The 72,089-nt window shown below is 46.5% G+C and overlaps 1 long non-coding RNA gene across 1 annotated transcript; it reads right to left on the bottom strand.

Annotated features, from left to right (window-relative positions):
* Positions 1 to 26,863: 26,863 nt before the first annotated feature.
* On the bottom strand, positions 26,864 to 68,075 carry LOC123353406. Its single transcript, XR_006574498.1, has 3 exons — positions 67,923 to 68,075; positions 28,620 to 28,817; positions 26,864 to 27,217 (listed from the first exon to the last, which is right to left on the bottom strand). It is a non-coding gene; the product is annotated as an uncharacterized LOC123353406 (long non-coding RNA).
* Between the last annotated feature and the right edge of the window lie 4,014 nt (positions 68,076 to 72,089).

Here is a 72,089-nt window from a genome sequence, read left to right as displayed (position 1 = left end):
GCAAAATCGGAATATTGATGAGTCAGATGAACAGGATGTTTTGCAGAATATTAGATACTTCACATAGTGGCACTGCTAATTCCAAGCACTGACTTTTCTGTCGAACAATGCCATAAAATTACATCTTATTAGAAAACAGTTACCTAATCTCTGGTAGAGAAACATACACAGCTATAGAGTACTCCTCTCTCCTCAGTTTCAGTTTGGCATAATTCATTGGTTAATTTGTATATATTAGGTTTTCTGACTATAAGCATATTTACTAGTAGCATGTATGGTGTATATTTGGGTGAACTCCTGATTTTTCAATCACACTGGAAACTAAACTTGAACCCTCCCATTCTTTGGCAGTTAAAAAGATCATTCAGCTTTTCCCCGTGCTTCTTATTTTTGCACATTGCTGCACTTCAGGCAGGATCTTGAAATGAAGTGGCTGAAATACCCGACTGAAATGTGCTCTTCTAGTATTTTTGGCTCAACTGGAAGCAGAGGGAGCTGGAAAATTCACCAAAAAGAGTCCATCCTCATGGAATCCCTGTCCAGTTTTGTAACTCTACCATGCTGAGATAGAGTTCAGATGGTCCTTGGACCTGAGTGTTCATCTGCTCATTATGAATACATACACATAAGACAACAGTCTTCATTAGCTCACCCTTGGCTTTGTTCTCAAATTTGTGAGTTAACAGATAGGAGCCCATGTTTGAAAACAAACAAACAAACCCCACTGCCCATTGAAGAAAGTTAATGTTCTATCAACTAAAATTCACCTGAATGAAACCTGGCCTTTTTTCAGTGATGTTTTGCACATGGACAGTGTGTTTCAGCCTAGGAAGCCAATGCGAAGTAGCTGGCAAGTCTGCGAAACAGTCCACTAAGAATATTCACCTTTGGAATCCAAGCCAGCTACGTTATCTCTGCACTTGTCTCTGACCTCCAGGAAGGAGGAATCCTGTGTTTATTCTCACAGTGCACAGCAGCATAGCCAGCCACAAAAGCCTGAGACATTTTTAGTGACATCTTGCTGATACTATAGCACCACTGAAAGTGTTTTTGTACTAAAAACCTAGGCAGGCACTTTCACTGAAAATGTCTTGAGTCATGAAAAGCTCTATTATGCTTATTCTCATCTTTCTATTATGATGTAGGTTTTCAAGCCTGTTTTCCAAACAGCCTTCTAGAAACAAGACAGTTTTCAAGGCGGTATATCCTGTAAGTAAAAAGCTGACAGCAAAAGCTGATAGTTCTGACACAAAGCTGCTTTGTGTTTGGACATGACCAAGGTCATTAAAGCACAAACAGAAGAATGGCAAAGAAATACAAAAACATGCAACAGCATACAGTAAAGTGGAAAGTGTTCTAAAGATACCCTTAGCTTGAATAGTCATTAGATTTTCCAAGGTTGGACCCATTCCCAATAAAATAAATGAAAGAAAAAGATAGGGCCAAAGAATCGCAGAATGCAGTGTTACTGGTTGCCACACACTTGCGATTATATTGTGATGCCATGAGTTTATCTTAGTCCTGTATTCCTTCCTATTCATGTACTGGCTTTTTGCTATATCAAGACTTGATTCCTCTGTTGCTGTTAAAAAGTTTGTATGTCAAATTTATACTAATTTCCTGGGATGTTTTTTTTTTAAATTTTTTTTTAAAGATGTGGTCATACATAGTTTATTTCCTCCCAGATCAATGAAAATTTATATTCTTTCATTTTTTTGCTCTTTTCGCCTTCTAAGAGTTATTTAAAAAATAAATCCAAAGATCTTCAATAATAGCTCTTTATATGTTCAAAACACTGTACTGAAATTAACTAATTAATCCTCCCCACACTTCTATCTTCTAGCTTGCAAGATACTCTTTTGTCACCTGGACTCCAACACATTATACATAATCTAAAAACACAATTAAAGCATATGAAGAGAGTCAGTGTAGTCCAGTGCATACTGCACTGGAGTTAGGGGCCCAGGGCTCTCATCCTGACTCTGACACTGACCTGTTGTGTGATCTTGGGCAAGTCACTTCACCTTTCTGTGCCCTTGTTTCCTCACCCATTTTGTCAAGTCTATTTAGACTGTAAGCTCTTTAGGGTAGGGACTCTCTCTCTCTCTGTTTGTACAGTGCCTACAGAAATGGGGCTTCATGCTCAGTTGGAGCCTCTAGGCCCTACAGCAATGCAAATAATAATAATAATTAGCGACATAATGAGTTTATCATGCAGGGGCAGCTCTAGCCATTTCGCCGCCCCAAGCACGGCATGCCGTGGGGGGCGCTCTGCCGGTCACCAGTCCCGCGGCTCTGGTGGACCTCCCGCAGACGTGCCTGCGGAGGGTCTGCTGGTCCCGCGGCTCCGGTGGACCTCCCGCAGGCGACCGGCAGAGCGCCCCCCGCAGCATGCCGCCCCAAGCATGCACTTGGCGTGCTGGGGCCTGGAGCCGCCCCTGTTATCATGGCTTCATTTCCCACTGTAGCAAAGCCACAAGTGACTCGGTAAGTCATCTTAAACAAGGACCAATACATTTTACACCACACAGCACCATTACATGTTCTGTGTATACCACATATGCTACATTTTAGAAATATTTTAAATAAAAACATAGTGCCATTTTCCTGTGTACATCAACATGTAAAGCCAGGTGTTTTAGCTACCGCATGGCCTTCAACAGCACAGGTCTTGGAAGGTGAGAAAAGTTATAACTAATAAACAGGACTGAAATATTAGCACAAGTCCCAGGGAGGTGGATTTTAAAAGTGCAAATTACTGAATGTGCCATCAGATATATTGTTGTCCATTTGCTGAGTGGAGCCTGGTCTACACTAGGCGTTTAAATCGGTTTTAGGAGCGTAAAACCGATTTAACGCCACAACCGTCCACACTAGGAGGCACCTTATATCGATTTTAATGGCTCTTTAAATCGGTTTCTGTACTCCTCCCCGACAAGAGGAGTAGCGCTAATATCGGGATTAACATATCGGAATAGGGTTAGTGTGGCCGCAAATCGACGGTATTGGCCTCCGGGAGGTATCCCACAGTGCACCACTGACCGCTCTGGACAGCATTCTGAACTCGGATGCACTGGCCAGGTAGACAGGAAAAGCCCCGCGAACTTTTGAAATTCATTTCCTGCTTCCCCAGCGTGGAGAGCTCATCAGCACAGGTGACCACGCACAGCTCATCAGCACAGGTAACAATGCAGTCTCCTGAGAATCGAAAAAGAGCCCCAGCATGGACTGCACGGGAGGTACTGGATCTGATCGCTATATGGGGAGAGGATTCAGTGCTAACAGAACTGTGTTCCAAAAGACGAAATGAAAAAGTATTTGAAAGAATTTCTAAGGCTATGACGGATAAAGGCCACAGTAGGGACTCAGTGCAGTGCAGAGTGAAAGTTAAGGAGCTCAGACAAGCCTACCAGAAAACCAAAGAAGCAAACGGAAGGTCCGGGGCAGGTCGAAAAACATGCCGCTTCTATGCTGAGCTGCATGCAATTTTAGGGGGCTGCGCCACAAGTACCCCACCCCTGATCGTGGATTCCGAGGTGGGGGTTGTAATCTCTGCCATGGCTGAGGATTATGCAGACGGGGAAGATGAAGATGAAGAAGAGGAGGAAGACCTAGCAGAGAGCACACAGCACTCCGTGAGCCCCAGCAGCCAGGAGCTTTTTATCACCCTGACGGAATTACCCTCCTCCCAGCCCTCCCAAGCAAGTATCCCAGACAATGACGCCATAGAAGGGAGCTCTGGTGAGTGTACCTTTGTAAATAGCAAACATTGTTTTTTAAGCAAGTGTTTTTTAATGATTGATTTGCCCTGAGGACTTGGGATGCATTCGCAGACAGTATAGTTACTTAGAAAAGTTTGTTAACATGTCCGGGGATTGAGAGGAAACCCTCCAGGGACATCTCGATGAAGCACTCCTGTAGGTACTCCAGAAGCCTTTGCAGAAGGTTTCTGGGCAAGGCAGCCTTGTTCCGCCCACCATGGTAGGACACTTTACCATGCCATGCATGTAGCAAGTAATCAGGTATCATTGCGTGGCAAAGCATAGCAGCGTATGGTCCCGGTGACTGCTGGCATTCAAGAAGCATCCGTTCTTTATCTTGTTGTGTTATCCTCAGCAAAGTGATATCGTTCAGGATAACCTGGTTAAAAATCAGGAATTTAATTAAGGGGGATGGCCATTTTCCTACTGGGTTCGTGGACTGCAGCAGCTTAAAAAAAAATCCTTTCCTCCACGTAGCCAAGCGGGGGGAGGGGAGGAATGAAATGCCGGTGATCTTTTTTGTGTTTGGTCAGCGGGGCTTCCCCAAGCTACCAGCCACGCAGTGGGTGGGGGGGTGGGAATGGTGTTGATTAGCAGGGAGCTAGCGTGGTATTAGCCATGCATTGGGGGGAGGGGTAAATCACTGCAGAAGCCGAAAGACAGTGGCTTACCATGGCCGCATGCAAGCTGAATTCTGATGCCTGGACCTGTATCTGTGAGATCTGTAACTCCAGAGCTGCAGGCACTCACTATTAAGATGAAAAATGCGACCTTGTAGGGCAATCACATGTGCTATGTAAGGTGAATAGAGCTGTTCACTGTGAAAGAGTATAACCATTGTTCTGTAAAATGTATCTTTCTAAATATTTATCTCCCTCATGCAGCTGCAAATTTTTCAACCATCCCTCCTCCATCCCAAAGGCTAGCACAGATAAGGCGGAGGAAAAAGAAGACGCGAGATGAAATGTTCTCGGATATTATGGAAGTTACACACAAGGAAAGAGCTCATCTGAATGAGTGGAAGGACGTGGTATCAAATTACAGGAAAGAGGCCAGTGAACGTGAGGACAGGAGGGACACCCGAGATGAGAGGTGGCGGCAGGAAGACCGGCAGGAAAATCAGCGGTGGCGGGATGCAACTCTGGGGCTGCTGCGTGATCAAACTGACATGCTCCGGCGTCTGGTGGAGCTTCAGGAACGGCAGCAGGATCACAGAGTGCCGCTGCAGCCCCTGTATAACCACCCTCAACCCTCACCATGTTCCTTATCCTCCTCACCCAGACGTGTAAGAACGCGTGGGGGGAGGCTCCGTGCACCCGCCCACTCCACCCCCATGGACAGCCCAACCAGAAGGCTGTCGTTAATGTGAAATTTTTTTAATGGCCTTCTCCATCCTTCCTATCCTCCTCCCAAACCACACCCTTACTTCTCTCCCTCTTTTTATAATAAATAAATAAAGAATTCATGATTTTTAGACGAGAGTGACTTTATTTGCATAAGTAAGCTGTACTCGAAGGGGGAGGGTGAGTTGCTTACAGGGAATGAGTCAATCAAGGGGGGTTGGGTGTTCATCAACAAACACAGCAGTCACACTGTACCCTGGCCATTGATGAAGCTCGTTTTCAAAGCTTCTCTGATGCGCACCGCTTCCTGGTGTGCTCTTCTAATCTCTCTGGTGTCTGGCTGCGCGTAATCAGCAGCCAGGTGATTTGCCTCAGCCTCCCACCCCGCCATAAAGGTCTCCCCCTTACTCTCACAGAGATTGTGGAGAATACAGCAAGCAGCAATAACATAGGGGACATTGGTTTGGCTGAGGTCTGAGCGAGTCAGTAATGTCCGCCAGCGTGCCTTTAAACGGCCAAATGCACATTCCACCACCATTCTGCATTTGCTCAGCCTGTAATTGAACAGATCCTGACCACTGTCCAGGCTGCCTGTGTATGGCTTCATGAGCCATGGCATCAAGGGGTAGGCTGGGTCCCCCAGGATAACGACAGGCATTTCAACATCCCCAACTGTTATTTTCTGGTCTGGGAAGTAATTCCCTTGCTGCAGCCGTTTAAACAGAGTAGTGCTTGTGAATACGTGAGCGTCATGAACCCTCCCTGGCCATCCCACGTGGATGTTTGTGAAACGTCCCTTGTGATCCACCAGTGCTTGCAGCACCATTGAAAAGTACCCCTTGCGGTTTACGTACTGGGTGCCCTGGCGCTGCGGTGCCAAGATAGGGATATGGGTTCCATCTATCGCCCCCCCACAGTTAGGGAATCCCAGTGCAGCAAAGCCATCCACTATGGCCTGCACGTTTCCCAGAGTCACAACCTTTCGTAGCAGCAGCTTAGTGATTGCTTTGGCTACTTGCATCACAGCAGCCCCCACAGTAGATTTTCCAACTCCAAATTGATTCCCGACTGACCGGTAGCTGTCTGGCGTTGCAAGCTTCCACAGGGCTATCGCCACTCGCTTCTCTACTGTGAGGGCTGCTCTCATCTTGGTATTATGGCGTTTCAGGGCAGGGGCAAGCAAGTCACAAAGTTCCATGAAAGTGCCCTTACGCATGCGAAAGTTTCGCAGCCACTGGGAATCGTCCCACACCTGCAACACAATGCAGTCCCACCAGTCAGTGCTTGTTTCCCGGGCCCAAAATCGGCGTTCAATGGATAGAATCTGCCCCATTACCATCAGGATCTCCAAAGCGCAGGGGCCCACGGTTTGAGAGAATTCTGTGTCTACGTCCTCATCACTGTCATCGCCGCGTTGCCGTATCCGCCTCCTCCTCGCCTCGGCGTGAAGGTCCTGGTTCACCATATACTGCACGAGAGTGCGCGAGGTGTTTAAAACATGCACGATTGCGGTATTGAGCTGAGCAGGGTCCATGCTTGCTGTGCTATAGCGTCTGCACAGTTCACCAAGCAAAAAAGGTGCGAAACGCTTGTCTGTTGCTTTCAGGGAGGGAGGGGTGAGGCTGTACCCAGAACCACCCGCGACAATGATTTTTGCCCCATCAGGTACTGGGATCACAACCCGGAAATTCCAAGGGGCGGGGGAGGCTGCGGGAACTATGGGATAGCTACGGGATAGCTACCCACAGTGCAACGCTCCAGAAATCGACGCTAGCCTTGGACCGTGGACGCACACCACCGATTTAATGTGTTTAGTGTGGCCGTGCGCAATCGATTTTATACAATCTGTTTTGCTAAACCGGTTTATGTAAAATCGGAATAATCCCGTAGTGTAGACGTACCCTGGGAATAGATTCAGGGGCCTTTTGTAAGTCAATTTCCCATTGGAGGAGATGGTGGTGATGCAAAGTTAAGGTATTTTCTTCCTGTAATTTATTTACAAAATTTACACAAGCAACTTCCTCCTTCTCTCTCAGAGGCAGCTGTCTTGGGTCACTGTCCCTCTTGGCCTCTCCTGGAATGTCTCCACTTAAACACATTGTCCCTTGTTCCTCCCTTAACCTCTCACTTTTCACCTGGGTATCCCTGTCCCTAAATTGGTCACCTTTTAAACCACTAATTGGAATGGGAAGCCTGGGCCTTGACTCTCCTTTTGTGCAGCTGCTTTAGCAACACAAATGAAGCTCAGGAAAGGTTTGGTTGCCCAACAAAGAAAGGGTGCACTACCCAATGCAATTTCCTTAGCAACAGTCTGGGTATGGTACATGTTTTACCCTGAGTGTTTATACATCAGGGATTCATAACATGCATGACATTATCCTAAAAATATGATTATTTCACCCTAAAAATATGATTATTTTTGTTTCCTCCAAATCAGAATCTGGGAAGGAGAGAGATGATTATTTGAGGGGATGAGATAGGGGACTGGACGATTTCTATGAGAGATTAGAATCTTTCCTTCCTCCCTTACAGAAGGGAGTTTCTTTCTTCACCTTCCCACTCCCCAAATAAATGACTACAAAGAGGTAAATAATTTGCTAATCAACTGCATGTATGTTCTGAGAGAATTCACTTGTATTCCCATGGATTTAAAAAATATCTTTAGAATTGTGGGGAAAATTCTGTGGAAATTTGTAACATTTCATAGATTTCCAGTGACCCTAGAAATGAGTTAATAGTCTCAGGTAGACCATAGGTTATATCTGTCCCTGTACCTCCAGCCTCTCTCCTTCACACTCTAATACAAATAGCAGTTTCTGCTCCGGTGTGGTAGAACAGGACTAAAATGCATTCATAGTATTATAAAGAAAAGTTTGCATAGTACTTACATGTACTCAGGGCCAGCCCACAACATTTTGGGACCTGGGACAGAAAGCTCAAATGATGCCCCCATGGCCCCTCGCTTGGGCCAAAACTTTGAAAGGTCTCAATTCTGCCTTCCTCCTGTTCTACTCCTCTCATAGTACTGCTCTGCTACCTACCCCAATAAAGGAGAACTAACAACTTAAAATGCCTTGTTCAAAAATTTTAAGTAACACTTAACTTTCAAACACCTGAACAGCAAATGTAACTTCTCTTGTCTGCATAGTAAACACTGGCATTTTTATCTGTTTGAATAATCAAAGCGGTGCTTTCCATGCTTTCTTGGCTGCAAAGATTTGAACTGCCTCCTGAAGGTCCATAGTCTGGGTAAGCTCATGCTCTATCAAAATGGTTGCAAGGCCGACCAGCCTCTCCTGTATCATTGTGGAGTGTAGATGTGTTTTTATTAACTTCAGCTTGGAGAAGCTGTGTTCTCCACTGGCAACTGTTATAGTAAGTGTTAGAAGTATGCGCAGAGCAATAAAATCATTTGGAAAGAGGGTGGTCATCTTATCTGTGCACCTATATTCCAGAACAGCCTTTGGAGTTGATCCTGCTGAAATGTATCTTGAAAGGGCTTTCAGTTCATCACCTAAATCACTCGCATCAATATCGCACATGTCATCATGTGTCAATACCATCTCTAGTGCCCTGCATTGCTGGTGTAGGTCGTCTTCAGGTATAGTGAGGAGTTTTGGAATATCATACAACATCCCAAATATACTGCTGTGTTCCTTGAGCTGCATGAAACGTTCAACTGACTGTATTGCACAATCTAGCACCTGATTAAAGAATTCAACTTTGAATTGTTGTTTGGGGTCTCTTATGGGATTATCCCTTGCCTCGTAATCAAAATGTCTTCATCTTCAGTGACTCTTGTATTCTTGAATGAGTGGGAAAATAGCTTCAGTGTGAAGTTCCTCTGCCAATTTCTGTGCACTCTTCAGAACATTTTGAAATCCCTCATCTGACTGGTAAGACTGTAGGTATGACTTTGCTTTGTCCAGTTGTTCCATTGCTCCAGATATATCAAGGTTAATGCCTTGGAGTCTCTTGCTTACAACATTTATTTCAAACAGTATGTCATGCCACAACACTAAGCCAAATGGAAATTTGAAGTTATGTATGTTTCTGGTGATTCCATTTCCCTCTGCCACTGTTCTCCTACGAACAGTTCCTGGTCATAGCATTATCATCCATAAGGGCAACTATGGCATCATCTATCTTCTCAATTTGGTGTTTGATAGGTTTTATCACCTCCACTCGACTTTCCCATTGTGTGGCACTCAGTAGTTTCAGTGTCAGAGAGGATGTTTCCAGATGTTGCTTCAAAATTTGCCATCGATGAGTTGATGCAGAGAAAAATAGAGAGATGCTTTGAATTACATTAAAAATTCAGCAGCCTCACTAGAAACTGATGCTGCATCACTAACCACCAAGTTCAATGAATGAGAACTTCATGAGACAAAAAAAAACCCTTGAGAGTTTAACTCTTGGATCCGTGTCTGCATTCCTCTGTTCTTTCCTCTCATGTTGGCACCATTATGGTAGCCCTGACCTCACATGTCAGCTATCACAATTCCCATATCTTCCAGCTTTTTAAGAAGCACATTTGTCATACCAGCTCCTGTAGTATCATCAATGTCAATAAATTCTAGATGCTCTGACAGTCACCATTGCAGGGACATTTTCACTAGGTTCTGTTTTTGTTACAAAATGCCCCATTAAAGTCATTTATTCCATATGGCTGATGTCAGGTGTGCAGTCCAGAATAACAGAGTAATATCTTGCTGACTTCAGATCTGCCACAATCTTCTGTTTGACTTTTGTTGCCAGTAACTATATGATCTCATTTTGAATTGTTTTGCCAAGGTAGTGGTGTGTGTACATTTCTTGGGTGGTGACTCCCTTAGACGCTCCTGGAGTACAGCATCAAACTCAGCCATCAGGTCCACAATTTTGAGGAAGTTTCCATTGTTTGGCACATAGAGTTGATCTGAAGTGCCACACAGTGCTAGGTTTTGGGTAGCAAGCATTCTCACAATGGCAATGAGCCTTTTCAGAACATTTTGCCAGTAAAGAGACTCTGATGCAATCTTCTCTTGATGCTGATCATCTATGGTGGCCTTTAACCTTAGTCTCATCTCAAGCTCTTTCCACCTATGGAATGCTCTCTGGTGACTTGCTGCCTTCTCCTGGCATGCCAGATTTCTAGCCAGATTTTTCCAGTCCTTTGTTCCTGTAAAACCCAATGTGGCTGGAGCATTAGACTGGAAGAGTTTGCAATAAAAACAGTATGCAGCATTCTGGGTTTTTGAGTACATAAGCCATGGCCTCTCCACTTTGTCACCATTGGGGATTTCACACCAGTAATGTGTTGACTGGAAATTTCTATTTTCATTGTCTTTGGAGAACATGCAGTTTTTCACTTGCTGTGGCCCATACAGTACAAGGAAGTCCCTCAGGCTACTGCTCAAGTGGGACCACAGTCCTGGATCATCTAGACTTAAGGAACTAAACTCAGCAGCAGCTGTTTCTTGCACCTCCACCACACTCTTCTCTGATCTACACTTCAGGAATGTGCATGGTTACATCCATCTGAGATGGAGATATGGATGTTGCAGTAGCTGCCAGGTCCCCTGCACTCTGACTAACTGGAAGATCAGGCATCTCCTCACCATTCACATCCTCACTGGAGCCGGAAGGCTCACCATGAACATTTGTGTCTATGTATCTCAGCAGAGCTTCTTCCTGCTTAGATAGAAAAGCTTCCTTTGCCTTCTTCCATTTTCTGAATGCTGCCCCAGAGGGACATTTTCTTCTTTCACTCATGACTGCTGTTCTGTGCCAGCTCTAGTGGCTCTCAACACTCAGTTGAAGGGGACAAATAAGTAGGCTGGTAGCAGGGCCTGAGTGATGGAAGATATCAGTGTCTTAAGGGCCTAACTGGCTCCCACTACTTCAGTTGACTGCCTGTTCTCCTCAAGTGGGTTCAGGGAAGCAGCAGGAAACAGGAAGCTCCCTGAGAAGCTGGTGTTAATCAGTCCAGGCTCCTGGAGGTGCTAGAAAGGTACATAAGAGGCTCCTCCTCTCTCTCCCTGCAGCTCCTGCTGCTTTCTGTTATTCCCTCTCAACTTTTCACTTGCCTGCCTGTTATGTCTCTTGTGTCCTCCTTCCTCCAGCACAGCACTCCAGCATCTCTGTGCATCTAGAGCAGAGAGCATACATATGCACCAGCAGCAGACACAATTTTCTACACTCTGGGTCCTAGTGGTGCCCCTCCGTCCCAGTCTGGCACCTGAGGCAGCCGCCTCAGTTCACCTCATGGTAAGGCCAGCCCTATGTACTGTGTTTGTCTCTAGGCAGGACTCTTGGCCTCCCATTCATGAGCATTAAGATCTTCCATTTTAATGAAAAAGAACATCTAACTTGCATGTAGGTTGTAAACAAAGTCCTCAGACAGCTAGACAGGGAAGAAAAGAATCTGCATTTCAGCATACACAGGTGAAAAGAAACAGCATGAAGCCTCCTTTTTACAATAGGCTCCCAGTCTCCTGGTTCTCAACTGGAAAGAACTTTAATGAGGGGTCATGCTCAAGAAAATGCTTTTCAAAGGTTGAACGAACTAGAAAAGTGAGGGGGCAAAACTGCCCCTGCCCATCTCTCTCTTTTCACCTAAGAGGACAAAATAAATAGCTATTGGACCTTGAGAGTAGATCCTGAACTGGAACTCGGTCAGCAATGCTTATCACAGGTTTTCAGTAGAATTTCACCTTGAACCAACTCTAGTTTGTTAAGTTTAGTACTAGAAAGTGTTTGATCTTGCAACCATTTCTGATTTTAATGCCTTAATACTTGTACTCAGGGCCGGCGCTTCCATTAGGCGACCCTAGGCAGTTGCCTAGGGCGCCAGGATGCAGGGGGCGGCATTTTGTGCGCTCCCCACGGGGCGCATGGGAGCTTCTGGTTCCGCTTCTGTTGCGCCACCGAAGAAGGACCTTCTGCCGATGTGCCGCGGAAAACAGCGGCAGGCAATTGAGCAGCTCAATGACTGCTGCTGTCGCCTGCGGCATTTTGGCGGAGGGTCCTTCTTCGGCGGCGCGATGGGAGTGTAACCGGAAGCTCCCGTGTGCCCTGTGGGGAGTGCACAAAATGCCGCCTCCCGAATTCTGCCTAGGGCGCCAGAAACTCTGGCACCGCTCCTGCTTGTACTCACTTAAAACCTCTCTTTGTAGTTAGGTAAACTTATTTTATTCTTTAATCAAAACTAATCCAGTGTTGTGAATTGTTTGGGTAACTCCACTTAAGGTGGCAAGCTGTTGTATCTTGATCCCCTTAGAGTGGCGATGGACCTAATACATCTGGACTGTCCAGGAAAGGGCTGGACAGTGCAGAACACATAGTTTTGGGGAAAAGTCCAGGACAATGCATTGGGGTCACCCTGCAGGTAGTAATCAAGGCTGCTGGATGCCAGAGTGTGGTTGGTGTTTGCTGACAGGCTGCTGGGGTCAGAATTGTTGGACCAAGGCTGTGGCTATACATAGAAATGCAGGGTGCGATCTACATGCTCTCTGGCTGTTTGTGAAGTGCCCAGGTTGGAAGCCACTGGAGCAAAGCTTTGTGAGCAGCCCCAGGTTGCAGGGCAGGTGGTGACACAGCCTATCACTGGTCTGGATTGGTCTCCCTCTGCTCTATTCCTACTATCAAATCTATTCAATTGTTATTTGCATTTGCTATTTTTGTTTTGTAATGATATCTCTATCAGCTTTCCTCTACCATCCGTCTGCCTCCCTCATATTGCCTGGTGTCTTTTGTGTGTGATGGCAAAAATGACCAGCTATTTAGCTATTAATCAGTGTGAAGAAGAGCAAAAAAATACACTTCAGAAAAAATATGACTTTTGAAAGAAACAGGTCAACGCAGATCTACGTGTGGGAGGGTTCAATCATATGCTCAGACTACAATATAAAAAAACAGTCATTTACAAGAATTGTATTTAAAATATGCCTATGAGACCAGTTCATCCTTTTTCCTTCTGAGAGTGAAGGGACTCTGACTTGAGGAGGGGGGAGTAGTATGAATGCTGCCTCCTCAAAATTGTTTCCCACCCCTTCCCTGCACAAGCCTCAGAATTTGCTATAGACTTCAGTGGATCAGAGCCTTAGTGTGTAAGATACTGCTGGCTATCTCTGCATTAGACTACCACCCCACTGGGGCTGCTGTTAGGAGAGACAGTTCCAGCAAGGGGGTCCATGGAAACTGGAAAGCAGTATGGATATCTAGAGCCTACATGTAGATGGTGTTGGACTCAGCTAGATCTCCTGAGATCTAATGACTTCGGGAACTGAACCTCCTTTTTTTCCATGGGGAGGGAGAGGCAAACCATGCAGCCAGCCTATTGGAACCAGTAAATGGAAAGTCTATGCGTATTTTTATGGACCATCCAGTTTTCTCTATGAGAAAATTCTGCAAAGGAAATTATCTTGCCTTCGGTGGGTTTTTTTTTCCTTGTCAAAAAGCTGGCTGATTACACATAAAAAGCACTTCTGAAAACAGAAGAGGGAAGAAAAAAAGTCTTAAAAATCAATAGAAAAATTTCTAACAACAAAAGAGTATTGTACACATCAATTAAATTACTCTACTATCAGAAATGTCTACGGTGGTTCCAAAATACAAGAAATTTTGGAAGAAATGGGAAGCCTACAGAAGTTAAAATGCTATCAGTGAACACCATTGTATAATTTGTCCTGTATTAGCTACACTTAAACCTTCAAGAAGTCTGGCCAGATATCTTGGAAATCATCTAATCCATCATTACTCTGAAAAATAATCTTTTGAGACTGACAGCCTTACTTAAAACCACAGAATCAGAGGATTATCTTCCCTGTTATGTGGAGGAATTTCCACTTGTGGAGGATCAGTCTTGAAGTAAGTAGCACCTTTAAAAGGAGAGGTTTGTTCAGTTTTATTTGAGATGGGTGTGATGTTGCACTCTATATGATTTTATAAAAATATGCTAATGAGTGTGAATATAATATAACTGGAATATGCTTCATGCAAAAGGTCTCTTGTAAGGTATCATTACAAAGCTTATAATTTACAGAGTGTGGTCATCCTATTTGTATAAATGTATCACTCTTGTATCAGAAACTAGAAATATGAAATATAACTCTGAGGGCCTATTATAATTTTGCAAAGTGTGGGCCATTAATGGTGGTTTGGAATCTTGATGGCTTCCATTAACCAGGACAATTGACTGTAGATGGCTCTGTTTTACTTGTAAGTCTTCCTGTATACTGGCAAGTGGGCAATGAAGTCTTACAGTGATATACCTATCTCACAGAGCTGGAAGGGACCCCAGAAGGTCATTGAATCCAGCCCCCTTCCTTCACTAAGCAGGACCAAGTACTGATTTTGCCCCAGATCCCTAAGTGGCCCCATCAAGGATTGAACTCACAATCCTAGGTTTAGCAGGCAGTGCTCAAATGACTGAGCTATACCTTCCCTGAACTAGAATCCATCTTTAACCTGGTAGTTTTCCATTTAGAAGGTGGGTGTAACAGGTGGGTCCGGGGCTCAACCCTCTGAGGGGAGGAGGGGAGCCACACCGGCCCGCTGGTCTCACAGGGGTTCTGTCCTGTCTCTTTAAGGCTAGGACAGGCCCAGGCCCCCTGGTGCAGGGGCTGGGCGACAAACAGTCTAAATAGGTCTCAGGCCTTGGGTAGCAGGCTGAGCCAGTAACAAACAGTACAGGGGCTCAGGCCTTGGGTAGCAGGCTGAGCCAGTAACAAACAGTACAGGGGCTCAGGCCTTTTGTGGCAGGCTGAGCCAGTAACAACAGTACAGGGGCTCAGGCCTCTTGTGGCAGGCTGAGCCAGTAACAAACAGTACAGGGGCTCAGGCCTTGGGTAGCAGGCTGAGCCAGTAACAACAGTACAGGGGCTCAGGCCTCTTGTGGCAGGCTGAGCCAGTAGCAAGCAGTACAGGGGCTCAGGCCTCTTGTGGCAGGCTGGGTCAGTAACAAACAGTACAGGGGCTCAGGCCTCTTGTGGCAGGCTGAGCCAGTAGCAAGCAGTACAGGGGCTCAGGCCTCTTGTGGCAGGCTGAGCCAGTAGCAAGCAGTACAGGGGCTCAGGCCTCTTGTGGCAGGCTGAGCCAGTAGCAAGCAGTACAGGGGCTCAGGCCTCTTGTGGCAGGCTGAGCCAGTAGCAAGCAGTACAGGGGCTCAGGCCTTTTGCGGCAGGCTGAGCCAGTAGGTAGAGGGGGACGACTGCCACCCGTGAGTGGGGTGGCAGGGGGGGACACAGGCCCACCCACTCCACTGTGTCCCGGCCCGGGGCCCTAGGCAGCGGTCCTCACCGCTGCCGGTCAGTGGGGATCCTGACCGCAACACACTGACATGGGTTCAGTCTGGTCAGCAGCCTGACTGAGGTCAGCTGCCCCCGGGCCACTTCCACTATCCCCCTCTTGGCCTACCTGGTCCACGGCGTCTCGCCCCGGGAAGTCCCACTGCATGGGCTCGTCCCAACCTGGGCTGGGGGGTAGGTCTGGTAGGTCCTTAGGGAAGTCCAGCCAATCCTGCCCCGGGGGCTCCTCGGGGTAACAGCATGGCAGCTGGGGCGTTCCCCCGGGCTCCTCGTCGTAGGTGGCGCGGGGGAGTTCCGGCTGGTCTTCCCAGGAGCGAGGTAGGGTGCTCTCCGTCCAGTCCAGGCAGTCGCTCGGGGCTCCAGTGGTTCCTCCGGTAGGAGCTCCCTCAGGCAGGTCTGCTCTCCCCGGTGGCTGAGAGCTGACTGAGCTGGGAGGCCCGGCTTTTATTCTTCCGGGTCGCCGCCTGACCCTCTGAGGGGCGGGCTCACCCTGCTGTAGCCCCGCCCCTTCCTGTGTCTGGGGCTCAACCCTCTCCGGGGAGGAGGGGAGCCACACCGGCCCGCTACATTCCCCCCCCCTCAAGCCTGGCTCCCATACCTTGGGGCCAGGTCCTTCCATCTCCTCAAGGCGGGACAGGAAGTCGGCATTCGCGTGGTCCTTGCCCGCCCGATGCCGGATGGTAAAGGCATAGGGCTGTAGGGCTAGGTACCACCGCATGATCCGGGGGTTGTTATCCTTCATCCTCATTAACCATTGGAGGGGTGCATGGTCCGTGACGAGGGTGAAGGGGGCACCTAGGAGGAAGAATCGGAGGGCGTCACAGGCCCACTTCACCGCTAGGGCTTCTTTCTCGATCACGGAATAGTTGCGCTCGCGGGGGAATAGCTTCCGGCTGAGGTATATTACTGGATGGTCCCCCCCATCCGCTTCTTGCGACAGGACCGCCCCGACGCCGGTCTTAGACGCGTCTGTCTGTAGAACAAACGGCTTGTCGAAGTCCGGGCTATACAGGACTGGTTCCTGGCAAAGGCGGTCCTTCAGGGTCTGGAAGGCCACCTCGCACTCAGCCGTCCAGCGCACCTGTCGGGGGCTATTTTTCGTGAGGAGCTCAGTTAGGGGTGCGGCAATTGATGCGAATTGCGGAATAAACCGCCGATAATACCCGGCGAGCCCCAGGAACTGCCGCACTTGGCGTTTCGTCGTGGGTGTGGGACAGTCCGCAAGGGCCTGTACCTTGCCTACCAGGGGTCTGATTCGTCCTCCTCCCACCGTGTAGCCCAGATAGGTGGTCTCCTGCCATGCGATCCTACATTTCTTAGGGTTGGCGGTCAACCCTGCCTCTCGCAAGGTTCGTAGGACCGTGGCGACCCGGTTGAGGTGATCTTCCCAGTGGCGGCTGTAGATTACCACGTCATCCAAGTAGGCGGCCGCATACTCCTGATGGGGCCGCAAGAGGTGGTCCATCAACCGCTGGAAGGTCGCAGGGGCCCCATGGAGGCCGAACGGCATTCGATTAAATTGATAAAGGCCTGAGGGGGTAGCAAAGGCCGTTTTCTCTTTGGATGCTTCGTCGAGTGGGATCTGCCAATATCCTTTGCTCAGGTCCAGGGTGGTAATAAATTGGGCTTCCCCCAGGCGGCCCAGGAGTTCGTCCACCCTGGGCATTGGATAGGCGTCAAACCGCGAGATGGCGTTCACCCGACGGAAGTCTATACAAAATCGGCGCGTACCGTCCGGTTTGGGGACCAGCACCACCGGACTGCGCCATTCACTGCAGGAAGGCTCGATGACCCCCAAGGCCAACATGGTTCGGACCTCTTCTTCTACCTCCTGCCGCATCCGGTATGGCAAAGGCCGGGTGGTTTCCCTGATCGTTTTCCCTGGCTCGGTCAGAATCGTGTGACAGGCCTGGGTTGTATACCCCGGGACTGCCGTGAAGGTTTTTTGGAAAGCCTGCAGGAGACAGGTAGCCTGCTTACGCTGCTCTGCCGTGAGCGAGGGGCCTATCGGGGGTTCCTCCACACCCCTTGTCTCGGCCGTGTCCGGGCCCAGTTCGGGCTCAGGCGGGCAAGGGTCGATCAGTAGGCCCTCTCGGTCACACCATGGCTTTAGCAGGTTGATGTGGTAGACCTGGAGCTTCTTCCGTCGGTCGGGTTGGCGGATTTCGTATGTCACGGGTCCCACTTGCCGCACTACCTCATAGGGCCCCTGCCAACGGGCCAACAGCTTCGACTCGCTGGAGGGTAGAAGCAGTAGGACCCGGTCCCCAGGAGCAAACCTCCGGGCCCGTGCCTCCTGGTTATAGTTCCGCTCCTGCTTCGCCTGGGCTGCCCGCAAATTCTCCCGGGCTACTGTCCCGGCCTGAGTTAGGTATTCCCGTAACTGGTGGACGTACTGGAGGAGGCCCTGGGTTGGGGAGACCGACTCCTCCCATGTTTCCCGCATCAAATCTAGAAGTCCGCGGGGTCTCCGCCCGTACAACAGTTCAAAGGGGGAGAACTTGGTCGAGGCTTGCGGAACCTCCCGGATGGCCAGCAGCAGGGGCGGTAGGAACTGGTCCCAGTGCCGCAATTCCTCGGGGGGGAAATTTTTTTAGCATGTCCTTAAGGGTGCGGTTAAACCGCTCTACCAACCCGTCGGTCTGCGGGTGGTATACCGACGTATGCAGCTGTTTCACCCCCAGGAGCTTGCAGACCTGTTGGAGCAGCCGGGACGTGAAGTTAGTGCCCTGATCCGTTAGGATCTCCCTAGGCAACCCTACTCGGGCAAAAATCTTCATCAGTTCCCCCGCAATGGTCCGGGCGGTGATGCTCCGCAGGGGAACGGCCTCGGGGAAGCGGGAGGCGTAGTCCACGAGGACGAGAACATACTGGAAGCCGGCCGCGCTTCGGGGAAGCGGACCTATCAGGTCCATGGCGACCCGCTCAAAGGGGGTCTCGATGACTGGCATAGGGACTAAGGGGGCCTTGGATACCCGAGGCGGTGCGGCCAGCTGGCACTCGGGACAGGAGGTACAATATTGCTTCACCTCTTGATGGATACCGGGCCAAAAGAACCGCGCCAGGATTCGGGCGAGGGTCTTTTCTTGCCCCAGATGCCCGGCGGCAGGCACATCGTGGGCCAACTGCATCACAGCCCTGCGGTGACAACGGGGTACCAGCAACTGCGTCAAGGGTTCCCGGGTGCGTGGGTCTCGATCGATGCGGTAGAGCCGATCTCGCCGCAGCTCGAAATGAGGCCACTGCGTGGCCCGATGAGAATCCACTACGGAGCCGTCGACGGCCGCAAGTTGTTGGTAGGCCCGGCTAAGCGTTGGGTCCGACCGCTGGTCGCGGCAAAAGTCCGTATCGAAGCGAGGTGCTGAGGGAGTTGGTCCCGGCGGCCCCTGACCTTCTTGGTCTCCTCCCTCACTCTCCTCACCCGCCTGCCCCGCCTCTGGTGGAGGTCCCCGGGGTTCAGCAGCCAACCCCGGCGTTGCCCTGAGGACCTCTTCAAATGAGGGCCAATCTCGCCCCAGAATCACAGGATAGGCCAGGCCGGGCGCCAGACCGACGACTACCCGCCGGGTAATGCCTCCCACCGTTAGCTGGGCCCAGGCACTCGGGTAAGGTCGGACATCTCCATGGATGCACTGTAATTGTATCGGCGTCAGACGGGGGTCGGCCGGTGGTCCCAGAGTTTGGCGGACCAGGGTCTGGCCGCACCCTGAATCGATCAGGGCCTGTGTGGTCTGGTTCTCAACCGTCACCGGGATTATCAGCTTGGGGGCCTCCGCCCGGCGGGCCCGGCCGGCCCCTACGTAAACCTGCCCGAAACTGCAATCCATCTCAGGACAGTCTCGTTGTACATGTCCTGCTTTCCCACATCTAAAGCAGGGACCGAGCTCAGGGCGTCCACTCCGGGGAAGGCTTGTTCTGGTACTTCGGGGGGGGCTCCGCCGGACCTTGGGCGCTCCCTGGGTGAAGGCCGGGGTAGTCAGCCGGGGGGATGCTTCCCAGCGTGGAGTCAGGATTCCCTGTCGGGGTCCCGGCCCGTGATCTGGGCCTCGTGGGTGGGGCATGTTCGACGCCCTCTTCTCGTCCCGGGGTCGTTCGGGCCCCGAGGTAGGTGGCCGGAAGGTGGGCCCTATCGAGGCTTCAGCCGCCAGGAAGCCCTCCATGAGCGCGACGGCGTCCGCTAAGGTCTTCGGTCGGTGGCGGAGTACCCAGGCCCTGCCTTTGGCCGGCAGGGTGTGAACAAACTGCTCCAACACCACCTGCTCGGTGACCTCCTCCGCCGTCCTGACGTCTGGCTGCAGCCACCTACGGCAGGCCTCCTTCAGGGTCTGGGCCACCATCCGGGGACGGGCTCCCGCCGGGTAGGTATGTCGCCTGAATCGCTGCCTAAACGTCTCCGGGCTAATGTCCAAAGCGTCTAGGACTGCAGCCTTCACGCGGTCGTAGTCGCGGGCTTCTTCGGTCGCCAGCCCCCGGTAGGCTGCTTGGGCCGTCCCGGTCAAATAGGGGGCCAGCAAGGTGGCCCACTGGTCTCTTGCCCATCCCGCCACGAGGGCCACCCGCTCAAAAGTGACCAAGAAGGCTTCCGGGTCGTCATCTGGGCCCATCTTGGTCAGACGCAGGGGGGTCGCCAGACGCGGACCCCCCCCCGTGCCCTCCCCCGCGGGCCATTCAGCGGGGTGGGGGGCGGGCCCGAGGAGGTGCTGCAGCTGGGTCCCAAGCTGCTGCACCAGCTGCTGTTGCTGCTCTAGTTGAGCTACCTGCTGCTGTTGCTGCTGCTGGAGCTGGGCTGCGTCTCGCTGCCGCTGCTGTTCCAGCTGGGCGACATGCTGTTGCTGCTGTTGTAGGAGCTGAGCCGTCTGTTGCCGCTCCTGGCTTTCCACCAGCAGCTGGAACAGCCGGTCAGTCTCCATCTTCCTGGCTAAGAGGGGCGGTCCGCCTCCCTCTCACCGGCCCCTTCTCACAGGGGCAAGGGATCACAGTCCCTGGTCAGGTACCACTTGTAACAGGTGGGTCCGGGGCTCAACCCTCTGAGGGGAGGAGGGGAGCCACACCGGCCCGCTGGTCTCACAGGGGTTCTGTCCTGTCTCTTTAAGGCTAGGACAGGCCCAGGCCCCCTGGTGCAGGGGCTGGGCGACAAACAGTCTAAATAGGTCTCAGGCCTTGGGTAGCAGGCTGAGCCAGTAACAAACAGTACAGGGGCTCAGGCCTTGGGTAGCAGGCTGAGCCAGTAACAAACAGTACAGGGGCTCAGGCCTTGGGTAGCAGGCTGAGCCAGTAACAAACAGTACAGGGGCTCAGGCCTTTTGTGGCAGGCTGAGCCAGTAACAACAGTACAGGGGCTCAGGCCTCTTGTGGCAGGCTGAGCCAGTAACAAACAGTACAGGGGCTCAGGCCTTGGGTAGCAGGCTGAGCCAGTAACAACAGTACAGGGGCTCAGGCCTCTTGTGGCAGGCTGAGCCAGTAGCAAGCAGTACAGGGGCTCAGGCCTCTTGTGGCAGGCTGAGCCAGTAGCAAGCAGTACAGGGGCTCAGGCCTCTTGTGGCAGGCTGAGCCAGTAGCAAGCAGTACAAGGGCTCAGGCCTCTTGTGGCAGGCTGAGCCAGTAGCAAGCAGTACAAAGGCTCAGGCCTCTTGTGGCAAGCTGAGCCAGTAGCAAACAGTACAGGGGCTCAGGCCTCTTGTGGCAGGCTGAGCCAGTAGCAAGCAGTACAGGGGCTCAGGCCTCTTGTGGCAGGCTGAGCCAGTAGCAAGCAGTACAGGGGCTCAGGCCTCTTGTGGCAGGCTGAGCCAGTAGGTAGAGGGGGACGACTGCCACCCGTGAGTGGGGTGGCAGGGGGGGACACAGGCCCACCCACTCCACTGTGTCCCGGCCCGGGGCCCTAGGCAGCGGTCCTCACCGCTGCCGGTCAGTGGGGATCCTGACCGCAACACACTGACATGGGTTCAGTCTGGTCAGCAGCCTGACTGAGGTCAGCTGCCCCCGGGCCACTTCCACTATCCCCCTCTTGGCCTACCTGGTCCACGGCGTCTCGCCCCGGGAAGTCCCACTGCATGGGCTCGTCCCAACCTGGGCTGGGGGGTAGGTCTGGTAGGTCCTTAGGGAAGTCCAGCCAATCCTGCCCCGGGGGCTCCTCGGGGTAACAGCATGGCAGCTGGGGCGTTCCCCCGGGCTCCTCGTCGTAGGTGGCGCGGGGGAGTTCCGGCTGGTCTTCCCAGGAGCGAGGTAGGGTGCTCTCCGTCCAGTCCAGGCAGTCGCTCGGGGCTCCAGTGGTTCCTCCGGTAGGAGCTCCCTCAGGCAGGTCTGCTCTCCCCGGTGGCTGAGAGCTGACTGAGCTGGGAGGCCCGGCTTTTATTCTTCCGGGTCGCCGCCTGACCCTCTGAGGGGCGGGCTCACCCTGCTGTAGCCCCGCCCCTTCCTGTGTCTGGGGCTCAACCCTCTCCGGGGAGGAGGGGAGCCACACCGGCCCGCTACAGTGGGGTTGAGGACCCAGAGAGACACAGGATTCCTGCCTTATGCAAAAGATATACAAGTGGGTGGAACAGAACAAAGGAGGTGGCCACCATGAGAAATCCCTTAGCTACCACCTGAGCTGGAACAAGGGCTGTACCAGGGGAAAGGATTGTGCCCAGACTAGGAAGGCATCCAGTCTGTGAAAGAAACATCTCTGAGGGTAAGATTTTATCTGTATTCAGTTTTATTACTGTACGAAGCTTAGACTTGCATGTTTTATTTTATTTTACTTGATAATTCACTTTGTTCTGTCTGCTATTACTTGGAACCACTTAAATCCTACTTTCTGTATTTAATAAAAATCACTTTTTACTTATTAATTAACCCAGAGTGTGCCTTAATACCGGGGGGTGGGGGGGGCGGGCACACAGCTGTGCATCTCTTTCAGTGTTATAGAGGGTGAACAATTTATGAGTTTACCCCCATAAGCTTTATACAGGATAAAACGGATTTATTTGGGGTTTGGACGCCATTGGGAGCTGGACATCTGAGTGATAAAGACAGGAACACTTCTGTTAGCTGCTTTCAGTTAAACCTACAGCTGTTAGGGGATGTGGTTCAGACCCTGGGTCAGGGTTTTCAGCAAGCTAGCGGGTCTGGCTCAAACCAGGCAGGGCACTGAAGTCCTAAGCTGCCAGGCAGGAAAGCAGGGACAGAAGTAGTCTTGGCACATCAGTTGGCAGCCCCAAGGGGGTTTCCATGATCCAACCCGTCACAATCCCCCAACAGAAAGTGTTTAATTGCTCATAGTTGGGCCTGCTGTCTTTTTCATGCTGCCACAACATCAGTGACCAGGGTGCTACTAGTAAGTGCCCGGTCACAGGGACCTGTCTCTACTACAAAGAAATTAATCCTATTTTTGACTGGCTGCCATTGATCTGAATAAATGCTGCACGTGATGACTCTTGAATACTTTCCTCTTATCTTTCCATATAGGGCCCCATTTTGCCGTGCTTTCGTGTGCCCTTACAAATCAAAGGACGATGCAAGGACTGTGGAGCAGCAATGGACTACACTGAACACAGGGTTTTCAAACTCTTGGCTCTGTAGCAACAAGGTCCAGGTGAGACATGCTGTGGGTGACGTGGGTTTGACCTGCTCCACATCCCAAGACTGGGCACCATCCAGCTGGGAGATTTGACAGATTGCTTACATCTTCTGGAAAATGTTTTTGTTGAAGAGTGTCCTACTCCACAGTGCTTTATACAAATCAATTTATTATTATCATCATCAACATTTCTATTGTGGCAGCAGTTAAAGGCCACAATCAGTTTTGCCCTTGTTTCTGGGTAAGAAATACAAACTGGTCCCCTGGTTTCAGAATAATAAAGCAAAACAGAACCACTTCCTTCAGAGTAGTGAAAATAAACAGATCTGGTTCGTTGGTCCAAGGAATGCAAGTAGAACAGTTCCTTGTCTGCAGGGAAAAATAAACTCGGCTGATCCCGGAGATCTGCACTGCAAGTATAAACAGCCATCCTTTTTCTCCCCAGGAAGTGCCTGGTTTGGTCAGATTCAAAATAAACAGTGCATCAACCTTTCTGACCTAATTAGGTCATGTTCTGTCCTTTGGCTTCAGGCCCCCAAACTGCTTTCTCCACATCAGTATAGAGAGGGGTTCAGCTTCGCCCCACTGTAAAAAAGCTGGCCAGACACTGCCTCCTTTTTCATATTTGATCCCCAAGGAACTTGGCTAGAGGATCTCCCCTACATGCTTGGCAGATCCAGGGGAAGATCTGAAAATCTGCAAGATGAATTTCAAACTAAAGCACCACGCTTAGGAAGGAAAATCAAATGCAGGATACAAAATGGGGAATAACTGGCTAGGTGGTAGTACTGCTGGAAAGGATCTGTGAGTGGATCACAAATGGAACGAGAGTGATATAGTTGTGAAAAAGGCAAATATCCTTCTGGGGTTACTATCAGGGTGCGGTATAAAAATGGGGGATAACTGTCTTGCCCTGCTAGGATTCCAGCTGAGGCCTCAGCTGGAATCCTATGTCCTATTCTCAGTGCCACACTAGGAAAATATGGACAAATTGGAAAGAGTCCAGCAGAGAGCATAAAAAATGGAGAAAGGTTTAGAAAACCTGACCAAAGAGGAAATGTTAAAAAAACTGGGTATGATTAGGCATGAGAAGAGAAGACTGAGCGAGGGTCTGATAACAGTAAATACATGAAGGGCTGTTACAAGCAGGATGTCCATTGAAGGTAGAGCAAGAAGTAATGCACTTAATCTGCAGCAAGGGAGATTTAGAAAGATTTTCCTACTATCTAACCTAACTATAAAGATAGTTAAGCATTGAAATAGGCTTCTGAGGGAGGTTGTGGAATCCTCCTCATTGAAGGCTTTTAACAGGTTAGACAAGCACCTGTCAAGAATGGTCTAGATTTATTTGGTCCTGCCTCAGAATAGGGAGCTGGAGTAGATAAACCCTTTAGGTCTCTTACAGCCCTGCCTTTCTATGATCCTATGAAGCACAGTGCTTGTCCCTTCCTACAGAGAAGGAGTTTTAACCCATCCTTGACTTGCTGGGTGCGGGGGCACTTATACCCCATCATCTGTAGAGCAGGATCAGTTTTCTAGTTTGTTCTCCAGAGCTTAGTTACCTAGTGAGCATACATGGAAATATGCCATACAAGTTACAACTTACTTATTTTTAACACGGACATTTATTCACCTCTTTCAGTAAAAATAATTTAACAGTATTACAAGTGATTAACATTAACTAATTAATCCTCTGTCACATTGTGTATATTGTGGCAGGGCGCCAACCTTGTCCCCATGGGTCCCACACTTCGAGGCGGTTTATGCTAGCCTCAGAGGCTCACTGCAACCCTCCACGTAGCCCTTCTCTCTCTGGGACCAGGATTACAGTCTACTGAGCCCTTTTCATCATAAGCCTGCAAGGAGGTTGGTGAGAGAACGCCCACAGTCTCTGTTATCCCTACAGGCTTATTCAAGAACAGTTTAGCCTCCTGTCCTGACAGGGGCCTGACTTCCCCTCCCAGGAGGTGTTTCTGTAGTGGCAGGTTGAGGGGAAACCCAGACCCGCCCTCTACTCCAGGTTCCAGCACAGGGACCGTAGTGGCAGCAGCTGTTGGCAGCCCACCTTTCACTGACAGAGCTGCTACACTTCCCTGGGCCACTTCCCTACAGCTCTCTCACTTCTCTCTCTTAATGCCTTCTTCACTCTTACCTTAAGGCTCCTTTCCAGTGGCTTGAGGGTGTCACCATTACCCAGCCCTTCAGCAACACTTCCTCTTCTCTGGCTCCCTGACTCCCCTTGGCTTGTCTGGAGTGAGCCCTTTTATACTATCAGAGGGACCTTAATTAGAGTCAGGTGTTTGCATTAGCTTAACAGCCTCAGCTGACTCTTTGCAGGTTAATTGGAGTCAGGTGACCACCTTAGCCTGGAGTAGCCCCTGCTCTGGTCAGTCATGGAACAGAAATCTGCTTATCCAGTGGCCAGTATATCTGCCCTCTACTACTCTGCTGTATCCGTTCATGCATCCAGGCAGAGGTCCTCTGGGCGGCGTCCACTGGCTCCCTTGACGCCTTCGAGGAGCAGTGGGCGTTGTCCGGGGTTCTCTGCTCGGTGTCCCCATCTGGTTCCCTTCGTTTAGCCCTATGACCTCACTCCCGCTCCTGTTTTTTTCATTAGTTGTCCCACGTACTTAGTTAGTGTCCCGGACCTGTGGATCCTCTCCTTAGGCTGGGGGGAGGTCCTTTAGCAGTGGGCGGGCTTCGCCCGCCCACTTCCTGGATACTAATAGGACTACTCTGCTGTATCCGTTCATGCATCCAGGCAGAGGTCCTCTGGGCGGCGTCCACTGGCTCCCTTGACGCCTTCGAGGAGCAGTGGGCGTTGTCCGGGGTTCTCTGCTCGGTGTCCCCATCTGGTTCCCTTCGTTTAGCCCTATGACCTCACTCCCGCTCCTGTTTTTTTTTTCATTGGTTGTCCCACGTAATTAGTTAGTGTCCCGGACCTGTGGATCCTCCCCTTAGGCTGGGGGGAGGTCCTTTAGCAGTGGGCGGGCTTCGCCCGCCCACTTCCTGGATACTAATAGGACTACTCTGCTGTATCCGTTCATGCATCCAGGCAGAGGTCCTCTGGGTGGCATCCGCTGGCTCCCTTGACGCCTTCGAGGAGCAGTGGGTGCTGTCTGGGGTTCTCTGCTCGGTGTCCCCATCAGGTTCCCTTCGTTTAGCCCTGTGACCTCACCCCCGTTCCTGTTATCTCATTAGTTGTCCCCTGCAATTATTTGGTATCATGGACCTGTGGCTCCTCCTCTTAGGCTGGGGGGAGGTCCTTTAGTAGTGGGTAGGCTCTGCTCACCCTCTTCTTGGATACCAAGAGGACTACTCTGCTGTACCCAACTGGCCTGGGTCTATCACAATAGGTATTAGTCCCAGATTGCAGATGGGGAAACTGAGACACAGGCGGGTTAAGTGATTTGCCCAAAATAAATAGCAAAATAAATTATTCGAAATCAGAAATTCCTTTCCAAGCACAAGGGCCAAATTCTGCATTGCTTTGTACCCCATTCAATCTCCATGAGTTTATATGCATGCAAGTCACTGTAGCATTTAGTTCTAGCAAATAAAATTAAACCAAAGGAAGAAACAGGGTAGCAAAGGCCCAGACTAACATTAATCTATATTGTTAAATCCCTAGTTTACACCTGTTTTAATGGCTGTTGTGTAGTGTCTTTCAGAGATGGATATGACTGGGTGCTTAAACTGAATATTTTTTTATTTGCAGATATATAGATTTTGTTTACATTTCTTAATTCTAAATGATTAAATAACTATGTCACTGTAAAAAATGTAACCTTTAATTCACTGAAATGGGCTCTCAATCCTTAAGTTCAGTTTAGTTTTTGTCTGGGAATTTATCTTTATTAAGACTCTCTAGCTGTCTCATTATTTTTACAAGAATTGAGCTCCTGGCCTCTTCTTTCTCAACTGCCAACGCAGTGTCCCTGCACTGGTGGGCCAGGTTGAGCTTGGCCCACAGATCCAGGAACGTGGCTTTTTGCATCTGCTCATTGTCCCAAACCTGCATTACAATGCAATCCAACCAATCAGTGCTCGTTTCTTAGACCCAGAAGCAGCACTCCACCATCTGCAGCTGCTCCGTGACCACCACCAACAAGCTTGAATTTTTTGCTATGTCCCTCAGCAACTGGTCCTCGAAGAAATCGCCAGGTCCTCCACTGTTGCAGTTCTTCCTGAAGCTCTGATAATACTGGACCATCATAAGTGGCAACATTTGTGAGATTAGTACAGAGCTGCGAAGGCTCCATGCTTCTGTCAGAGATGGCAGACACTGAGTGTCACACGAGTTTGCAGGATATTAAAAAAAAAAAAGCATGGAAATTGCAGAATAGGGATGGCGTTAGAGGATGGAGGAATCTGCATGATGGGAACTTGACTGCTAGCTCTCAGAGGTCCCTGCTCAGCTCATATCTACCCCACAACACATTGCCAAAACTTCCCAGAAGGTATTGCTCTGGGTGGTGGTTTGTGGCACACTGGGATACCTACCTAGGGTACATTGCACTTTGCATCGACACGAGCATGTCTGGTAAACTTGTGAAGCAAACAGCCAATGTGCACAAGCAATATACTAATTGCAGCAGCTGTATGCTGACATAGATTGTGCAGACCAAAGTTTGTAGTGGAGACATGGCCCTAGGGACAGATTTTCACAGGTATTTAGGTGCCTAAAGATGCAGATAGGCACCAAGTGGGATTTACAGAAGTGCCTAAGCAGCACTGATTGCAATAGGAGTTAGATGTCTAATGTGCTTATGCACTTTTGAAAAGTTCCCCATGGCACATATCTAGGGCCCCAGCTCTGAGTCCTAGAGGTGATAACATCAAGATTTCAGCTGGCACCTTTTAGAAGCACAAAATTCACTAGGACGATCTCATCCGGTAGAGGCAGATGGTTGCTTACACAACAATCTGCTGCTCCTCAAACTGAAGCCAGGAACAAGCTTCATATTAGGTTTGAGGGAAGTTAGGCAAGGTGTGGAGCAAATATGTCAAGTAGTGGCGTTCTGGTGCACAACAAGAAAGTCAAGCTCAGTAAAGGCTAGCTGTCTTTCTAGCATGCTTTAAAGCAGAAGAGTGTCAAACACTTCTGGGACCACTAATGAAGGCAGACAGGATGTTTCCTAGGCAATGAGGCAAGGCTAATTAAAATGTCAGATAACACAAGTTGCAGTGTTTGAAGAGATCTTCATGCAAGAGCACCCCTTTATTTATTAGCTATGAACTTAGCTTCTCTCTAAATAAAATCCTTAACATTTTAAGATCATAGCTGACCTGACCTCAGCTCCCTTCCCACCTAGACTGACAAATCAAAATTTATACTACATATTAAATGCTCCCAAACAAACACACATTCTGATGCATTGAGCTAAGCGATTAGTAAGGGACTGTCTCCTACCTGAGGGCAAATGTGCCTGGAGGTTTAACTGGTATAAAAATGTGGAATTTTTCAGTGATTAATAGTATGTTCTTTTAGAATTTCCTGGCAGTGTCTGCTTGGAAATAAAACTGGGGATAGAAACATAGGTCAAGACATTGCCTAGAACGCCTATGTTACAGACACTCATCTATGTCGCTTATTGGCATGAAGAGAGCATATGCATAATGTAAAACTCCTGAAAATATCCTTTAATGATCCTATAATAAAAAATACCCATGTTTGTTGTCACTTGACTGTTTTCCCTTCCTTCCTCGATCCTCATCCTGCAAAGAGCCCTGCATGGACAGCCCCAGTGTCTGCCCAGAGCCGCATTTACTTCTATGAGGCTTCACAGGGGTGCAGGAGTCTATTGCAGATCAGTAATTCTCAGCTTGCATAGTGAGAGGAGAGATCAGTCGGTCCTTTGTTGTCCTATTAAAATAAATGAGACTGTACATTGTTAAAAAAAATGGCCTTTTATTAATGCCAGGCCCCAGCCCACTGAATCATTGCTAATCTTTCTCAGTTGCCAAGCTGTGGAACTCATTTCAGGACCTGGCATCTGGGCCTTTGGCACATCCCTCTGACAGTTGTGGTGTGTTATGTGCAGTTGCCTCTGGGTTGCTAATGGCAACAATGACGATTGGCTGCCTTGTGCTCCTGAATCTATTTATTTTGGAACTTTATTTTATTATTTATTTCCTAAAAACGTGCCTCAGGAGTGTCCAAGGAGACATGCACAATGCCCAACACCACATACACATTAGTCTGTTTGGTCAGAGTGAAAAGCTTGCCTCCTCTTTGGAAAATACCTGAAGGGGGAATTCCCTTAAAGTTATTGGGCCACAGCATGTGTGCGTGCAACTCTATGGAAGTCAAAGGAGTTGTACCTGCTTACACCAAGGCTGAATTTGACTCAATAGCTTTCATCTTACTACCCAAACCACTGTATTTTTACAGTTCTATAACAGCATAAAGATGCCATTTCCTCTGCATCCCCCTGCGTGCAGCGATAGAGCCAATATTGGCCTTTGCTAATACCTTTGTAGCACGGGGTTGTACCTGTGTAACTAAGGAGGATTTGTGGGTTACACTCAATATGATGTATTCTCTTTCATCAAGTTCTCTCCCTTGCCTGCAACATTCACCTCTTCTCTGCACCCTGCCAGGTCTCCATATTTTGCAGGGGGAGAGATTTAGTGGAAGGAAGGGAAACAGCCTCTCACCCTTTCCTTACTGGTCGGAAGATAGGGTGTGGGTGGGATGGGGGAGAGCATTCTCTCTCTCTCCCCCCTCTTCCTGAGAGATATGAAGTCATTCTTGGAATGGCTCTTGCTTGGAAGTGAGGAGCAGCTAAGGGGTTCCCTTCCCCCCCCATCACAGGCTCTATTCTTGCAGTTCTCTCCCCTCTGACTTCCTGAGCACAACAGGACCCACTAGTGATGCAGCCAGTGTAAGGAAGGCTTGGGCTGGCTCTGCATAGAAATGCCCTGAGCCAAGGAATGCACCTTTGCTGCTTGTCTGCCTCTCTCATTAGACAGTGGACAAAGCCCCACCATTTTCATGACAGCCACTTGCAGCTTCTGGGCTGGAGCTTGCCTACTCCTGTGGTATGAAAATGTTTAGCATTTTAATCTCTCTTCCCATTTTTAGAAATAATTTATGTATGAACACACACTCTGCTTACTAATCATTTCTGAAATGAATGTGGAATTTTTCTAATATTAAACGATCATTCTTGCCTCTTCACACTTGCCTGTCATATCTTTCTTAATGCAAATCAGTCATTGACTGGAGACACCTACTGTAAGAAGCTATTTTAGCTGTCTCATCGGTAATAAGGTGATTTTAAAAGTGAAGACAGCTTTGGTGGGATAAACTCAGTTGGTGGAAAAAGGGGAAAAAATGAAAAAAAGGAAGCTCTCTGTTTGAACATCAATGAATGCCTACCGCCTCCCAAAGCCAGAAATAACGGTGTCCCATCTCCTTGTCCCCCCTGCACTAACCATTAGATCCCACTCCTTTCCCAGAGCATATATAACTCAAGAGTGCTGATTCCCAGTATTCGGCTGCTGTCTAGCAAACACCTGTTACCACTAGCCAAATGGGTCATGCCCCGTTCCAGTCCAAATAAAGGATAAGAGTAATTCCAGTAACTGGAGCAGTATTCTGGGGAGAGGAGATGAAGAGCCACTTTTCATACTCTGGTGAGGACCTAGGTGTGTATGTGAGGGGGAATGGGGGCTTGGAGGGGCACACGACAGAGTTCCCATTTTTTTACATTTTCTAAAAACAAAGAACCCCCCCCCCACAAAACAAATTAATTTGTTTAGTCATAGGGTAAGAAAATATCCTTTACAAAGGGGGTTTATTGTGATAAAAGATTCTAATCTGTCAATTATGGCATGATGCTCAACAAAGCACCGATGGCCTAGTCTTTTGTCATGGGTTACACATTTCAATTGCTTCTGTCACACACACTGTTTGAAGGTTGAGAGGTATGATAGCCTCCAGTGCACTAAAGTCAGTGCTATCGGCCTTGAGAGGAGCCTCTGTGTGACACTCTGTACCTTGGGGGAACACCCTACACTCCCATGTTCATCCTTGTAAAATGATTATATGGTATCCAATGCAAAGTTTGTCATGTCAGGTGTCTTTGGAAAGCTCATGATGCACTGAGAATTGTTGTTGCATGAAATTATAACCTATAACCTTAGTGTATGTAGTTATGAGGCTGAAAATTGATCCTCATGGCTTTAAATAAGCCCAGGCAAAAACTCTCCAGGAGCAGAGAGGCAGTTCACACCTCATCAGGGCAGGTATGGGACAAACCTAGCCCAGCCTCACAGGAACAAAGGACACTGGCCTAGGCAGCAACAAAAGAATCTATTAGACTCTCGAGTGAGTCACCCCCCTTCGTTTGGTCAGTTTGGGACTACGATGAGGTAATGCTCACCTGACTCTGAAGGGGGAGGGGGGCAAAGCCAAGAAAGAAGAAAGAACATGATAAAAGGGAGGACATTTGCCATGATCTCTCTCTCCCACCTACATCTACACACACCGCAACAAGCGACTGAAGCACTGATCAAAGGGGAGAGCCTGGCTGAAAAGCAAGCAGCCAGTCTGCAATGAGACACATCTAAGTTTGTAAGGGACTGAGAGTGTTAAGAGCAGCTTAGAATGCGTTTTGCTTTTATTTCATTTGACCAAATCTGACCTGTTATGCTTTGACTTATAATCACTTAAAATCTATCTTTATAGTTAATACATCTGTTTGTTTATTCTACCTGAAGCAGTGTGTTTGGTATGAAATGTGTCAGAGACTTCCCTTGGGAGAACAAGCCTGGTACATATCAATTTCTTTGTTAAATTGATGAGCTCATATAAGCTTGCAGCGTCCAGTGGGCATAACTGGACACTGCAAGATGGAGGATCCCAGGGTTGTGTCTGGGATCGGAGATATTGGCTAGTGTCATTCAGTTGTAAGTAGCTAGGAGCCGCTTACTTGCCAGAGGCTGTGCGTGAACAGCCCAGGAATGGGGGTTCTCACAGCAGAGCAGGGTAAGGGTGGCTCCTAGAGTTACGGATTAGAGTGACCTAGCAGATCACCGGTCCAGATAACACCAGAGGGGAATGTTACACTGTAACATCAGTCTCTTTGGTGCAATGTCCGTGGGTACCCCCAACCAGTTAAAGTAGTGGAGATATTTACTGAGGGCGTGAACAGTTTCAATCCCATTAGGCAGCTTCAGTTTCTTCGCAAGTTTGGGAAATAGTGGCCATTCTGAGTAAGGGAAAACTGTACCTATAATGGGAACAGGGCCGGCTCCAGGTATTCTGCTGCCCCAAGCGGCGGGAAAAAAAGTGCCGATCGGCGGCACTTCCATGGCAGCTCAATCACGCCGCCCCATTCTTTGGCAGCAGGTCCTTCATTCCCTCTCTTCCTCTTCAGTGGCACTTCGGCGGCAGCTCAAAGAGAGAGTGGGACTGAGGGACTTGTTGCCAAATTCCCGCCGAAGACCTGGAGGGGCCGCCCCAACAGCGGACAGAGTGCCATTCTTTTGTATTGGCCGTCCCAAGCACCTGCTTCCTTAGCTGGTGCCTGGAGCAGGCCCTGATGGGGAAGCTAGGAAAAAGTATTGGTTATAACTAAGCAAAGTTATTAACAAATTGCTTCAAATATTGGCTCAAATTCACTGGCAGTGCATGTTAACCATATGAAAAGTTTGAAGGACAACAAAAATCCATTTGTTAGTCAAAGGGGTCTGAAAAAGCTAAGATGCTGAAAATGTCTTGAAGGTCCTATTTTAAAATTATTTTTAATTTTCACAGTCATAATGCATAACACCACCTCCCCAAGCAGCATCAAGCTATCGTTGATGTACAGTAGAACCTCAAAAGATATGAACACCAGAGTTATGGATTTACTGGTCAACCGGACACCCTGTGGAAACAGAAGTCATCAATCAGGCAGCAGTACAGACAAAAAACAAAAAGAAAATCAGATACTGTACTGCCTTCTGGCTTCAGCCACAGGGGAGTTGGGGCTGTGGCCGCCAGGGCGGGGGAAGAGGGGAGCAGTCAGGCTTCTGCCCTGTGGGAGCACCAGGGCTTAGGGCTTTAGACCTCAGGGGAGTGCTGGGGCTTGGGGCTTCAGCCCTGCAGTAGGGGGAAAAAATTAGCATGGGGAAATAGGTTTTACTTTGTGTAATAACCCATCCACTCCCAGTCTTTATTCAAGCCTAATTTAAGGGTGTCCAGTTTGCAAATTAATTCCAATTCTGCAGTTTCTCGTTGGAGTCTGTTTTTGAAGTTTTTTGTTGGAGTATTGTGACTGAGGTCTGTAATTCGAATTATAACATTCAAAAACCAGTCAGAGAACACTTCAACCTCCCTAGTCACTCAATTACAGACCTCAAAGTCACAATACTCCAATAAAAAAAACAAACTTCAAAAACAGACTCCAACCTATTTCCCCATGCTAATTTCCCCCTACTGTTACTCACACCTTCTTGTCAACTATTGGAAATGGGCCATCCTGATTATCACTACAGAAGTTTTTTTTCCCTCCTGCTGGTAATAGCCCACCTTAATTGATTACTCTTATTGTAGTTAGTATGACAATACCCATTTTGTCATGTCCTCTGTGTATATATGTCTTCCTACTGTATTTTCTACTGCATGCATCCAATGAAGTGGGTTTTAGCCCAAGAAAGATTATGCTCAAATAAATTTGTTAGTCTCTAAGGTGCCAAAAGTACTCCAGTTCTTTTTGCAGATCCAGGAAAGTTCTGCAGCCACTGCTCATCATCCCAAACCTGCATTATGACCAGAGGTGCACGAACCGGGGGTGAAGCAGCATCTTCGGCCTGAAGTGGTTTCCATCATACACAGGGCTTACAGTTTTGTTCGATGGCTCTCAGCACCTCCACTATAAAAATTGTTCCAACGCCACTGATTATGATGCAATCCCATCAGTCAGTGTTCTTTTCTTGGGCCCAGAAGCATCCCACCATCTGCCGTTGCTCCATGAACACCACCACCACCACCGAATTGGTGCTCGCTATGTCCCACAGCAATCTAGCCAAGAAATCGTCATATTCCATGCTGATTTGGTGGTTCTTGTGGTGTAGCAAATAACCAAGGATTGTGTGTCCTGTGTTTGCAGTGCTCATAACAATAGCGCATGCGCCATGCTTCTGTCAGAGATTGCGGACAGCGAGAAGTGCTGTGCAGGCTAACGGGATTTTTTTTTAAAGGCACAAAAATTATGGGATATAGATGACATTATGGGATGGCAAAGGTTGCATACTGGGAAGTTGACCCCTTGGCTCCCAGTCACTCCTGCATGACTCATTTCTGCTCCACCAGGCATTACTGAAACTTCCCAAAAGACAGTGCACTAGACAATGGCAAGTTGCAAGCTGGGATGCATACCCATGGCATACCGCACTGTGCATCAGCACAAGCACTCCTGGTGAGGACACGCAGCACTGATGCAAGAAGCCAAGTATGCACGCGCACAAGCGAGGTACTAACTGCAAGAGCTTTACATCGATGTAACATGTGTTGACCAAAGTTTCTTATATGGAGATATCCCAAGTCACTAACAGAAGAAGGCTATTTTACAAGGGACGGGGTGGACGGGTTGCTGGATCCAGAAGGTGGTTGGAGTGGGAGCCCAGACCTCTTCCCACCCAGAAACTGGGAGAGTCTCCTAGCACATGTGTGTCCCCCACAGAGGGGATTGTTAATGCAACATGCAGGCTCTGGCAGGAGGTTGTGGGGAGCCCAGCCCAATTTCCCCCTACCCCGAGCTGCTCTGGCAGCTTCCTGGTGTTCCTAGGGTGACCAGATAGCAAGTGTGAAAAATTGGGACAGGGTGTGCTGCAGCAGCTGCTGCTTTGGCAGCTGTGTGAGCCCAGCCTCAAAATGGGGGAATTTTTTCCTGAGGAATACAACTGAGAGAAGGAAAAGTATTTCTAATCATTTCATAGCTCAGCCAAATATTATTGGCTTTTCATGAGACTAATCAAAGGCATTTCTATAGCCTGAGGGGATTCCCTCCCCCCTCCATCGAATATCAAAGGCCTGGTGCAAACAATGGAGGTGTGAAAGCTTGTCAAAGGCAAGGTTGCAAGGATCCTTTGTAATGGAAAGTGTTAGGCTACCTAACTGCAGGGGTCCCTTCCAGCTGTCCCTGTAACACACTCACACTATGCACCAACACTGGATGCCAATGAGCATGTAAAGGAAGATTTTTATTCTCAGGTGGAAACTATTTTATCGGAGATCCCTACAGAAGACAAGTATCAGAGGGGTAGCCGTGTTAGTCTGGTTCTGTAGAAGCAGCAAAGAATCCTGTGGCACCTTATAGACTAACAGACGTTTTGCAGCATGAGCTTTCGTGGGTGAATACCCACTTCTTCGGATGCAAGTAGTGGAAATTTCTAGGGGCAGGTTTATATATGCAAGCAAGAAGCAAGCTAGAGATAACGAGGTTAGTTCAATCAGGGAGGATGAGGCCCTGTTCTAGCAGTTGAGTGAAAACCAAGGGAGGAGAAACTGGTTCTGTAGTTGGCAAGCCATTCACAGTCTTTGTTTAATCCTGAGCTGATGGTGTCAAATTTGCAGATGAACTGGAGCTCAGCAGTTTCTCTTTGAAGTCTGGTCCTGAAGTTTTTTTGCTGCAGGATGGCCACCTTAAGATCTGCTATTGTGTGGCCAGGGAGGTTGAAGTGTTCTCCTACAGGTTTTTGTATATTGCCATTCCTAATATCTGATTTGTGTCCATTTATCCTTTTCCTTAGAGACTGTCCAGTTTGGCTGATATACATAGCAGAGGGGCATTGCTGGCATATGATGGCATATATTACATTGGTGGATGTGCAGGTGAATGAACCGGTGATGGTGTGGCTGATCTGGTTAGGTCCTGTGATGGTGTCGCTGGTGTAGATATGTGGGCAGAGTTGGCATCGAGGTTTGTTGCATGGATTGGTTCCTGAGCTAGAGTTACTATGGTGCGGTGTGTAGTTACTGGTGAGAATATGCGTCAGGTTGGCAGGTTGTCTGTGGGCGAGGACTGGCCTGCCACCCAAGGCCTGTGAAAGTGTGGGATCATTGTCCAGGATGGGTTGTAGTTCCCTGATGATGCGCTGGAGGGGTTTTAGCTGGGGACTGTATGTGATGGCCAGTGGAGTCCTGTTGGTTTCTTTCTTGGGTTTGTCTTGCAGTAGGAGGCTTCTGGGTACACGTCTGGCTCTGTTGATCTGTTTCCTTATTTCCTCGTGCGGGTACTGTAGTTTTGAGAATGCTTGGTGGAGATTTTGTAGGTGTTGGTCACTGTCTGTGGGGTTAGAGCAGATGCGGTTGTACCTCAGTGCTTGGCTGTAGACAATGGATCTTGTGGTGTGCCCGGGATGGAAGCTGGAGGCATGAAGGTAGGCATAGCGGTCGGTAGGTTTTCGGTATAGGGTGGTGTTAATGTGACCATCAATTATTTGCACTGTAGTGTCTAGGAAGTGGACCTCCCGTGTAGATTGGTCCAGGCTGAGGTTGATGGTGGGGTGGAAGCTGTTGAAATCGTGGTGGAATTTTTCCACAGTCTCCTTCCCATGGGTCCAGATGATGAAGATGTCATCAATGTAGCGTAGGTAGAGAAGGGGCGTGAGTGGACGGGAGCTGAGGAAGCGTTGTTCCAGGTCAGCCATAAAAATATTGGCATATTGTGGGGCCATGCGGGTGCCCATAGCGGTGCCACTGATCTGGAGATATATATTGTCATCAAATTTGAAATAGTTGTGTGTGAGGATAAAGGCACAGAGCTCAGCAACCAGTTGTGCTGTGGCATCATCAGGGATACTGTTCCTGACAGCTTGTATTCCATCAGCGTGTGGGATGTTGGTGTAGAGAGCCTCTACATCTATGGTGGCCAGGATGGTGTTTTCTGGAAGGTCACCAATGCATTGTAGTTTCCTCAGGAAATCAGTGGTGTCACGGAGATAGCTGGGAGTGCTGGTGGCATAGGGTCTGAGTAGAGAGTCCACATATCCAGACAGTCCTTCAGTGAGAGTTCCAATGCCCGAGATGATGGGGCGTCCAGGATTTCCAGGTTTGTGGATTTTGGGCAGTAGATAGAATAGCCCTGGTCAGGGCTCTAAGGGTATGTTGATTTGTTCCGGTGTTGGTGTAGGGAGTGTCCTGAGTAGATGGTGCAGTTTCTTAGTGTATTCCTCAGTGGGATCTGAGGGAAGTGGCCTGTAGAATTTGGTGTTGGAGAGTTGTCTGGCGGCCTCCTTTTGTAGTCAGACCTGTTCATGATGACAACAGCACCTCCTTTATCAGCCTCTTTGATTATAATGTCAGGATGATTTCTGAGGCTGTGGATGGCATTTCGTTCTGCACGACTTAGGTTATGAGGCAAGCGATGTTGTTTTTCCACAATTTCTGCCTGTGCACGTCGGCGGAAGCATTCAATGTATAGGTCCAGACTGTCATTTCGACCCTCAGGAGGAGTCCATGTGGAGTTCTTCTTTTTGTGCTGTTGGTGGGAGGGTAAATGTGTATCAGTGCGCTGTTCAGTGTTGTCCTGAAAGTATTCTTTGAGTCGGAGACGGCGAAAGTAGGCTTCCAGATCGCCGCAGAACTGTATCATGTTGGTGGGGGTGGCAGGGCAGAAAGAGAGTCCCCGAGATAGGACAGACGTTTCTTCTGGGCTGAGTGTGTGGTTGGATAGATTGACGATATTGCTGGGTGGGTTAGGGGTACCACGGTTGTGGCCCCATGTAGCAGGTAGGAGTTTAGACAGCTTACAGTCTTTTTTCCTTTGTAGAGAGGTGAAGTGAGTAATGTAGATCTCCTGTCTTATTTTAGTGAAGTCCGTTTGTATGGAAGTTTGGTTATTGATGATCTTGTCAGAAGACAAGATCATCCTCCTGGGGGATTTCAATGCACGTGTTGGATGAGACGACTCAGACCTATGGAAAGGAACAATCGGGAAAGAAGGAGCTGGCAAAAGCAATTCAAATGGAATTCTGCTCCTGACCAAGTGTTCTGAACATGAACTTATTATTATGAACACTCTTTTCCAACAAAAAGAAAAGTTCAAAACATCTTGGAGACACCCACAGTCAAAGCACTGGCATCTCCTCAACTACGTCATAGTCCATGCCCGAGATCAGAGTGACGTACTTCTCACAAGAGCAATGACAAGTGCTGATGACAGTTGGACTGATCATCGCCTTATTCAATCCACAATGAAAATTAAGATCACTCCCAAATGGAGGCTGCAAAAGAAGCAGGTCAGGCACAAGTTGAAGGTTCAAGATTTGAAGGACCCCATTAAGCGTGACCACTTCCAAGCAGTTTTAGAAGAAAAGCTCCCATCAGAGTTTCCGGAAGAAATTGAGGAACATTGGAGCCAGTTGAAAGCAGTAATCATCAATGCCCGTGAGGAACCCATAGGCTACTAAACCAGAAAACATCAGGACTGGTTTGATGAAAATGGCATTTCGTGCTTGGCAGAATGACATAAATTATAATATAAAGAGAGAAGCTCATGCCAAGGCGAGGATGGAAGTACAATGTAAAACCAGAGAACTTTAAGAACAAATGGTGGACTGAGAAAGTGCAAGAACTCCAATATCTCAGACATCTACAATACATGTGGTTACTTTAGTGCCACCAAGGCTGTTTATGGGCCAATTTGTCATGGTATGAATCCTCTTCCCTCTAAGGATGGAAGCACACTTCTGAAGGACAACACTGCCATCAATTCTCAATGGAAGAACATTTTGAAGATCTCCTTAACCATAATTCTATGGTTGCAGATGAAGTCCTTGAGCAAAAATCCCTCTCAATTTGTATGAGGTACACAATGCCACCAAGCAGAACAACAACAACAACAACAAGGCAGTGGGTCTAGATGGGATCCCCACTGAAATCTTTAAAGACGGTGGACCAGAGCTAATTTGGCAGCTTTACCTGATTATCCTTAAAATCTGGAGAAAGGAGGAGATATCCAGTGAAATGAGGGATGCCCTGATTATCCCCTTTCTTGAAGAGGGTGACAAAGTGGATTGTGGAAGTTATTGTGGTATCTCCCTCCTAGCCATTGCAGGCAAAGTTCTGGTGTGGATCCTTGCAACCCGCCTTCTGCCCCTGTCAGTGAATCACTGTGCCCTCTGGACTGTACTTTCTAAGATTGATGGATGTCCTGATAAACACAATGTCCTAAAATTGCTTCATGATAACATGAAAGCGGCTGTTCTGAGCAGCACTGGCTCCCAGAGTGAACCTTTCAAAGTACAAGCAGGAGTCAAACAGGGCTGTCTCATTGCTCCAACCATGTTTGCGTTTTTTATTGCCATCATTCTTTACCTAATTGCTAGGAAGTTTACAGCTGGCACTGAAATCATTTACAGAATGGATGGAAAGCTGTTCAGGCTTAGCAGGATGAAAGCCAAGAGTAAGATTTCCACAACAACTATTGTGGAACTTCAGTATGCTAATGACAACACAATCTTTGACCACTCTGAGAAAGATCTTCAAACTATCTTGAATGTGTTTGCCAATGCTTACGCATGTCTTGGTAAAGTGCTCGATCAGCCCTCTCCAAATGAGGTATTACATGCCCCGTCTATCAAAATCAATGGAGTGGCACTGAAGAATGTTGATCACTTCCTCTACATCAGAAGTCATCTTTTATCCAAGGCAGATATTGATGCAGAAATTCAACATCTCCTGAGCTGTGCCAGTGTAGCTTTTTCTTGTTTATGGCATTCAAACAGATTATGACATTTGAACAGAAAGCAAGTTTCTCATTTATCAAACTGTTATTCTCCCAACACTGTTGTATAGGCCCGAAACTTGGACAACCTATAGACACCACTTGAAAGTCCTTGAGAGACACCATCAACTCTGCCTTCGTAAGATTCTGAAGATCAAACAAGAAGACAGGCGCACCAATATTAGCGTTCTGGAAGAGGGCAAGACCACCAGTATCGAGGCAATGATCATCCAGCAGCCATTCTGCTGGACTGGTCGCGTCCGGATGCCAAACCATCGCCTCCCAAAACAGGTCCTTTTCTCTCCATTGAAAGAAGGGTACCGTAATGTGGGTGGACAATGGAAGTGTTATAAGGACTTGCTGAAGGACAACCTAAAAAAGTGTAATATTGACTTTGACACTTGGGAGACACTTGCCCAGGATCGCTTAAAATGGAGTGAAGTTTTATGTAATGGTCCCCTGCATTTTGAACTTGCTCGCCGACAAGCTGAAGAGGACAAGAGGTGCAGGAGGAAGGAGAGACTGTCTTGCAGTCATGGTCAACAGTCTCCTGTTGAGCTTGAAATCATCTGCCCTCATTATAATAGAACTTGTGGTTCAAGGATTGTCATTAGCCACCTGAGGACCCATAACTCCCATGGAAGATGATCATACTTGGTAACATCATCAGTGTGTGACCCTATATCTCAGGCATAGCACAATTTGACCCAGTATACATGGTGAATTGTTATAGGAACCTGGTCAGACCCCCCTCCCACCCTGGAGGTAATGGGGCTGATGGAACACCACTTTCCACTCTTAAATTATCTTGCTAAAGGCACAGTTTTATAGATGGCAAAGAGAAAAGAGGGCATTATTTCTCATTCTCAATAAGTTTAGTTACTATATTTTTCTGATGCAAGCCCCCGACAGGAAAAAAATAAAAAAACCAAACAAAAAAAAGGAGAATCGGTTGTGTTTAGTTTCCGAGAAAAAGCCCACCACAGCAACATTTCCCCCTGCCAAGCTTTGAGTGCTTTACAGAGAGAATACACATTTTCTGGGATAAAATGGCATTGGTAGCACAGTAGTGGCCTGCACAAAGGAAGAACGATGCAATGAGGATTCACTGGGTGAAAACTTGTAAGATAGGAAACTACACAACAGTTCTCATTAGTCTTTCTTGCACTTTGGCAGGTCTGACTGTAAGTGATTCTGCTGGGTCTTGAACTAAACTTTTAACTTTTGAAGCATGGCGGATATCACCATTCAGATTTTGTCAGGCTATGTGGTCTGTTGAGCTAGGCAAATATTTTAAAATTTGCAATTATTTGCTGATCTTTTAAAATGAATTCACTTCAAAACTGCTTGCAAGATTTTATGGTCCATTTCCTTGAATACTTGAACCATAGTTTTTTACTGGCACAACAATTCATGGAAAGTGTGACAGTGTACCCCATAAGGCTTTATGGGGGTGTGTACTTATAAATGTATGTATGATATAACTGGAATAGGGTTTTGCTACATATGCCATGTAACATATCTATGTAAAGGTTATGATCTATTGGTTATGTTCAGCCTAGTTGTATGCAGGCATCATTTGTATATTCAAAGTTATGAACATGGGCTGTATACTTGCTTGATTTCTAAGTAGCTTTAGTTAGAACATTTGGTCACTTCTTGGGAAAGGAATGTGCAAGTTAAGTGCTCAATCAGGAAGCACTTAATAGACAAAAGAGCTGAGGACGTTCAAAGTAGCATGTAGGTAATGGCTGCTACCTGCAAGTCCTGAGTCACGCTTGGGCATGTGACTTGCCCATGGGCAGGGGCGGCTCCAGGCCCCAGCACGCCAAGCGCGTGCTTGGGGCGCCATGCCGCGGGGGGCGCTCTGCCGGTCGCCAGGAGGGTGGCAGGTGGCTCCAGTGGACCTCCCGCAGGTGTGCCTGTGGAGGGTCCATTGGTCCCGCGGCTTCAGTGGAGGTCTGCGGGAGGTCCACCGGAGCCGCAGGACCGGCGACCGGCAGAGCTCCCCCCGCGGCGTGCCGCCGTGCTTGGGGCGGCGAAATGGCTAGAGCCGCCCCTGCCCATGGGATTCCGAATCTCCATTTTGTGACTGGATTCTACACAGGGGGGAAGGGAGGGATGTCTACCTAAAAGAGAAAAAGTCTATTTAAACCCTTGGGAGACCCCTTTATTTGGTCTTGAGCTGGCTAAAGAGGGAGCCGCTCCACCCCCGAGGTTATTTGAAAGAAACTGGAACAAAGGACAGTAACTACAGGGGGTGTGAGTGATTACTGGACCCAGGCTAAAAGGAGTTTAGTCTGTAAAAGGGAGCATTCTGGAACTGGTGAGGATCTTATCTGTATTCAGTTTGATTAGACATAGATTTGCGCATTTTATTTTATTTTGCTTGGTGACTTACTTTGTTCTGTCTGTTACTACTTGGAACCATTTAAATCCTACTTTATGTATTTAATAAAATCACTTTTTACTTATTAATTAATTCAGAGTATGTATTAATACCTGGAGGAGCAAACAACTGTGCATCTCTCTCTATCAGTTTTATAGAGGGCGAACAATTTATGAATTTACCCTGTGTAAGCTTTATACAGGGCAAAACGGATTTATTTGGGTTTAGACACCATTAGGAGTTGGGCATCTGGGTGTTACAAGCACACTTCTGTTAGCTGCTTTCAGGTAAACCTGCAGTTTTGGGGCAAGTAATTCAGACCCTGGGTCTTTGCTGGAGCAGACGGGAGTGTCTGGCTCAGCAAGACAGGGTGCTGGAGCCCTGAGCTGGCAGGGAAAACAGGAGCAGAGGTAGTCTTGGCACATCAGTTGACAGCTCCCAGGGGGGTTTCTGTGATCCAACCCGTCACAGAAAGTATATGTGAAAGCCACATGTATGAGTATTTGTAGAAACCAACTCTTCAATTCATTGATGCAAGCAATGACACTGAAAGTGTTTGCGTGGTCTCTCAGTCCATGGACAGAAATAAAGCATTTTTCTTCTACCAGTTACAACCACTAAGCACAAAAGTTCAATTTCTGATCTGTCCATAAAGTCAAAAATTCTGAATGGAATTAGTCAAATAAATCCAAAGAACAAATACATACAAGGAAGGTGCAATCTTCTTGTGGATATTCATTGAGCAGGAAAAGAAACCAAAATAATTAAATTAATTATAAATTCTATATTGTTCATATAGTTCTGATGTCCACAAAGTAATCAGAGTAGTTAATTCAAAGTCTGAGAGTATTTGGACCTACTGTAAGTTAAAAAGAACACGGTCTTGCAATTTCTTAAATATTTACAGGATCTTATCTGCCTCACTTAATTCAAAATCCAGGACTGCTATTATCCTTATCATGACTTGGGTTACGAACAGAGCCCTGAGATCAGATTGAAGTTGCCAAATGAGGATTGCTTATTAAAGAAAAGAAGAAGAAGAAAAAAAGTCAAGAGAGTCCCCCCACTTTTGTCCAAAGATAAAAACAAAAACAAAACAAACAAACCCACCTCACTCAGCTTTTCCACAAGCGCTCTGGGAGCTCCACACAGTAAGCTACATCAGAATGAAAATACAATGCCTTTGGCAAGGCTAGATTTTATAACCTGGAGCTATCACAGCAGGCCACACTGTTAAAGTGAAAGAATTTCCTTATGAATGCACTTCATGTCAGAGGCCTGGTCTACACTAGGCGTTTATACCGAATTTAGCAGCGTTAAACCGATTTAACCCTGCACCTGTCCACACAACGAAGCCCTTTATATCGATATAAAGGGCTCTTAAAACGATTTCTGTACTCCTCCCCGACGAGGGGAGTAGTGCTGAAATCGGTATTGCCATGTCGGATTAGGGTTAGTGTGGCCGCAATTTGATGGTATTGGCCTCTGGGAGCTATCCCACAGTGCAACATTGTGACCGCTCTGGACAGCAATCTGGAGTCGGATGCACTGGCCAGGTAGACAGGAAAAGCCCTGCGAACTTTTGAATTTCATTTCCTGTTTGCACAGCATGGAGAGCTGATCAGCACAGGTGACCACGCAGAGCTCATCAGCACAGGTAACTATGCAGTCTGAGAATCGAAAAAGAGCTCCAGCATGGACTGCTCGGGAGGTACTGGATCTGATCGCTATATGGGGAGAGGATTCCGTGCTAACAGAACTCCGTTCCAAAAGACGAAATGAAAAAACATTTGAAAAAATTTCCAAGGCCATGATGGAAAGAGGCCACAGCAGGGACTCAGTACAGTGCCGTGTGAAAGTTAAGGAGCTCAGACAAGCCTACCAGAAAACCAAAGAAGCAAACGGAAGGTCCGGGGCAGGGCCGCAAACATGCCGCTTCTATGCTGAACTGCATGCAATTCTAGGGGGGGGTCCGCCCAGGGGTGGCTCTAGCCATTTCGCCACCCCGAGCACAGCGGCACGCCGCAGGGGGCACTCTGCCGGTTGCCAGTCCCGCAGCTCCGGTGGACCTCCCGCAGATGTGCCTGCAGATGCTCCACTGTAGCTGCGCGACCAGCGGACCCTCCACAGGCATGCCTGCGGGAGGTCCACCAGAGCCGCCTGCCGCCCTACTGGCGACAGGCAGAGCGCCCCCCGCGGCATGCCGCCCCAAGCACGCACTTGGTGTGCTGGGGCCTGGAGCCGCCCCTGGGTCCGCCACCACTACCCCACCCCTGTCCGTGGATTCCGAGGTAGGGGTAATCTTAGCCTTGCCTGAGGATTCTGCGGATGGGGAAGATGAGGAGAAAGAAGAGGAGGACGAGCTTGCAGAGAGCACACAGCACTCCGTTCTCCCCAACAGCCAGGAGCTTTTTCTCAGCTTGACAGAAGTACCCTCCCAGCCCTCCCAAGCCATTATCCCAGACAATGAAGCCATGGAAGGGACCTCTGGTGAGTGTACCTTTGTAAATATAAAACATGGTTTAAAAGCAAGTGTTTTTTAATGATTAATTTGCCCTGAGGACTTGGGATGGATGCATTCGCGGCCAGTAAAGTTACTGGAAAAGTATGTTAACATGTCTGGGGATGGAGCGGAAATCCTCCAGGGACATCTCCATGAAGCTGTCCTGGAGGTACTCCAAAAGCCTTTGGAGAAGGTTTCTGGACAGGGCAGCCTTATTCTGTCCTCCATGGTAGGACACTTGACCACACCATGCATGTAGCAAGTAATCTGGTATCATTGCATGACAAAGCTTAGCTGCCCGGTGTTTGCTGCCATTCAAGCAACATCCGTTCTTTATCTTGCTGTGTTATCCTCAGGAGAGTGATATCGTTCATGGTAACCTGGTTGAAATACAGGAATTTAATTAAGGGGACAGAGATGGTTGGGCTGTTTGCCTGTGGCTTAAAATAAATCCTTCCCTGCATTTAGCCAAGCAGGGGGAGGTGTGGGGGGATTGGCGCTGAGCTTTTTCGTGTTTGGTTAGCTGGGATCTTCCCTGCTACCAGCCACGCGATGGGGGGGAGGGTGGCTAGCAGCGATCTTCCATGATACCAGCCACACGGTGGGGGGAGGGGTAAAGCGATCATCCCAGAGAATTGGATGGGGGCGGTTCTGGTGCTGCACGTTAACAGCAAAGAAGCAGCACTCAACAGGCTTTACTTGCTATTTGGGAAAGGAGGGCGCTGGATATATGAAGGCTGAAGAAACCGAAAGACAATGGCTTACCATGGCCGCATGCAAGCTGAATTCTGATGCCCGGACCTGCGTCTGTGATCTCTAACACCAAAGCCGCAGGCACTCAATATTAAGATGCAAAATGCGACCTTGTAGTGAGATCACATGTGCTATGTAAGGTGAATAGTGTTGTTCACCGTGAAAGAGTATAACCATTGTTCTGTAAAATGTATCTTTTAAAATACTTCTCTCCCTTTTTTCCCCCCTCACTCCTGCAGCTGCAAATTTTTCCAGTCTCTCTCCTCCATCCCAAAGGCTATCTCAGATAAGGCGGCGGAAAAAAAAGATGCGAGACAAAATGTTCTCGGAAATCATGGAAGTGACCCACAATGAGAGAGCTCATCTGAATGAGTGGAAGGACGTGATATCAAAGTACAGGGAAGATGCCAGTGACCATGAGGACAGGAGGGACCAACGTGAGGATTGGAGAGACGCTCGAGATGAGAGGTGGTGGCAGGAAGTTCTGAGGTGTCGGGATGCAACTCTGGGGCTATTGCGTGATCAAACGGACATGCTCCAGCGTCTGGTGGAGCTTCAGGAATGGCAGCAGGATCACAGAGTGCCGCTGCAGCCCCTGTATAACCGCCCTCCCCCCTCACCATGTTCCTTAGCCTCCTCACCCACCAGACGACTAAGAACGCGTGGGGGGAGGACAGGTGCACCTGCCCATTCCACCCCAGTGGACAGCCCAACCAAAAGGCTGTCATTATTTTGAAATTTTTTTAGTGGCCTTTTCCTTCCCTCCCATCCTCCTCCCAAACCCCACCCAGGCTACCTTGTCAGTTCTTGCCCTCTTTTTATAATTAATTAATAAAGAATACATGATTTTTAAACAAGAGTGATTTTATTTCCTTAGGAAGCAAGAGGTAATCGAAGGGGGAGGGTGGGTGGCTTACAGGGAATGAGTCAATCAAGGAGGGGGGTGGTTCATCAAGGAGAAACAAACACAACAGTCACACCGTACCCTGGCCAGTGATGAAACTGGTTTTCAAAGCTTCTCTGATGCGCACCGCTTCTAATCGCCCTGGTGTCTGGCTGCGCGTAATCAGCGGCCAGGTGATTTGCCTCAGCCTCCCATCCCGCCATAAAGGTCTCCCCCTTACTCTCACAGAGATTGTGGAGCACACAGCAAGCAGCAATAACAATGGGGAAATTGGTTTGGCTGAGGTCTGAGCGAGTCAGTAATGTGCGCCAGCGTGCCTTTAAACGGCACATTCTACCACCATTCCGCACTTGCTCAGCCTGTGGTTGAACAACTCCTGACTACTGTCCAGGCTGCCTGTGTATGGCTTCATGAGCCATGGCATCAAGGGGTAGGCTGGGTCCCCCAGGATAACGACAGGCATTTCAACATCCCCAACTGTTAATTTCTGGTCTGGGAAGTAATTCCCTTGCTGCAGCCGTTTAAACGGAACGCGAGCGTCATGAACCCTTCCCGGCCATCCCACGTGGATGTTGGTGAAACGTCCCTTGTGATCCACCAGTGCTTGCAGCACCATTGAAAAGTACCCCTTTCGGTTTATGTACTGGGTGCCCTGGTGCTCCAGTGTCAAGATAGGGATATAGGTTTCATCTATCGCCCCACCACAGTTAGGGAATCTCATTGCAGCAAAGCCATCCACTATGACCTGCACATTTCCCAGAGTCACTACCTTTCGTAGCAGCAGCTTAGTGATTGCTTTGGCTACTTGCATCACAGCAGCCCCCACAGTAGATTTGCCCACTCCAAATTGATTCCCGACTGACTGGTAGCTGTCTGGTGTTGCAAGCTTCCAGAGGGCTATTGCCACCTGCTTCTCAACTGTGAGGGCTGCTCTCATCTTGGTATTCTGGCGTTTCAGGGCAGGGGAAAGCAAGTCACAAAGTTCCATGAAAGTGCCCTTCGCAGCCACTGGAAATCATCCCACACCTGCAACACAATGCGGTCCCACCAGTCTGTGCTTGTTTCTCAGGCCCAAAATCGGCGTTCAATGGCTAGAACCTGCCCCATTACCAGCAGTATCTCCAAAGCGCAGGGGCACGCGGTTTGAGAGAATTCTGTGTCCATGTCCTCATCACTCTCGTTGCCGCGCTGCCGTAGCTGCCTCCTCCTCGACTGGTTTTGCAGGTCCTGGTTCAGCATTGACTGCACAAGAATGCGTGAGGTGTTTACAACGTCCATGATAGCTCAAGACAGCACAGCAGGGTACATGCTTGCTGTGCTATGGCGTCTGCACAGTTCACCCAGAGAAAAAGGCGCGAAACGGTTGTCTGCTACTTGCACGGAGGGAGGGGTGAGGCTGTACCCAGAACCACCTGCGACAATGTTTTTTTGACCCATCAGGCACTGGGATCTCAACCCAAAATTCCAATGGGCGGAGGAGACTGCAGGAACTATGGGATAGCTATGGAATAGCTACCCACAGTGCAACGCTCCGGAAATCGACACTAGCCTCGGTACATGGACGCACACTGCCGAATTAATGTGCTTAGTGTGGCCACGTGCAATTTATACAATCTGTTTTAAAAAAACAGTTTCTGTAAAATCTGAATAATCCCGTAGTGTAGACATACCCAGACACACTGCAATCCTTATGCCATCTATTTGCATTGTGGCTCCAAAACTACAAAATTCCTTTTTATTAAAAACACCAGACCGGATGCTGAGCTGGAGTAAATTGGTGGAGCTCCATGGACTTCAGAGATACTTCAATTTACACCAGCTCAGGATTTGGCTTCTCCATATCAATGATATAGATGTAACCAAATTTAATAAAAATTATGCTAATTAGGGTCAACCATTAGGCTGCTGGCAGGTTGCCCAAGCAACCCTTGATGTTATAAAGTTTGTGTACCCCCAAAGTAGCATATCGTAGTCCTAAACAACAAAACAAAGCCCATTGCTCTTTTCTGTGCGCATGACTACATTAGGAATTTTAAGGATTTCTGACTCTTTCTGTAAAATTGTTCCTATACATGTCTGTTATATGAACTATGCAAATCTCTGTCAGGGTAATGCGCACATTATACACAGGTTTGTGTTTGTTTATTTTCACCTTACCAAATAATTAGTTTAAGTGATATGGGAACAACTTCTGTGCTCTGCCTTTCCTTCCACAAGAGAGTCTTGAATTCTCAGCTGCTTCTGGATGTGCCCATAACAATGAGCGGCAGCCAGGGGTGGATTTGAAGATTCACATTTAGCAAGGAAGTTGAAATCTTGATTTATGGATGTGGACCTCCTCGCTGCTACCCATGCCTTTGATGCCTCCGAGATTGAGTGGTGCAGATTTGTTTGCTCCAGACTGATGACATTTCTGACTGGTAATCAATGGGTAAGTTGTACTGATCATAGCTGCCCGTTTACAAAGTGATGCTTCTGGCAGGCAGTACTTACACCATACACTGCCAAGGCTTCTAATTCATCTCTGGATGCAATTCAAGTTATCGGTTTTAATATACAAAGCCCTTTAGGACTTGCGTCATGCACATATTGGAGACTGAGGGCCTAATTTTCCTCACAGTTGATTTTACACTACTGAAACTCCACTGACTTCACTAGAGTTACTCCTGATTTACTCCATTGTAAATGGGGACTTGCTCCCTGTGATGAGTTCAGCTGGGATGTAAAAGTAAACACTCCCTAGACGGTCTGTCTAGGAAGTGGTGGGAAGGCACTCTTAATGAGAGCCCTCCACTCTGAACTCACTGGGTACCATTACTCCATCCACTCTGTGGCCTGAAAGAACCTGACTTTGTTGCCCTTACGCAAGCACTCAAAGAGAGAGGTCTTAATCCAGGCTTTTTCTGAGGGGTTTCTTTAAAGGGTTTTGATGCTTTTTGGTTGATTGAGTTACAGTATTTTGTTTCCTTAGCATTTGTTTTGCTGCTGCTGATTTTACTGTCGGTGGTTGTAAATGTACTTGGAGTATGCTTGATAGGTAGGTACACCTGAAATAAATGGACAGTTTATGTGGTACCTAGTAATAATAATGGTAGTTTAAAATGACAGTTACAGCTAATTTATGCTGTTAGAAATCATTTCCACACGTGGCTATTCAAGTAAGGTTAGTTTACATTCAGAACGTATTTTAAAAATATTCAAGATTTGCATCTAATCTTCAACCAGGGAATTATGTTTTGCTTGCACTGATTATTGACCAGCCATATTCCTCCATTTCTAGCCCAGTTAGCAATTGAACTTTCACAGCATCTTAAGTTTATTAAAATTCTTCTGTATTACAGAACCTTGAGGTTAAGCCAATTGAATTGTTACATCCCATCTTCTTGAATGAACATGACATCAAGTAAGAGAACATACAGATATTTTCCTTTATCTAATTTTAGGAAGTAGATGTGAAGATAACACCAAACCAGTTAGCGGTAACTGGTTATTTATTCTACAACAGGGTTATATTGATATGCTGTCTTGGAACACTGAATTAAAGAAGAATTGGAACATTAAGTATTCCTAACCCTCATGCATTGGAAAATCATCCTTAGTTCCAACTAAATAATGTATATAGCCTGACATATAATGTCCAAACTGTATATGGATTAATTTAAAACTCTGAGGTAGAAGAATTCATGTTTGTTTTCAGTGAACTTGCCACTTTCCCTTGGTAACTAAGCATCTTACATATGAAAAGTATGGCCCTGCAAAAGGACTTCGCTTAAATCCAAAAGATGACTGACCTTGCAAACCTCACTTTTGGGCTCCTAATGGCCTTTAAATTACCAGATTCTTTTTTGATGAGTAGAAGCCCTTTCTCTGATATTTAATTACTTGTCTGCATTGTGGTAGTGATAATTTAACAGATTCCTTTCCTACATATGAGGATGGTGTTATATTGCTGAAAAAGAGGAAGTAGGAAAAAACCAAACCCTCAAGAACTACCAAGCCCTTTTGCTTGTGCTATTTCAACATTTCCAAGGCAGTTCAGATACTAGTATGCAAGCACCTCAGGGAAGGGAAGTTTACTTCTTTTATATTTGTAATAGGTTATTCACCCCGATGGGACTGTATAATTGAGAAATAATAATTGAGCTAGAATTCATTTGTGTTTGCAGTACAAGTCAGAAAGTGAGTTTTGCAGTGCTGAGAATGACAATCCAGTTTTCTAGGAAATGGATACACATGTTTTTAAAGGGCAACAAATGTTACTATAGGAGTTTAATATAATCCCATGCCAGGCAAAATATCCTCAGTCAACTTTTGACAAATGTCACAGACGACCCTACATGTTTCACTTGTAAATCTAAGTGTTGCTGGTTTATTCTGACAAAAAATACTATTCAACCTATCAATTCAGTTACCAAAAATATATGGCTGTATATAAATTCTGATACAAAAGAATAGAAGCCTGCTAGCATGCATCCACACATATGTCTAGCATCAAGACAATGTCTTTTTATTGCAAACAGAAGGCATGGTTGTGTGACAGTGATTTTATCATTTCTCATACTGCTGGAAGATAAAGGGATAATGGAACTCTGAAGTTGAAGATGGCAATAAGATTTATGGAAGCTCAGAATGTTGGAACTTCAGCACTGAAAGATGAGCAGTACCTTTTTACTGGACAGGTATGTTATAGGATGTCTCTTTTAAAATGAAGCCAAATAAAACCATATCTTAAACTTTATTATTGCTTTGCATCCTGCTTTCTTATCATGGCAACATATATCGGTGGGTATGGTACATGAGTTCTCACCTTTTGTTCTTCAAAGTGGTGTTTGGGTTGATCTTTTTAAAAATTAAAGAAAAATCCTTACAGAACATTCAATAATTGGAAATTTTAAAAAACTCTACTATACAAGGATTTTGTTTCCTTTTTTTAATTAAAAGAATTTTTGAAATTTTTCTAGATGAAGGAAGACATCCACCTGCCTCTCTCTCTCATTCTCCCCCCACATGATCTCATGGGTACTTTTTGAGCAAAGATTGCTAGATATGAGTAAGTGGTAGATAAGTACACACATTTTCTAGCTTACTCAAAAAAATTATAATCCAAGCACCTCCAAGAATAGTATTGAGATATGAGTTACATTCTACTAGAAGTTGTCATTAGTACTAGATAAACTAAAACATTGATTGGAGAAATCCACAGAAGAGCATGATTTGGTTTGGTACCATCGTTGTAGCTCCAACTCCATAAACAGATGTAAGAGAGGATGTCCATCTAATGTTCATATTCAAAATGGGGCTAAAATTTGTAGGTAAAATTTTCTATCGTCCATCTATAAAGCCTATGTAACTTAGACACTAAGTCCCATTTTCAATGAGGTTTAGACTCCTACGTTCTTAAGTACTTATAAAAATAGGATTTAGGCTTCTAATTCACGTAGATGCTTCTGCAGTTTGACACTGCATCTCAGAGCAATTAGCTGAGCTGACCAAGTTTCTTTATGCAGTGGTGCTGAAGTGTCTAAGGCGGATACTTCTGGAAGACTTCAGTGTCAAAGAGGTGATGAGTGTGCAAGATGAGCAACTTAGCCAAATCAGTCTCTTTCCAGCCCTTGCCAGACACTGGATAAGACTTAGCCTAAGTGGTTATATATGCAGCTTATCAGATGCAAACCGGGTGGGTGGGAACAACACAACCCCCCCCCCCCCCCAAAAAACCTCAGAAATTATTTCACATACCTTGATTAGGAAAGTATATCCATTGTTTGTTCCTCAGATTTATGACCATGAGCAAGACCCTTTATGGCATCTCAAGTTGGGCAGCCAAAAATCACTTCTGAAAGTTCTGGCCAAATTGTCAAATAGCTGAGCCTAGCAAAACAAAGGCTGAGAGGGGATACTATTGCTCTCTAAAAATATAGCAAGAAGCTAGAAGAATTGTATGCTAAAGGACAATGTTGGCACACAAACTGGTATAAACTGGCCATAAATAAGTTTAGTCTGAAAACTGGAAGGTTTCTAACCATCAGAGGAGTGAGATTCTGGAACAGCCTTCCAATAGGGGTTGTGGGGGCAAACAACTTCATTAGTTTTAAGTTACATCTTGATAAATTTATGAGTCGGATGACAGGGATGCTTGTGATGGGGAGGGGAGTGGAACAGGGCTCAGCAGCCCTGGGAGTCCCTTCTGTGACGTTATTGACATGAACTGTGACTGTATAGATCAATGTTTCAACTGGGGTCCTATGGTTGCACCAGGTCTTGTACAGAGGACGTCAAGTGGGTGTCTATGGAAAGGTTGTAGTTTGCTGGTTATGATTATGCTGTCTGTATGTATCATTTTTGTATCTGAAGTTATGAATATTGGCTATGTATCTGTATCTCAATGTGTTTGATTCTAAGTAGCCTCAGTGAAGCATTTGGTCAGCTTCTTGAGAAAGGATTATTCTCAGTAAGTGCCCAATCAAGAAACACTTAATGGACAATGAGCTTTGGGAGACACCAATCCACATCTGAGCTTTCCTGGGAACGTTCAAACTAACATGTAAACAATGGTGTTGGCCTGCAAAAAGACGAATCATTCATGGACATGTGACTTTCCCAGGTGGCTACAAACTCCATCTTGTTGCTGTGACTGTTCTTCTGTGCAAAAAGGGGTTTCCACCCACAAAAGAGAATATAAAAGACCCTGGAAGCCTCTCCCTTTTGTCTTCAGCTGGCTCAAGAGATGGCCTATCCACCCCCAACAGATGTCTGAAAGAAACTGGAACAAAGGACAGTAACTATGGGTCTGTGAGTGATTGCTGGACCCAGACTAGGAAGGAGTCTAGACTGTGAAAGAAGCTTATTGGAACATCTCTGGGGGTGAGATTTCATCTGTAATCAGTTTCTTAATGTATTAGGCTTAGATTTGCATGTTTTGTCTTGCTTGGTAACTTACTTTGTTCTGTCTGTTATTACTTGGAACCACTTAAATCCTACTTTTTATATTTAATAAAATCACTTTTGCTTATTAATTAACCCAGAGTAAGTAATTAATACCTGGGGGAGCAAACAACTGTGCATCTCTATCAGTGTTATAGAGGGTGGAAAATTTATGAGTTTTACTCTGCATAAAGCATATACAGGGTAAAACAGATCGCACTGGGAGTTGGGTGTCTGGGTGCTGGAGACAGGAGCACTTCTTAAGCTGTATTCAGTTAAGTCTGAAGCTTTGGGGCACGTGATTCAGACCCTGGGTCTGTGTTGTTGAGCCAGACATGCCAGTCTGCTCCAAGACAGGGTGCTGGATTCCCAGGCTGGCATGGAAAGCAGGGACAGAGGTAGTCTCAGTACATCAGGTGATAGTCCCAAGGGGGTCTCTGTGACTCAACCTGTCACACCCTCCAGTTCATTTCTTGTGTTCCTAAAATCTCATGCCTCAGGACTTTAGGCAGTCACCTGCAGGGATTAGGAAGGGATTCCCCCCACCATCCCAGGTAATTTTTTTTGTCTCCTACCTCTGAAGCATCAGCTATGGCCATTGCTGAAGATGGGACACTAGATGTGCCCAGGGTCTAACTGATCACCATATTCGGAGTTTCCCTCAAGTCAGATTGGCAGCGACCTTATGGGAGTTTTCACCTCTCTCTGAAGTGTGGACCACAGGTCACTTGCTAGGATCATTTGAGTAACTCTCACTAAATCAATTCCTACCATTGCAGGGAACCTGGACCTAGGAAATAGGTGTTATTCACCATTACTTCTGCTGCGCCATCTGGTGAAAGATATTTAAAAAAAAAAAAAAAAAAAAGCTTTCCCACACTTTATCCATGGAGAGAGAACTGATCAGCTAGTATTATGCTATTATGCCTTAATTCACGGTAACAGGCAACATTCACAGCTGCTGAACTCACATTTGAAAGTCAGAAAGCTGTTAAAGAATGTCTCAATCTCACAGAAAAAAAGTCACCAGATATCAAGTTTGAAGATATACCGTTAAGACACACAGGGTTTGTAAATTGTTAGTGCCCTTGTATACTGAGAAAAGGACTTGCTGATCAGAAGCACAAGCTGAGAGATTTCTGTAGCACAGTAAATAAATCAAACATACTTGGCACCACCCCATATCACTTTTTAGACAGACAATTAGATGAAATATTCTACCAGCAGTTGTATTTGCATCAGTTGAGTAATTGACACTTGGATCTGCAATAGTTTAGCTGATGCTGGTTCCAATAAGCCCCTCCTGTGACCCAAGAACCTATTAATGCCAACTGGCAAGAGGGTTACAGGAACATCCTGATTCTGGTATATGTGGTCTCAAATGAAAGCTAGTGTCACACTGGTCATTAAAATTGCTGTGAACGCTATCTACAGCTATGTAAGGAATTATGTATACATAAACACATGAAATATATTTTTAAAGTCTCACTGAAGGCATTAGTCAGCAGCAAATGCAAAAAAAAGAGAGCTTTTTTAACTCCTAGCTAGAAGAAAACCTCTGTTGGGATGCAAATTAACGTGGTAGGCTAACCAATGAATGTATATTTACATATGAAGACAAATGTTAATGAAGAGATGGGAAGCAGCACACAGGGAAAAAACAAAACAAAAACAAGGATGAGCCATGGGTTGATATCCTGTCTAAGAGCAGCAACAATGAACTTTGGGGATATTTCTAGAAGGCAGTCATGCACCGAAGAAGCAAATGGGCCATGTGTTTGCATTTATGAAAATGGGATCTCAGCAAACATTGGTTGAAACACAGCAGAGGACTTTGGATGAGATAAAGCTTCTTTAGACAGGAGGTTAACCAGTTAGTTAAGTTTAGTCTCTAGAAAGTGTGTTATGATTTAGGTTTTATATGTAACCATTTGTTTCTTATATCCGTATTCACTATATTCTGAATCTATAGTCTTTGATAATAGGTATATTTTTAGTGAAAACAAAAACAAGTTTAAGTTCCGTGGTGTTAAGCAAAGCACTGATCCTTTGGGAACAGCAGGCCTGGTATTTATGAGAGTAGCCAGTGTCAGGGGCTGGATATCTCCGGGGAATGCTTCAAAGGACTTGGGTGCATCTATTGTTAAGCTGAAAGGTAAAATAAGGCCTGGCATAGCCCTGAGGAGAATGCTTGAGTGGCTAAGAGACTGGTGGTGTCAGGGAGTGGATACCCAGCTAAGCACAGGCAAGACTGACTCATGCTGGAAGCAGGGAGTAACAAGGTGACTCACAGTCCTGGGTACCTCGAGAACCATCACCCCTCCCGCTCCCAATAGAATTTAAGCCTTTTGGAATCCACAGATCAATAAACTTTTTTCCATCCCTGATATTTTGCAAGTTTATGCAGCAACTTATTCTCTCTACATGATACACAGGCATGAACATGATCTATAAATGGAGGTGGTCACAGAGCAAGCACAACGAGGTGGACTGGCCTGCCTGATAGATCTTTGCCACCTGTAATGGATGTGATGGCTCCACAAAGGTACTTAGGCTTGCAACACCTAACCCCTAGGCACTGTGCCACCTAGGGGAATCCTCAGCTCAAGTTAGGTGCTCAGGATCACCATATAATGCACAGGAAGAATTAGGCACCTAAGGAAGGGGTCCTTAACAGCCAGGAAACTGAGCAGGGAGCCACCTAAACTAGCCAGGTGTAAAGTCCAGGGGAATGAAGTGGTGTTTTGGCCGCACCCTTGAGGTTACTTAGGCACCTAATTCCTATTTATTTAGGCCTCTGGGCACCTGACTGATGGGTCAGAGGGATATACCTCACCTTGTTCAGGATTCCTAGTGGTGAGGACTTGAACCCCACTCTTCTCGCCTGGGTGAGGGCCTAACCACCATGTTATTGGGTATCTGGTGGGGGTCCCTCATAAGCATTCCTGTTGGAACTGCTTCATATTGAACAAACATACATTTATTGGTGCAAGGACTTGCACGTAGGTCTCCCACATGCCAGGTAAGTGCCCTAACTACTGGGCTGTATAGCTACTCTGACTGGGCCAATGAATCTTTAAATACAAAATGGAACAGCTTCATCAGGAGAGATTGAGAGCGATCTACCCCACAGGGTTAGGGAATTCACCTAATATGTAGGAGAGCTGGGTTGAAGCCCCTGCTCCAAGTCAGGCAGAGCAGCAATTCAAACCTGGGCCTCCTACACCCCAGATGAGTGCTCTAATCACTAGGTACATACAAAAAATCCCTGCTTTGTTTGCACCTGGCTATCTTCTGTAGCAGCTATTAGGCATGGCCCAAGAGCTCCTACAGGATCAGCCCAACAGGTGAAATAGGCCAGTGCTTAAAATGGTCTGGGAAGGAAAAAAAGAGTGTGTATGTGGTGGTGGGGCCTATCATAATCTGGAAGCAGCAGTTTTAGTAAGACAGTGCTTAAAGCAGATTCCTCAGTGAGTCTACTTGATTTTTATTGAATTATTATTTTTGCCAGTCTGCAGCCCCTTGTGAAAGTCCCCTTCTTTCTTTAAGCCCTGAGATAGGCAGGGGAAAGTCTAGTTTGAGAAATCCGCTTTGGGGCTGCAGCGAGGGCTCAAAGCAGCTTGTTAGCTGTGGGGTGGCAGCTGTTCTTAGGTGGCTTTGCACCTCTTGGTCAGCAGAAACTAAGGTGCATAGGGGACTTGAAACCTGTCAGGCTGAGTGGCAGCTGAGTGGTGGTTTTGAGAATATCAGTGACACTTAAATGGTGGACCCAGGTGCCCAAAGAGGCAGGTAGGCACCTAAATACCTCTGTGGATCTGTCCTTAACTTCTCTGTGAAGCAGGGCCAGCTCCAGCTTTTTTGCCACCCCAAGCGGCAAAGTGAACAACAACAACAACAACAAAGCCGTGATCGGCGGCACTTCGGCAGCAGCCCTACCACGCCACTTCAATTCTTTGGTGGCAATTCGGCGATGGGTCCTTTGCTCCGAGAGGGACTGAGGCACCCACCGCCGAATTGCCGCTGAAGACCCGAATGTGCTGCCCCTTTCCATTGGCCACCCCAAGCACCTGTTTCCTTTGCTGGTGCCTGGAGCCGGCCCTGCTGTGAAGGCTCATATAGATCAAATGCTCATCATGGAGAGGTAGGGCCAACATACCACAGTAGACATTCCTGGAGTAAAAATTAGAATCTGGCACCTTTGTTCTGATACCCTTTAAAGGGAGTCAGTGCTTGCCAGAAAAACTACTAATATGCTAAGGAAAAAGGAAGCAAGTAATAAAACATATTTTGGATCAAACACTGACATTCTGTTGCACACATGTGAAACACCGGAAAGAACACAGTGCTGCTTTAAAAGAACGAAGACCAAAATGAGCCACCATATTAGCTCAATATTTGTCTAAAAAAATATAAACCCACAAGATACAGACAGCTACACTCAGCCCATAATGTTCTGGGAAAGAATATGGTAATTTGGCTGCCGGTCTTCGTGAGGGCGGCAGTCAGGGAGCCTTCGGCGGCGTTTCTGCAGGTGGTCTGCTGGTCCCATGGCTTCGGCGGCAATTCAGCAGCAGGTACGCTGAAGATGCGTGACTGGAAGATCACTCGCAGAAACGCCGCCGAATCCACGTGACCAGCAGACCTCCTGCAGAAATGCCTGACTGTCGTGCTTGGGATGGCAAAAAACATAGAGCTGCCCCTGCTTGGCAATTTTAGAATGTGGTTGGATTCACCTTATAGCTATGGAAAGTGGATCTACTACATATTACCCTATATTGGAGGCGATAAAGAACTCAATGAATTTGCAATGGGAGGTTATATATGGGGAGAGAAGGAAATCAAGTGAAGTGACAGAGGGGGAAGAGAAATAAATACATAAGTACATCCCCTATTATGTATATGTCAACAGAAAATAAAATATAATCAAATGCATTTGAAGATTTAATATTGGTTTAAAAAATAATCTCTATTTAGAGACTGGCATTGAGTAACCAACCATCCACTGAGGAGTCATCGACTACAGTAGTCATTTGACAGGTTGAGTTTGTGATGGTACCATACTGGATTGCACCCTCTCATCCCCTTGGCCTGCAAGTTTAGTTTGTAACAATTCTTCTGGGAGAAAATCCTGGTCTTGTGAAAGTTGGTCCTATAGAAGTCAATGGTAAAATTCACACTAGGAGGTAGCCCACTGAAGTCCGTGGGAGTCTTTCCATGGTCTTCAATGACCCTTGGATCTAGCTCCTAGTGCCTAGAGCCATGCGTACCAAAGGAGCTAGGTAAGTGCTAATGGTAACCTTTCAAAAACATATTTTTACTAGGTAAATACATTGTGCATGGATGCTAGGTGCATACTATAGCTGCCACGTTAAAGGTAAATTGAAAAACTGAAATTGAGTTAAATACACAGGTAGGTGCTGAGTGTTTGCATCAATCATGCTGAGCACAGAAGTATGTTTTAAAAATGTATTTTCTTCTCCAAAATTCACTCAGACTATCCCAGAATGTATCCGTCTCTGACATCATTAATGGGGGAGGGCACCATGGGTGGCAAGGAGATTCTAGTACTGGAAAGCTTCCTCATTTCACTAATTTGTAGTTACCATGGATACATAGGGACCATTAATTGCTTCAAACTTATTAGAAAAGTCTGGTATAAAAATCTTTTGTTTATGTATTCCTTTAATTTTACATTAAGATAAAGTGAGGCTCAGCTTGCAACATCTGTGAAAAACTGAATGATGTGTCAAGTTATAGTTCCCTACAGCAGGGTTTAGCGTGGGGGGAAAAAAAAAATAAGTGATGGTGCTCGCCTATGCTCTGCCTATTCACAATACCAGAATGAAATTCCACTCCATGGAGACTGTGCAGGTATTCCTAACATGATCATACTTGCTGTGCTTTGGTCAACAGTCAGGGCCGGCTCCAGGCACCAGCTTATCAAGCAGGTGCTTGGGGCAGCAACTCCGGAGCGGGGCGGCACTTTCAGGTATTCGGCGGCAATTCAGCGGAGGATCCTTCACTCCCGCTGCAGATCGCGATCGATTGTGATCGTGGCTTTTTTTTTTTTTTTGGCTGCTTGGGGCGGCAAAATCCCTGGAGCCGGCCCTGTCAACAGTAATAGAATATTAATATTTAAATGATCATATTTAGGTTTCAGGGTTAACAGCCCATTCAGAAATTAGGGTAGCTCACACCTCGGGACCAGCTATGTTTCTGCAGACTCAGGCAGATATCACTTCATTGGCTTACATTAATTTTGCCATTTGAAAGTCACCTTTGGAAGCATGAAGACTAAATACTTCGTTGTTTTAAAAAGAAGTCTTGGATCACAAGATGGCAGCTGCAGTAGTAAAATACCAGCTCAATTAGGCCTCTGCCCTCGGTGATGTCACACATGTTCCATTACTCTGGAATGTTGTGAGATAATAGAATAGTTGTTTATTATAGAGGCAAACTGCTACGTGAATACATGGATGGCCAGATTTTTAGAAGGTATTTAGGCATTGCTCCTCTCTGCATTGCAAGACCTAAGAACCATTTTCAGAAGTGACTTTGGCACTGAGGAGCCTAAATTCAATTGACTTTAATTGAAACTTGGACTCCTAGAGGCTAAACCCACAAAGGAACTTGCATTGCAACACCTAACGTTTAGGTGCTCTGCCACCCAGTGTAATCTACAGCCTTGAGTTGGGTGCCCAGGCTACCTTTACAATCAATGGGGAGAGTTAGGCACCTAAGAAAGGGATTTACAGAACCAGCAAGCTGAGTGGGAAACTGCCTAAACTAGCCAAAGCGGGAATGCCAGGGACAGGACCTAAGTCCAGCCCCTTAAAAAGGTAGCTAGGTACCTAACTCTGGGTCATAGGGAGATGCCTATCTTCACTCAGGATTCACAGCAATGAATCATTTCCTAGAGTTAAGTGCCTAAGGGTCTAGGCATTATGTAACTGGCTCTAGCCCTATGTAAGTTTTGAAAATGGAATTGAAGCCTTGCAATGTTGAATGGAGCAACTCTTAAATACCTCTAAAAACCTAGGCCTCAGAGCCTAATCCAAGCCTGTCAAAGTCAAGTTTCGGATCAGTCCCTTAGATTCCGGAATCTCAGAAAATAGCTTGACTTTCAGATAACCTACCTTCTCAAAACAATATTTCTGGATGCATTGATCATCCTTCAAAAAGCATTTCCTTTGTGGTTTGAGTGAGGACTAATTTAAACTGTATGCTTTAAAAAAAATTAAGTTCTACTCCTTGCCTTGCTCAGCACAGTCTGTGAGCTTAAAGACCCTGCCTTAACTTCCGGTGACAGGTATCTGAACCATGTATGGTGCATATGGAAGGTGGACGTGGCATGCATTTCTATTTTAGCTAGCCACGTTGTTCAAGTGAAGTGCTGGTGAAGAGAAGAGTGTGAACTCCTAAAATCCCACTTCCCATGCTGACTAAAATCAGGATGGGATAGACAGGTGACAGACTACATATCTGTGGAAGAGACTGCCAACCACATGGTCCTTACAGCACTCCTGCCAACAGAGCTACTTGCCAGTAGCTTTAGGAGAAGCTGTGAAACTCTTCCACGCAGAGAGGGGAACTCGGCCACCACAGCAATCTGCTAATATGTCTAAATGTGGGGGAGGACAGTAGAGGGACATGGAGGAAAAATCCTCTCCAACATTTTAGCTGTGGAATGAAGGCATAAAAATGTGTCTGCTCTTCAATGATTGAGCTTGGCAGTAATAACCAAAAAACTAAAATAAAGCATTTGTGACTGTCTCGTGGTGCTCTGTATCTATCCATTTGCCTTTATATGAATGTTTCCAGCCTTATTTCTTCTTGTACTCTTTTCTGTTTGCCACTATACATTTCACACGTTTTATTGTGTGTATATGTACATACACTGACATTTCCAAAAGTTGCTAGTGATTTTGGGTGCCCAACGTGAAAGACTTAAGGGGGGGCTGAGTTTGCACAGCATTGGTGATAATCAGATCCCTTTTAAAGGGTGGCAAGTTAGTCACACAAAAATGGAGGCACCCAGAATCAGTCACTTGTAAATAGGCAGATCATAATCTCTATCAGGTGTCTCCTTGCAAAAATCTCTTCAGTAACAAACCTCCTGACTCGGCAAGAGTTCTTTCTGCCCAAGTCCTGCAGTACTGAAAAATGCACACCGCAGGGTTAAGTTGAGCTTTATAGAAGATGCGCTGATGGGATTTTGGAATTAATCTGCGGATTTTACTCAAATAAAAATAGATTTTTCTTAATTAATGGCTAGTCAACTATTTGTTCCATGTTTCCCAGAGCACTGCTGTCCTTCTTACAGGGGCGGCTCCAGGCCCCAGCACGCCAAGTGCGTGCTTGGGGTGGCATGCCGCGGGGGGCGCTCTGCCGGTCGCCGGGAGGGCGGCAGGCGGCTCCGGTGGACCTCTCACAGGCACGCCTGCGGGAGGTCCACTGAAGCCACGGGACCAGTGGACCGCAGGACCAGTGGACCCTCTGCAGGCATGCCTGCGAGAGGTCCATCGAAGCCACAGGACCGGCGACCGGCAGAGCGCCCCCCGCAGCATGCTGCTGTGCTTGGGGCGGCGAAATGTCTAGAGCCGCCCCTGCCTTCTTATTGGTATTACAACTGCACCTAGGTGTCCAGCCAACATCCAGGACCCACTGTGCCAGTGACCGTACAGCCGTACACATAAGTGTCCATGCGCTACTATTTTAGACAATTTCCCTCATTTTGGCAATTACTGTCATAATAAAAAAAAAACACACCTAAAATTGCATGAAGGTGTTGGTTAAACTTAAATGACAACAGAAAAAGCAGTCAGCAGCAAAACAGACAATTCTGTAGATAACGTGGTTAAAGTGTAAACTCTTGGATTCAGGGACTGTCTACTACTTTGGGTTTGCCTAGCACACTGGGTCCCCATTCTTATTTGGTCCTCAGGCACTACTGTAACAAACATGATTAATAATAACAACTAAAATAATAAGTTAATGTGCATTAGCCTTTTGATATACATAGACTGCTGCATAAAAAGTATGGTAGTTACAGTGGCAAGCCCTAAGTCAAGAGAAATTGACAGGACCCAATTCTAGAGGAAAGCATTAATGCTTTTCTTAGAGATCCTGTGCCTTTTCTGCCATTTCAGCTGAACCCTTCTTATACTAGGATCTTTTGGATTAACATTTCACATTCCACAGAGTGGCATGGACCACATAGGTTAGAGATGACACATAGAAAGAAAGATCTTATGTTTACATGCCACAAACTCATTGGAAGTATATGAGGATTTTTTTTCTTGCTATTATGAGTCAAGTTTTAAGCTCTGTCTGTTCTGGCACAAAACAGCCATAGTGCAGGTTTAAGGCAAAGCCATATTAAAGATAAACAGCATCACAGAGAGGAAAAAATAGAATACAGTAAGAGAGGACCCCTGTAGTACAAAGCCCATATAAACTGGGTTTTAGGGTGGAAATTCTGTGGGCAGGAGCGCCACCAGCTTTTTTGCCGCCCTAGGTGGTGGAAGGTCCCGCCCCCGAAATGCTACCGCCGACTGGGGCTGCCGAAGATCCGGCCTCCACCCCCCAAACGTTAGCGCCCTAGGCGACCGCTTAGGTCGCCTAATGGGTTGAGCCGGCCCTGTCTTTGGCACCTAGGGTGAATGGAAGTTACTCTTCCATCTATAGGCAGGCCACAGAGCTATGATGCAGTCCTCCCCATCTATGTCCCTGGCTATTCTCATCTTCTGGTCAGGAATACCAGCTGCTGCCCTTCTGTGCCTATGACATTATGCATGTCCAATGGCCAGAAAAATAATCAGAGCTAGCTCCTCTGCTCTGGCCTACTTAGGACTTCGAAAAAGCTTTAAAACACCTTGTGCTGACTTACAAAAGAAAAACAAGTTAAAATGAAAAGCAAGAATGCAAAATCATAGCTGAAATGCTGACCCTTCTCCATGCACAGCAGAGTGAGTAGGATACAAATAATTGTTAAGAGCTTTAGAAGAGCAGGATTCTCAGAGCACATACTGTTGAGCAGCAATAGAGAACCTACAGTTGTTGCCATAAGAGAGTCAACTTTTACCAAAAGTTACTAATTTTTAAATTTAATCTAGGAAACAGCTGATAGATCCAACTCCCCCCCAAGCCTCCATGTTTGACATGCAACCGTCATTCTTTTGCCTGAGGAAGGCTGGATGTAGCTGCCTCTGGTTCTCCCTATTTGCACTGAACTGGAAGGAGAAGTTGCTGTAGAACAGTCTGAAATGCTCTCTTCCCTCACGGTGGGTTGCTTTACCTGCATAGAGCTCCTAGCCCAGCCCTACCCACCTGAAATCAAAAGGAGCTAGTGTCAAGCTCAGTTCTGCACATGGTGGCACATTGTTACTGCTAGGCCACCCCTAAAGCCTGCCTCTCTCAATGTACTTTTACAGAAAGCTTCACTTTCTTCTTCCAATCAGTTAAATGTGAGCATTGGAAGTAGGGTGACCAGACGTCCCAATTTTATCAGGACTGTCCCGATATTTGCTTGTTTGTCCCGCGTCCCAACCGATGTTCGATCGGGACACTGGACAAACAAGCAATTTTGCCCTCCGCTCAGGCACAGGTAGATCCCGGAGGGGCACTCGCCCCCCTTCCCCCAGCCCCGCCCCCTCATTCCTCCATTGGATCCCTCCCCAAATCCCCGCCCTGGCCCCACCCCCTCACTGCCCCATTGGATCCCTCCCCAAATCCTTGCCATGGCCCTGCCTCTTCCCCAAGCACGCCAGATTCCTCCTCCCTCCCAGGCTTCTGCTGATCAGCTGTATGGTGGCGCAAGCCTGAAGGGTGGGGGGTGGTCCCCAGCACTCACCCTGCGAACTGCTCCAGTGCAGCTTCTGGTGGCGAGGGCACTCCGGCACTTATTTATTTATTTATTTTTCTGCGGCCGGCAGAAAATTTGTTTTCCCCTCTGCCTCCCCCCGTGTTCCGATATTTCATTCTTGGCATCTGGTCATCCTAATTGGAAGCGCTCAGACAGCCAAAGAATCTCTCTGAGATGGAAGTTTAGCAGTATTTCATGATTCAACACTCCAATGAAAATAAACCTTAAGTAACAAATGAATGAAAACTAGAACAAAACAAAACTATTCTGAATCAGAGCTACCAGAGTAGTGCATGAGTATGTTAGAACCTTCTCCTGGCCTCTGCTGTTGCCATCTGAAGCAAAAGAAATAGTTAGAGCTGGCTGAAAAATGGGGGGGCAGGGGAAGTCTTGTGAAACAATGCAAAACTCTGACATTTTGTTTTCAAAAATTGTTCCATTTCAAAGCTTGCAAAACACACAGTTTTGTGAAATGGTCTCAATTTTTCTAGAAAAATATAGACTTTGGTAAATTAGAGTTTGAATTTCTAATTTTCATTTTTGCCCCTTTTTACCTCTCCCCTCTATTTTTGGCTTCTGAGTGCAATAAAATGAATGTTAAACAGGGTTCCCCCACCCCCCATTTTCTCTCATTTTTCAGTTTCCTTTTTCTCTTTGCTCCTCTGTAAAATTTCAAGATCTTTCCAACCTTTTCAAAAGTTACAGAACAGTGGAGATACTGGGCTTCATTTTTAATTTTACCAGTCTGTAATTTTCAGAGAGTTTAGGAAATTTTGAAAAGTTAGAGTGGCAAAAGGAAAAAGGGGTTAACCCGCAAACCCTCCCCCTCCTCATTCAGTGGGAAAAGGAAGAGTCAAGAAAAGGGAATTGTTTTTTAAATTTTTAGTTTAGACAAATACTGGACATTTTAAAAGCTTTTTGAGCTTTTTTCCTCTGAAAATTTTTTTTAAAGAAAAATTTTAAACATCTCTATGAATATACCTAGTGAGGTCTGAGCATAAGGAATCTTTCCCAGGTTTGATTTCACATTTCTCCTGTTGTCTGGGAAAAGCCTTTGGTCATATATTTTGGTTGGCTCTTTTAAGACTGAAATCTGAGTAGAATAAATTATTTTTCTTTAGTTTGTTACTGATCAGTGCTCTGTATTTATTTTCACAAGCCAAGGTCTTGACCCTGCAAAGATTTAAACAGCAGTTAACTTTGTACACTGTCAATAGTCCCATTGACATTCACAGCAAGTAAAATTAAGCATGTGCATAAGTGTTTGCAGAACTGGGGGATACTTTCCCCCAAATATGGTAATCTGATATATGGCTGAAAACGAGCATCCAACAGCAGTTTAATAATTTTTGCAGCATTTTCCTTCTAAACAGTTGTTCTTGGCAGAGAGCCAATTTATATAATATATAAATTCTGTATTTTCAGCAGGCTTGGGATCCTCCTCACCTAACTCATAAGGTATGTCTTCTGCTCCTTCCTGGGCCAGTCATGATACTGCTGTGATGACAGTATAGAAAATTCATTACTCAGAGGGATTGTGGAAAAAAGTAGGGTACATGCCTAGTGCTGCAAGGCACAGGAAATTAAAAGCAAACAACAAAGCAGGTGGAATGAGCTGACAAGGTGAAAAACCACAACTGGTGTCTTTGTGACATCATTTACCTTCTGCATATCATTGTTTGGGAACGAACTATTGTTAAGCAACAATTTTATGGAATTCAATCACAGTTCCAAAGCCTTTCCTGGTATATTCAAAAGGGATTTGAGAAATGATTATTTTATGACATGTATAGAATTGAACATGAAGTTAAAGATTTCAAAGAAAGTTACAGTATAGATCAAGAAAATAGAGATAATGAATTTTAAAAATGCTATGGAATGAGAATCAGAAAATGACTTAATAATTTACTTTGTAAATTGGAGTGATTCAGAGGCCATCTGTTTCATTTTCCCCACCCCAGAATCATATGCACTCTGTTTATGGTGGGCAATTGAGATTTCAGATCATTCAAAACAAACATAACTACACATGCCTAAGAGCCGGATTTTAAAAAGCTATTTAGTAGGGGTAATTGGAAAACTTTTGATGTACTTTTGCTGGAATATGCCATTCTGTTGAAGTCAAAATGTTTAATGAAATAGTGTCAATTTCACTGACATTTAATTTGGAGAATAAAAGAGAGGGAAAAAAAAAAAGAGTTCCAACCATGTTGAATGTTCCATTTCACTTCCTTTCAAAATGATGGTTCATTTCATTTTTTTTTTTAAATTGTGTTATAATACATGCAAAAATAAAAAGGCCATTGTCAAAATGAAATGCCTCACTGAAAGTCAGTGGCATTAAAGTGCCCAAATCACTTCTGAAAATAAGATTTAGGCTTGTAAGTTACATAGAGAAACACTTAAATACCTTTAGAAATCCGGGCCTGAGTGACTGGAGCTTGTGCAAGCCATAATTTCACTATAGCATAGATCCTACTCCATGCTCTTCCTCCTTAGCAGACTACATAGTGCAGGTTTAAGGCAAAGAGTGCATCCAGCATAAAGGAAATGCCCTCCCTTGCCTCCCTGGCTTAGAGGGGTATGCTAGGGAGCATGGCTGGGTACATTGTACTCCACCAATTCTTTGGGCATGTTCTAAATCAGTTATACTCAGGCTGAGGCTTGCGAGCTGCAAATGGCTCTTTAATGTGAATCCAGCACAGGATATTAAAACACTGATTATTAACCAGTCAGGATGCTTTTACTATGTTATTAACCAATTGTAGTTGATAAAATAATAATACTGGATCATTTTGTTGCAGGAATAATAGTAAATGAAACAATGTCTTCACACTACTGTGGCTCTTTTGAGTAATGTTGATCACTGATTTGGCTCACAAACCACCGAGATCCGAATATCATTGGTCTAAATCATCAGCAAATCTGAATCTTGCCATAGCAGATTTTAACAGTGGGAAATTCATGGGTGACCCAATTGGACATAAATAGACAACAGCTTATACTGGACTAAAATAATCCTGTACACGGAACAGGTATAAAATGCAACTATACAAATTGCACCACGGTAGGGGAAAGAATACATTGGGTCAGTCAGCAACAACAGAACAGAGCCTGTACAGGATGTGATCTTGTAGCAGCTTTTCCTGAGAGCAACCCCCCAGTTAGTTGACTTGGGCTGAACGTTGCATGGTCTCTAAAGGTCTCACGCAATAGAATCCCCCGTGAGACTTGCTATTTTTACCTTGTCTTCTCCACTGTATTCAAATAAGCAAAGCTATCGGTATTATATATTTCTCATTAGGCCTGTGAGCTTAGATTAAATGATTAGGTGTATTAAACAGCTATGGTACTGTACTGAGGGTAATTCAGGGAGTGATTTAGATACTCCAATGTAAAACCAGGATAGGGTATATTTATTCAACACCATGTGAGCTTTTGTTTTGCTATCACCAGATTGTAAATTATTTCTCCCAGGTTTTAAGATTTGGATTATATACATTTTATAGTAGCCCAAGGGGTGATAGATGCTGGACAAACATATCAAAATTTATCCTTGCTTTGAAGTTCTTACAGTTTAAGGCTCCTCTGAACAGACCAGCTACCCTCTTGTGGCCTGAGGTCACTCTTCAGCAGTGCTGCCTCAGTTTCCCTATTTTCAGGACACTCAAACTACCAAAACAAACTATTTTCTGGTCCAGCAACATCTTTCCTTGGGACTGGATTTATTAAAATGACAAAAATCATTCCCAAAACAAGCTTCTTAATTATCCATTAAGTCCATACTCCCATGTTTCTCTCTAGGGTGTGTGTATCTCCCAGGACCTCCCCACCAGGAGCCTTTTCAGGAAGACTCAGGGTCCCCTGCTAGCACCTACTTGCTCCCAGCAGTCTCTCAATTTCTATCTGATACCTCAGGGTTCTCTGGTAGTCTGCTCACTCCAGAAGCCATTCCCTTCTTAGCAATCCCCTGCTGACATTTCTTATTCCAGCTTCACATCACATGGTTGGTTGGTTGGTTGGTTCATTGCTGTTGATGAGTTTTTCTCTCCCCTTTTCCCCCTGTCTTTTCCCCTAGCTTCCTGCTGTTCTTTACATCAGAATCAGCTCCTCCATACCCAGCTGCTTCTACTAATTAAGCCCCACACCAATGCCAGGTGTGGTGGGCAGGACTAATTGGACAGGGCTGACTAGCTTCAGGCCTATTGTTGTACCAATATAATAAAAACCAGCAGGATCTTATTAAGAGGGATAAGGCAAAGATGCCACATTTATTGTAAATACCATAACAAAACAAAAGACAATGTTTTCCTACTTGTTTCCATTACTACTTATTCCTTATACACACACACACACACATATTCATCCACACAATCATTCATTCAGGTTCTGTATAGATGTTATAGTTACCAGCCTAGATGTTGCTCATGCCAAGTTACTGGCCAGGTACCTTGGTCATGAGGATGGAGCCGAGTCTGTGTCAGATGCATCTGATGCTCCTGGAGGTTGGTATCAGAACCATAGACTCAAAGTCCTCAGTCTTTAGAGTCCAGTTTTATAGGGATTTTTCCCTATGTTAGTTCATAGGAGTTGCCTCATTCTGCTGTTGCTAAATCAATCAGCAGATGGCTGGCTCCATTCTGTCAGATGCTTGTTTTTCCTTCCTTTGAGGTGTGGTGGGTCATCTGGTTGATCCCACTTGACACCTTCTTCAGCCAACACTGAATTCTTCAGACTGGTAACTCCCTAACCATTCAGTCACATACATTCTCTATCTTAATCACATCTATTTCACTGTTTCTTTACTTTTTGGGGTGTTACCAATTTATGTGAGACTCCCTGTCTTTTAACAATTAAAGATAAAGTGAGATGAAAACTTACAGAGGGTGGGGGTCTCTATTTATACACTATAACAGCTACTGTTTTGGCTTACTTAGAGTTAATTAATGTTTAACAAGTTTTATACAAAGTATTTCTTTGAGCAGGCTTCACACAGACACAGCTGGTGGCTTGCAGGTTAGAATCACAAATTTACTTTTAACATAAACCTTTAGTTATGAGGCATCAATTAACAATAAGTCATTTTTCATATAAACCATGTCTAATATAAACCTTCTTTAATATCCCTACACTATGGCCCTTACAGGGGCAAGCCACCCTTTCGCCGCTCTGAACTGGCTGATCTCATCCAATCAGGGAGAACCCTGCATCCATGTGTAGCACATCCAGAATCAATGGGCTCAGAGGTCTGGCTTTGCACAGTACCCTATTTACAATGGCACCGGCCCACACTTAGGAAGGGGCCCATAGTACATCCCCTTACTACTGGTGGCTCCCTTGGGTTGGGGGATATGAGGGGAAGGTCAGGTCAGATGTGTGGTGAGGGCAGCAGGAGAGAGACTGTATGTCTGTCCCTCAGCTGAAGGCACAGCATGTCAGTGCCTTGTGCCAGCTGAAGGGCTCAGGGGAGCACAGTGGCCCCACCATGCCAGGCCTGAGCTGCGCAGAGACAGCAAGCGGGAGGCAGTGCTGTGTGTCTGGCCTCCCTGCCCCCCAGCTGCTAGTATCACTTGGTGGAGCGGGAGACCTCAATTTGGGTTTTCTGGCCGCTGCACAGATGGCTGGGCTCCCCCGTGGCACCCGAGCGCAGATTGTACAGCCCCTGCCTTGTCTTTGGGGTCTTGGGCCCTGGCCTGGCCTGGGGCAGTGCTGGCGGGAGGGCACTGCACATGCAGCTCCCCCACTCTGTGCACTCACCCTGGCCCTGCTGTTATTTGAATGCAGAGGCCAAACCGCAGTCATGGGAGTCTCGGACCATGCTGGGCAGGAGGTGGTGCCCGGTGGAAGTGCACCCCAACCAGTGGGTGCTCGTTGCACCAGGTGACCCCCCCCTTGGCCTAGGCCCCACAGAGCAGCTGGAGCCCCAAGCGCCCCATCCCCCCACAAGCACCCTTGGGGGATACTTGAGCCTTCCCGCCCCCCAAGCTTCCCTGGCCCACCTGTGCTCTGGGCCCAGCGTGGAGCTGCATCCGGCCAAACTGCAGTGAGGTGAGACCTGGCCTGGTTCGGTTCAGTTCAGTTCGGCAGAGAACAGGGGCGGATTGACAGCAGGGGGTGGCTCTGGAGTAGGGTGCCTGAGAGCGGTCTGGCTGGGAATTCCGAGGGGTCCAGTTTGGGAATATAGGTTCAGGAGGAGCCCTGTTCTGGTAGGCAGAGGGGAGGTTTTGGGTTATGAGTGGAGTCAGTTCATAGAGGAGTCTGATGTGGTTCAGGCTAGAAGGGGGTCTGCGCCAGTTTGGGGGCTTTGGACTGGAGAGGGATGCAGAGCTGATCCAGTCCCAGGGGGGTCGTTTTGGGGAGGGATGTGTGTCTGGTCTGATTTGGAGGGTTGGCCCAGTCTTTTGGGGGCACAGCTGGTCTTAATCCGAGTCTCTCTGCCTGACTAGTATGAATAATGATGATGTAAATAGAATGTATTAAAGTTTTTCATATTTTTTATTTTTAATATGTTTTAAACAGTTTTAAATCTGCCCCAATTTCATACAAAAGTTGAATTCAAGCCCTGGTAGTTCACATGAGAAATGTGAAAGGTGAGATAGTGTGATGGTTCCCTTTCAGTGGGAGCAGCACATGGCTGGTGTTTTGGCCAGCTTTGTTAGCTGTTTTTACCCATTGTGTTTTATTTTGTATTTTTTCTTTTATAATTCATGTTATGTATACGTGTGTGTATTCTTTTTGCTCTATACCATTGCTGGTACTGTAGGGGCAGCCAACTCCATCTGTCACTTAAACTTGTAAATCAAACCTGTGCAGCTGTGTGCTGTGTCAAAGACAACTTCTGTGTCAATCTCCTGTCTTTGACAATTGTTCCTCAGGGTGGGGGCGAGAATGAAATTAAATAAAAGAGAAACTTTTGTGCAGATCCTTGACAAATTTCCCTCCAAAACCGTTTTCAAACACATGCATTAGGTTGTGAAAGGGTAATTAAATCTTCATGCCCCCTTAATCCTTGGCATCCATTAAGATGGCTAATAAAGGTGCCAGTTGTGATACCAGCTTTGTGCTGGAGCATCTCACCCACTTGGAATGTGAATGAAACCACCATCTTCATATAGGCTGCTGCCATCAGATAAATAATGATGCTACTTTTATTTTGTAAAGTGCTTTGAGATCTACATAAAAATGCTATATAAGTGCTAATGATTACTTTCCAGCTTGGTCGTGTGTGTGTAAATAAAGAGCCTTGGTTCAATGTCATTCTTGAATCTGTAAAAATCATGGAAAGTTGGCAGTCCCTCTTTTGGAAAATTACAGTCATCCGGATACATGGCTGGCTGTTTGGCATGAAAATAAATTGAGACCAATTTTGCTGCTCTCAATGAGTAGGGGAAATTGCCCTTTATACAACTCACAGCTGTCCCAAGTCACCTTCTTCCAACATATATTTATAGATACTATCCACTAGACATGCAGACTTCAAAAGTAATCCATACTAAAAAGAACTCAATATTGCCAGTAAGGATATGTGCACTGTTTTTTACGTCTATCCTAGGAAGCTAGTTGGAAAGGGCTGTAGAAATTCTTGGCAGAAGCTCTACCATGAAGCAGTGAGACAGACACAGAGTGGCTTGAGAAAGAATACTTTTTCCTTCTTTCTAATAAAGTCCCTTTCTCCATGTTAGAAAAAAAAGTGGTTATTTCTGTGATTCTTTACCATTGTCACATTAAATTGCCCCTAACTCCACTCCTGGAGAATTCACATTTCTTATCTTTTCGGGTCCTAGAAGGTAAAATAAATCTCATGACAAATTAGCATCAACAAGCTCAAACATAATTATTTGTTGTCAAGCATGGTTTTATTTCACTGAAATCTTCTAAAACCTTTTCATTTAATTGCTATCTCAATGTTTGGCAACCAAAAGATCAAACATATCTTTCAGGACCATGGCTTTGATGATATATTGGAACTTGTTCCCTGACCCCAGTGGATATAGCTTTCTCTCCCTAAATATGCTTATTTCCTGTAATCTAATTTCCACCAGTAACTAAAGGATGAGAGTTGGAGGGAATCTTGGTTTTA

This window comes from Mauremys mutica, chromosome 1 (genome assembly GCF_020497125.1).
Source record: "Mauremys mutica isolate MM-2020 ecotype Southern chromosome 1, ASM2049712v1, whole genome shotgun sequence".
In the NCBI taxonomy this organism is placed as follows: domain Eukaryota; kingdom Metazoa; phylum Chordata; order Testudines; family Geoemydidae; genus Mauremys; species Mauremys mutica.
This window is presented reverse-complemented; position numbering and strand designations above follow the sequence as displayed.